Source organism: Mytilus galloprovincialis, chromosome 3 (assembly GCF_965363235.1).
Source record: "Mytilus galloprovincialis chromosome 3, xbMytGall1.hap1.1, whole genome shotgun sequence".
NCBI classification, from domain to species: Eukaryota; Metazoa; Mollusca; class Bivalvia; order Mytilida; family Mytilidae; genus Mytilus; species Mytilus galloprovincialis.
Window position 1 is genome coordinate 94,072,171 of NC_134840.1, and position 51,214 is coordinate 94,123,384.

The following is a 51,214-nucleotide window of genomic DNA, read 5'->3' on the forward strand; positions in this document are numbered from 1 at the left end:
TACGTTATATAGCTATTTATATAATACATTTCTGTCCCCTAAAATATGTTATCACTATCCGACTAAATTGAAACAGCCCAAATGATACTGGTAAATATTATTGAACAGTCGCACAAAAATTTGTATAATGTCACTATACCCTTGAGTTGCAGTACTAATAAAATTCAACACATCGGGGTTCAGCTGAACATTCGTATATACCAACCAATGATCTTACCCTGGATTTAGAGCGAAGCTTAATAATTCCTACATTTATCTAAAATCTCTTTGATCATTTAATTTTAGCAGAACGATAATTTACAATCGTCTTAAATATGCAGGAAATGTGTGCCACTCAGTGGAGTAAACAGTGGTTATTATATAATCACAACTTGCAATATATATTACATATAGTCCAATTTCTACCGAAAAATAAATCAATAAAAATGGGGCATTTATTCAATAAATTTGGTACAAATTTCCATCCTCAATGTGTTTTTCTATAGAATTAATGATGACTCGCATTAATCCATCAGGTTTGCCGATTGCTGTTTCCTAAGAATTTATCACAACTGTCGATTTCTTTGTTTATTTCCGTAATCCCGAAAGCAACCGAGAATGACAATATTGTAGGGCACCACACGCTGGTATGTAAATAACGTGCCATGTTTCAAGCTAATTAACATGTCATTAAATTGCGTGCGGCATCGCAGATGAAACGTTTGAAGTCAGGTCGTAGTAGTTCCTGTTAATAATACTTCCATGGTCAAGATAACCTAGAATCTATATCAGAGCCAATGCAGCAAATAAATGTTCTGCTAATTCTACATAAAAGGCACAAATAAAGGCAAAATCTAAATCATCTTACATATTGTTTAATAAATTAACAATGGAAAGTTGTTCATATTTGTACACAATAAGCTTGACACAAATTATACTATCACCAGGCAGTGCATTCATACACATTCATACAGTCAAACAAGGCATAAAACCATCAAATAAAACCTATAGCACTTTAATCAACCTAACATACTTATAATAAAGGCAAACTCCTCTATAAATTTGTACAGTGCCACTTTTTTCAAGCTTGCAGCCAATTGTTTTGTAATGATTTCTGATGCTGCATATGAAAATTCATTAATAGATAATTATTCTCATCTATATCATCAAATATCAATTCTGACATATTTTTGCCATTTACAATGTGTTTTAAATATATTTTCTTTCAATTGACTAAAAATTCTAATGAATAGAACATTTAATTTCATGAAATTATTTTCTACAAAATAAATTTATCAATTTACCCTAAAAATTTCACTAAATATCGATCAAATTATAATGAAGATGACTAATCTTTAAAAAATTTAATTTAAAATATGAAAATTCCATACCTTACAAATGAAAAGAAAGATATTGGCACCTTATACAATTTTACTTTTATCACATAAATTCAGCAAACAAAACAATCATCAAGTTTATCATTTTGCTTAATAAAATTATTCTGCAAATACAATATGTTTAAAAATACCACTGAAATATCATTTTAACATTGAAGGTCAAAATACTTAGATTACACTAATACCCACTTATTTTGACATTAAGTAATTCATTGTCAGAGCCCTATTTAACAATGCGAGCTCAAAGGAATATCTATCAGACTACCATAGCCAACAGAATCTATATTTTCAATATTATTTGTCAATACAGGGTGACTTATTTATTTGTGAAAATATTGGCTTGCCATTAAAACAAGAAATGAAAAGTAATATGAACTTATGAACCATATAGATGCAAGCTTATCTGATTATCAGATTAAGAAATTTTCTTCAGAGAAATTCAATGATATTTGTCAGCTCAGTGTAACAATATGTCTGATATGTCAAGGGGAAAGCAAAACTATCTTTGTGACAAAAATTGGGGTTCTCTTCATTGTAGCATTGAGATAACATCTCTAATATGAAATAAAAACAAATTTGTATTATCTTATCTTTCAAACAGTCCATACTGAATGTACTACCAGCAGTGGCTCCACCTCCAATGCTTTAAAGTTAATAAGTCAAAACTGTGTTGATTTAGGAATTACAAAAGGTAGTACATTACAGCATGCAATACATATAGTACATTTCATTAAGGCCACATAATATAATCCATGGATTCTCATCCCTCTATACTGAATATTGTTGACACTTATTATATTGGGCACTGTTCTTGAAAAATCTAGTTTCATAAATTCATACTTATTAAAGATAACAAACCATGTCCTGCTGAGATTTTCAAAAGTTCAGTTCTGATGGACTTCACTACCACCATTCACTCCCACTTTAAAAATAGTAGATGGGGATCTTTTTTTTTGTATACTAAAAAAAAATTCTGTATCAAAAAATGGAACAAAATGATATTTATAATGTTTCTGGACAAAAGAAAGGTAGAAGGATGAGACTCATGGAACTTATTTTAACTGGCCTATTCAGCACTTTGTCATGGAATGAAGTCAAATAGTAAAGCATCATAATACATATGTAATACCTTATTACACAAAGCTTTTACCATTAACCAAAAATAGCAAATAGTATGGGAAAAGAACAAGTAGAAATTAATTATATAACCCAAAATATCATTTAAGTGTAATTTCTCTAACTATAACCAATTTACTACTGCCAGCATATATACATATATTTTTAACTTTTGAACTTTCTATTGTAGTAAGATCTTTTCTGAGTTTGAGATCTTGAATCCTGGGTATCATTAATAACTCCTTGGTTTATTTTTAGACATGATGTAAGACTACATTTTATGATGAGATCATCCTTATGAACTGAGTATCTAAGCCTACATATACAGCCTAACAACGGTTTTATTTTTATCTTTTTTGTTACTTTCAGAAAAATCTTTATAAATACATTTGTATGTCAACATTTCTAATTTTTCCAATATTTACAGAGAAAGGAATGAACAATTTACCTATTCAAAATCTATTGAATTCTGGGTAATATTCTACACCAAAAAGGTTGTTATTGGCTAACAATGTCATCAACAATGGGAATTCAACCAATGACATGATGTTATTTTCATTTTGGGGTGTAAACAATGAAATTACCCATAATCTTTCAGATTCTGAAATTCTAATAACTGGCTCTTAAATAATTTTAATGAAGCTTAATATGGAATACTTGATAATGATTCAATCAAACGCTGTATCTTTTGTATGTACACAATAACGTGATTCTGAATTTTGGAATATATCCTTTAAGAATTTAACATGTGGAACATACAAAAAATAAAATAAAATGAGTAATAATTACTTGTCAAAGAAAATCCAGTTTTAAACTGATCTGTGCATATAATATTTCCAGTCTAATTGTGTTATGGTTAATTATTACATAATAAACACATCATTCTCTTATTTAATTTATACACCTCATGAATTTTCCAAGGCTAATACAATATGAAGAAATCATTTATATCTATGTAAGCAATCATTGTCTATTCTTCTATAACAGTAGACTATTTTTCCATTCAATCGTTTTAAAAAGAATTTGCACAAAATTTGAAAGACTGAAAATGAATTCTGAAAACCACAACACTCATAAATATTGATGATTTCACATTTGATACATTTTGTTTTTACAGCAAGTTAGAAGAAACTCAGAAAATTCTGCAACATTGTTTCCTTAAACAAACTACGCTTACTGACATTAATGAAGCTGTTTATGACTCAATTAAAAAATTATAATATTGTCAATCAATTTAAATTCTTTCTCTCTTTTATAAAGCAATTGATGTTGCTCAAAATGGATGGAATTTTTTTAACTGTATTTTTTTAATTTGAAATCATGCTCAAAGTTGACATTGACAAAATTTTCTGAATTACCTTCTGTTTGAATCTACTGTACTGAATTTTATCACATTTTCACACTATGATGCATTCTAATGAGTGAATGATGGAAGCGCTGTATGATACATTTGGAATGAACTCTTGTCAATACGGAGTTGCCTACCCTTGCCCCATCTAAATTTGTTATGATAAGACACCATTACTGAGATATAATGTTAAAATATGGAATAAATAAATTACATTGGATTAATGGCGTAAAATGCCATATTTACAAGAACTGAATCTGAAAGCGGCAAGACGAAATCTGACGATGCCCACAAATTAAAATCTCAAAAAAAAGCTTGTCAAATATTGCATTATTGTACATGTAGTCTAAAACTATAGCTGTTGTCAAAATGGTCGATTAATGAGTTGATCTGAACTGGCAGTCCGTCCTTGTCGTAAATCACCATAAGAACGCCTACTTTCCTGAAATCAAAGAAAGTATGTTTAAGTTATTTTCTGTATATGGACTTACTAAAAGAGTTCAGGTATGTTTGGTATAATACTGTCCTACTTATTTTCAGCCTCATCGAATATTTTTAGTAAATTTATTGTTCACCTTTCCAAAATTAATGCAGTTGTCACTTAAACCAATCAATATTTTTTGTAAAACTGATGTGCACTGAGGCCTACAGCCAATAAGTTTAAGTTTATGCAAGGAAACTTGTCAGCCCTGCCAGCACACTGTACTCCATTTTAATCATCAGGATAGCAGTAATAGATATATTAAGGTATATAGATATAGGAAGATGTGATATGAGTGCCAATGAGACAACTCTCCATCCAAGTCACAATTTATAAAAGTAAACCATTATAGGTAAAGGTATAACCTTCAATATGGAGCCTGGGCTCACACCGAACAGCAAGCTATAAAGGGCCCCTAAAAATTACTAGTGTAAAACTATTCAAACGGGAAAACCAACGGTTTAATCTATATTAAAAAAAAAACCACACATATGAACTACATAAACAGACGACTGTACATCAGATACCTGACTTAGGACAGGTACAAACATTTGTTAACTTTATGGAACTGATGACTTATTTTCTTGTTACATATGAACTATTTGTCACTGGGTGTTACAGAAACAAGGAAGGTTTATCATAATAATTTGAATGACGGATGGATGTCTGTTTAAAGTCGATCGACAAATTAAATGCATATTCAGGACGACACATCTGGATACTTACACTTAATTTTTCCTCTTTATTATTTGTGGGGAGCACTGACATGGAGCTTGCTCTTTTCATACTGAAAATACAAAGGATAACATCAAAGTTATCTTTAAATCAATGAAAACATAAACAACTCAAACTTCCTTCCTCCTATCATAAAGAAAAGATAAAAGCATTTTAGAATTTACATTTCACTTCATCAGATACACTGTACAAGACTAATTTACCACAGAACAAATAACTTTCTTTACTGCTTTAAAATAATGTTTTTTTTTACTCAAAAAATTCTATTTATGCAATTGTTTTTCAAATGTTATTTTCAGGGTCATTCTATACAGGTTGATGCTGTGATGAAATCTGCTCTATGTATAAGGAACGCATTTAGTGCAGGCATTTTGTGTTGGAAACTGTTCATGTTTAGGTGTGCATCTTTCAAAACATTATTCTAAAAAAAATGTATATATCTAAATCTAAAAACATATTTTATTTAACATAATCAATCCATATATTTCATATTGAATACATTTATACTTATATAATATATATTTCAATTCATAATAAGATAATACAACACAAGCTAGATTTATGAGGCTGATTTTGACATGTTCATAGATTAAATTCTTAAGTAACAACCCTGTAATTAACCATATCATTAATTAATATTTCTATAATCTGCATAAATAGTCTAGACAAAATATCTGAAATACACATAATAATCAAATATTTTGTCTATCTGAGATCTATGTAAGCTGGAAAAAACATGATCTTGGATTTTATCAAGCATAAAATAAATAGTTCTACAATAAAGTGTGTATTATATAACTTTCAAAGGAGAAGAAATTTTTGATTTTTCAAAATTTCAAACAGAAATATAAAAAAAAATAAATATGAACATGATGAAAATCCAAATTTTTGTTCAATTTTTTTTTTCTTTTTTAACTTAAAATCTTAATATCCAAAAATTTTAATTTCATCAATAAAATATGGAACAAGTGGATAGCCAAAAAAATATTCTATCTATTTTGTTAATTGGCATGGAAAATAAATTCCAATTATCCAAAAAACCATTGCTTGATAAAATCCACATGTAGATGGTCTAGCGGTCTGAAAAGCTGAATGTCAAGTGCAGATATACAAATGTATATTTAGGATTAGTGATACAAGGGACAAACCAATACTACAAACCTCCTTCCCGACATATCGTTAGTATCCCCGTCATTTGTACCCCAATAACGAGGTAGAGGGGTATTTTGTTCATAGTAATACCAGCTGTTATAATAAATCAGAATATTAATATGGAATCACATCATGCAAGTCTATATCTATAAGAGGTCTATATGTAAAACCAGATCCTTGTTATGTTTGCTATATCAATAGTCAAGATAAACCTAACCAAAAAATTGTTCTCTCTTGTTTATTAATTCAAAGCAGGTCAAAATGTTACTTTTTTGCACTTTTTAATAAGTGCTCTTTACATTTATGGTTTTTACTTAAACTGTAACTTAATTCAGAAATTATTGCTTTTTTTTGTATAATTGCAAAAATTACAACTCATTTTTTAATTTGATAGCTTTATTTTATGTAGCATTTTCTGAAACCTCAATAGTTCATCTCTATTTTTAATATGCAAGCAATAATTTAAGAATTTAAACTATTTATTTGGACTTTTTAATTTTCATTTTCCTTTTTGTGTGATTTAAATTTAAAAGATTTTCATCTAACATCTGGGTTTTATAATTCCACTTTTTGAAGTTTCCAAGAGAAATTACATTTATAAGTCCGGTAGTGATTTGTCCCCCATTTAATGAAACATCAACCCACCGAGAGTTAATTTTAGTAGGGGTTAGACTGTAAGTCCATATAGCCCATGGGGAAAAAATAAATCTTCAAAATTGGGGGAAAAAAATCTTTTAAAGTTAAGTTGATATAGCAAAATATGTATCTAAATACAGACCACCTCCCATTTCCAAATAAATATTAATATATTCCTATAAAAAAAATCTGAAAAAATCCACTAAAACAAAGTTATCAGTGTTACTTTAAAATATGTATAGAATGGAAAAGGGGTATACATTTCAACAAATCATTATCTTAAGTTTGTGTGCAATCTGCAGCATTTACTACAAGCCCCCTACTCCAAGACCAATAAACAACTTGTCAGGCTAGTAAAAATTCCCACAGAATCTTTTAAAAATTCGCAAAATACCTTAAAAAAGTCATCAAGGTCAACAAAAATATTGGATTGAAAAAAACATACTCATTTGCAAAACCAGTAAAACACATATACAAATTTTCTTTTAATACAACTGTAATCACTTTTAAGAAAATTGGCATTATGCATAGAAACAGTGCCAAAACAAAAATAAAATAACACACCATTTCTACTTTTGTGAAAAATTTCAAATCCTAAACGTCAAGAAAGGATATATGAAGGATAAGAGAAGAAAATTATTTTGAGGTGACTTTTTAAAGGCCAGAAAAACAAGACGTTCTAATGTTATACACGACTAGCAAGTTATTAGCATGTGTTATATTGTCTATAGAAAGTAATACCTGCTATTGCAATCAGAGAGCGTGAAGACCAAAACAGGCTCACTACAAAAACACAACTTCTTTAACAAATCTTTGGTAAAATGATATTTTCAAATGTACAAAAATTAAAAACCAAATATGTGTCAAAACTGACAGAATCGCCAAAACAATTAAGGTCAAGTTGCAGTAATATAATGCCTCGTAAAAATCTAAAAAGCTTTTATCCAGCAATTTTCTTACTTTTGAAATGTCCGAAGCGTATGCAAGATAGCCTGTGGATGAACCCTTGTTTTTTTTACCGATCAATGCTTTTGGGAACATAATGTTGGAATCCCCATGTGTTGGAAATTGGAAACCCTCATTACTTGAAAAGGGCTGATTGAAAGGCATAACAATTAAGATGTAGAAAGAAGATAATTTTTCTAGAATCCATCAGGAACAATAACTCCTGAACCCATAACAGTTTCTACCTGTATGACAGCCAACAACCAACCTAAAATTAGTACCCTGTAAAAATGTCTGAAACTATAAATGAATGCAATTCAATTTGACAATCAACAATCAATCAATTGTGTAAAGTCTTTGTGGCCCAAAGTTATCTTAACTTTATATGCTAAATAAAGACAAAGAGTTGTGAACTAAAAATATTATAAGATTGGAGATTTTACTTCAAAACTTAAAACCCTTATTTGGCATTTTTATTAGGAAGATCATATCATAGGGAACATGTGTATGATTAGACTTCCTTGACGAAAAACTTTAACCCAAAGCAGGACAGACAGATGACTAATGAACAAACGAATAGACGGATGCAAAGACCGGAAAACATAATGCTCCTCTACTATTGTAAGTGGAGAAATAACAGTGCCATGCACAAGTATGCAGAAACTTTGATATAATTTAATCTATTGGACACAAAAAATTAAACTTGCTATAAGATCTTAGGTTCATTAAAATAAAATTAAATCATCTATAAAATTTTTATCTGTATATGTAAAGGTTGGTCTCAGGTTAAAAAAGCATTCCACACAACATTTAAAACACCTTTTAAAATTTAGCATATTCCCAACAAGTTGTACAACTGTCCATAGAATCAAATTAGTTGGACATTTCTACTGTAAAATTACTTCAACTTGACCTAAAGTAACTGGTGACATTTTTCATTTTTTTATTATTATGTAAGATTATTTAATTTTTGTATATATTCTTCTAGTTCTGAAAGATGTTTTGTTAAATAACACATTTTTTCACATCTAAAAATAACCTTACCATTGCAAATATAAAAGTACATATACAAGTAATTTTTAGTAAAATGAAGGCAATTATAATATGCAGTAATACAATTGTTAACAATTTTTACAAATAACAAACTGCTCTATAAAGCTGCAAGCTTTAAAAGTGAGTAGGGTTCATAAAAAAAGTAACCACCAAATTAAAAAAGAATGGGAACGTTACACTGATATCCGCTTACCAAATCTCGTGTTAACAACACTTTATACTGTTTACAATATATAAATGCAAGGCAAGATTAAAGCAACAGATGAAGGACTTCCAATGTAGGTTACCCACAATTCCTCCATCACCATAGCAACTTACCTCCCAGAATTCTCGTCACCTTTTCCTTTTAATTTCTGCACCAGTTTTGCACTGCTACGTCGTATCGAGGCTCGTAGTTTGGAAAAAGACCCACTTCTCTTTAATTTGCCCTACGTAATTTGAAGGTAATATTTTAAATGATGGAAACAAAAGTTTGGACAAAAAAATGCAAAAAACAACCGAGCTGCTTGAACTTAAAATAAACCAAAGAAACTCAAAGTTTGCAATTATCATTTTTCAAAGCTTATTTTCTCTCAACATTTAAAACATTTTTTTTTTAAATTTTCTGCCAAATATTTGTAAAAATATTGTGACAAGGTCGACTTTAAGGTAGTATAAGTACAACACAGCCATAGATTAAGTTACGTCACTGTTAATAAATAGCAAGCTATATTTCGGGATTATCACACGTGCACATACATATATAGTTCCGGTCAAATTTAACAGCTTGTCACAATACTACTTAAATACAATGCGTTTACTATTAATGTGAAAGAAAAATCATTGAAGTGAAAAATTAGCAGGAGGCATGCACTCTGAAGTAAAGACTTTGCACTCATGCAAAAATAACCACGCTTTAAAAACCTAGCTCAACAATCCTTTTCTTATTCATTTATTGAAGCCCCAGTTAAAAGCATTATGATATGTTATTGCATTTCTTCATTCCGTGGACAAATTTGAAATTTGACAAAGTTACTTTTTTTTTCAATACAAAATTATATGAATAAAATGTTCAATTCTGTATTTAATCTTAAGGTCCCTTTATTCCAACAGTTTAAAAAAAAAACATGCAGGGTTATGGGCATGCAAACAGATCACTGTTAAATAGCAATCACCAATCAGAATTTAAAAAATAATTTAATTAAAATTTAACTTTACAAAATAAAATTATAACGAAATGGTGAAAAATAACTATCCTCCAAATAAATAAGAAAAAGGGGAGATAATCATTCCAGGAAAGCATGAACAAAATAAAATTATAAATAGCAAACAAAATGAACAGCAGGATGTGGAAAAATGACGGGGTTTCTAAATGTAAAAGATTTTGGCTGTGCAATACTTATACTTACCGGAAACGAATGATACTTACGTCATCGTATTCCGTAGAATTATTGTGAGATATGTTTTCCATAGAGCCTTTGAGTACTCTATCTCGGCTGGCCGATCTCCGTCGGTTGTTGTTTGTATATTCACTGCCTATGTCGGTTAAGTTGGTCTGTTGTTTGACAACATCTAAGGCCTATCAGAAAACCAAAATGTGTCAGGGAAATAAAAACATATGTCTTGCCTTGCCTTTCAAAATGTTACCCCAATGTTACGATACCTTGCCTTTCTCAAGTACCCAAATGTTAATCTTGCCTTGCATTTTATAGACAGAGAAAGCTTCTTAGAAGATAGTTATTAGTTAACAAAACACTACAATTACAAAATCATCTGGATTCAATTAAGACAAGTTTCATCGTCTTTTCTGCCAAGAAACAGCTCTCTGGAAGAATCTAGATATACAATAAGAAACAAACACATGCCAAAATCAGCCTCCTTCTCATGCTTGTGTTATTCATTATGTGGTAGAAAACTTAAAGAAGTTTTATAATTATAAAAGTTGTTAATTAACTAGAAAAATATGTCAACATAATTTCAAAGATGTAAAGAGGAATTTATGTGATAATAAATGCATGATACATGTGTTGGGTGGACCTAACTAACTTAAGGATTCTTGCATACACAATTTCAAAGAGTATATCACTTGCTAAATATTGACAATCAATATACATGAACTACTAAATCAAAATGTGGATTCATTTATTTTCCTGGGCATTATTTTTTAAGGAGAAGGGGGAAATTGTATATTTGTGCAAATTTGATTTCAGGGTTTTTAAACATACCAGATACCATCTGATAGGTTATTTGTCAGAAAAAATGAATCCACAGCAACAAAAAACAACCACATTTATGAATAAAACAGCAATAATACATACAAATGTTTATCAATGGTGACATTTACAATTCAATCACTAAATGTAATGAACATGTAGTAAATAAATCAGTAGAAATAAAATCTACAAATGTAAGGCCATAAAAAACTTCACTAGACTATCATTCCAAATCCACATCCATCTTAGCAATTTTCATACTTCCAAAATTTCCAGATGTGTCTTTCCAATATTTCAAACTCTAAATTGCAATAAGTTTTTTTTCAATAAAGCATAAATTTATAATCTTCATTTTGCCAACTAACTTTTCCTTTTCATTATTGCTTTAGCTGTTCAAGTTCATATCTTAAAAGCAAACTTAATTTAGCATAGTTTTTATGGGAAGACAATTTTGAGACTTAAGAAATGTTTGTCATTTGATTATTGGCGTACTATTGGCATGGTACAAAAGCCCAACATAAAATACTTCAATTCAGTTCCCATTTTTAAAAGTGAGGAATACATGTATCTTTATCTATTTATCATGGCCTAAATCTAAACATTGCTAAGAAACAGCAAGCTAAAAAGTAATGTATGTAAAGTAATTTCTATCAATCCCAGTTCAGCCCTGAAATACATTTACTGTAAAACCACGATGCTTGCTTTCTTGCATATTTTTTCACTTCATGTTTCCCCAATGAAAATAATCAAATGGCATTTTGGGTAGGCATTAAATTGATTAACCTTTTCATTTCATATGAACTACAATATTTTACAACTACATTAAAATCAGTACAAACTTTTAATTTTGATAATATAAAAAAGAAGATGTGGTATGATTGCCAATGAGACAGCTACCCACAAAAGACCAAAATGATAAGTTCACTAAAAGAATTCTTCTATCACTTTGTATGAGCATTGTCATCTAAAATATGTGCCTTTATGCAAGTTATGATTTGAAATACTCTGCTTTTCAGTTTGCTCGGTTAAAGTCTGTAAAATCCATGATTTTTTTTTCAAATAAATATGAAAATGGAATTTCTACTTTTTTATCTGTCTTTGTACAAAAACATACAATCCTTAATACACCTACAATAATTTTTAATTCTCTATCAGTGCTAATCCAGAAAAAAAACTATGTGGGGTGCTGGAAGGCACTTTTATTATGGCCTTCACCCATACATGATTTGAACTTTGCAACCTGACCCTACCCATACAACAATAATAAAAGTGTCATCAAAAACTTCACCCAATATATTTTTCTCTGGAATAGCCCTTTAACTTAATAATGAGAATCTGCTTCACAAAATTATTTTTTTTGATATTTTATTTATTTAAGTTTTATCAGATTTTCATTTTTCACATTTTCATCTGATTTTTCTTGATGGCATATGACTTTTAGAATCATATAAAGTCTTTCAGGTAGAAGTTGAATATTGTAGTTTAAATAGGACTGTTTTAAGTCGAAGACAAATTTCATTGTTTTTCAGCAGCTAAACGATCTGCCATGATTAGAATTTTTGTATATTAAAAGAACATTGAGTGCATGATCAAAAGTAGCTTACTGTAGATTTATTAATATTTGTTGAATACCAATTTTCGTGGATTTCGTGGGTACAGGGGAACCACAAATTTAAATTTTCAACAAATTACAAATTTCCTAAAGAAATATATGCAGACTTTGCCAAAACCACAAAATTAAATATCCACAAATCATTTAAGTTTTCCTCCATCCACGAAAATAAATGATTCCACAGTAAATTTCTAATCTTAAATCTTTCTCTTTAAAATGACCCCTTATTCTAAATGATTTCCAAAAAGCAAAAAAAATTAAAAATATAAATGTCAAAGAACAAAATCCCACACAGATATATACAGAAAAGTTTTCATATTATATAAATATCAACATTCACAAACATTCCAAGCTACTTACATTTTTCTTGGACCGCATTGCACATTCCTCTAATGTTTCGGCAGCTTCATACTTTCCCTGACGACGATATAAAGCGCCCAAATTTTTTAATGTTGTGGAAACTGTGGGACTGTAAAAAAATTAAAAATATAACAACTATAATTTTGGCATTTTGATTTTATAACGAAGTACTTTTATTTTATTCATTGGTGACTTGTAAATGGCAGTGTCATGTCATCTACCACCTTTAATATTTAAATAGTAAATATCACATTAGCATACCATGTCCAACAGAAAGGGTTTAAACTGGGTGGAAACAAAATTTCAATGAAAGATCTATATTAGTTTTCATCTGTTAACTCCTGTTTAATAAATATTTGCAATTGGATTGGATACACTTTAATAAATAAATAATTGTCAGTGGCTGTTTTTGAATATGCAGTAGAGATTTGTTCTAGAGTGATGATGAGATGGTGTAATAAACTTGTACCATAGTAGTCATAAACTTTTGTAAACTGTTGAGTTGATGATACAGCATACAAATCAAAACTGGTATTTCTATATTGACTCACATTCTAAATCTAGATCACAATTCTATGCTTGGTTTGGCAGCATTGATCTTATTCAATACAGGTAACTAACACTTCACACAAAATCAACATCATCCGGAAAAATCAATCTTCAATTTTTTAAGTAAAATGTTCTATGAAGAGATATCAAACTGTGAATAGTCCATACGATAACACAGAGAGGATTTGATTTGATTTTTGGTGTTTTAATGCCACTTTTAAGCACAGTATTTAGGCTTTTTCGTGGCAGCCAGATTTTATTGGGGGAGGAAGCTGGAGTGCCCAGACAAAACCACCACCCATCAATTGGAAAACTGACAATCCTAGTCAATAGACAACTTTTGAGTTCGTTGCAAATCTGTCAAAAACTTTGGTTTTAGTGAAAATCATTCATGCTTTTAGGGGTGTCGTCACTTCCATTCCTTTGTTGAGCGATTGTTGGAAAAATAATAATGCTATATTGCACGAATTATTCGGCAAATTAAATTCTTATAATTGATATTCAGCACTGCTATCATAAGGGAATTGTGATAAGGTACCTACGGAACAAATAGTATATCTAGTTTATCCTGCAAAAGAACGATCATTAAGACACTTGATTAATAGTGCAGGAATACAGGCCACCCTTCCATCTAGTAAATGACGTCATAAAGGCAGGCATAATTGACAACTTTTTTCGGGTGACAGACAAACTCGAAAGTGGTCTATTAAGATTGAAGTCCACACAAGCACAACTGGGGTTTGAACTCACAACCTGAGTGTTGTCTGGCTAATGATTACAGAAGTAACTACTTAGACCACTCCGGCACTCGGCCACAGAGGCTACCCAACAGAAAGATGAAGAAGATAAATAACAAACAAGGACCATAGAAAACAATTTAACCTACCTGTCTATTTTTGCAGTTTTATGCCAACCACCATACTCAGGCATTGGTGTTCCATCTTTCAATTTTCCCTGGAATATGACATAAATAAATTTATAGATATTACCTTACTCAATCTAACCTACAATAATAAACCCTGTATTCAGGTGCGTAGTATATGCATAAAACGTTCAGCATGTCGAAAGATATTTGCCGTTTGTTTCTACATAAGAAATTCAAATTGTCTGTACCAAGTCAGGAGTATGACATTTGTTATCCATTCAATTGATGTATTTAGCTTTTGATTTTGCAATTTGATTACTAGGGACTTTCTGTTTTGAATTTTCCTCAGGGTTCCATTGTAATTTTCTTTTTTTAATAGTGTTTTTTGTCCATTTAGGACTTGATATCAAATCTTCAGCTGTTTATCACTAAAACTTTATGTTGACCTCTACTTATGATTGACAAGTTAGCACAAGTTTCTCTCTATATTTACCACATATGAATCTGATGTTATCCATCTCCTTCTGATCTATTAAAGATTACTTCAACTTCATTTGAACATAACATTGGGTGTTCAATGTCCTTGGCTAGCAAATCTGGACTTACATAGATGACCCTTTTCATTAATTAGAAAATTGTTTAGAAACTTTAGCACCGACTCCCTCAGGCAAATTTGCAATCAGTTTTGGTCCTTTTTAGTCATCATGTTGAGGACATTAATGCATACAGCAACTTTCAAATGTTAAGGTTTTGAGCATCCCTAATGAAGGTAAATCCGGTTGCAGTATATTTGTAAAGTGTTTTTATTGCACACAAGGTTTTTTCTATTTCATTTAAAACAGAAACCTTCTCAACATAACATAGGTATATCTACAATCAAAACTATTAGAAGACTTGTATCAACAGATGAACTCTCATCTAAAGTTGTACTTCCTCTTACCTTATTTTCTTCCCTTTCCTCAGCTTGCATCCATATAGGTTTATTATCACCTGAAACAAAGAAAACGTTGACATAAGATACATCTTTTTTTACTGAACTAGTAAATTTGTTTAGGGGCCAGCTGAAGCCCTCCTCTAGGTGCAGGATTTTCTCACTGTGTTAAGGACCCATTGATGGCTTTAGGCTGTTTTCTGTAATTAGGTTGGGTAGTTCTCTCTTTGACACATTCCCCCATTTCTTTTCTCAATTTTACATTAAATGGTACCAAATACGTAACATAAATTTATCTATAATTCAAAGATAAGAGTGTTACAAAAATATTTTTTTTTATTGCACTCTGAAACATATTTGCAACGTTCAATACTGTCCCCCACCCAACCTATGGTAGTCATATAAATGGAAATCATAAAATCTTATCTTCTTTATTATAACTTTTAAAGCAAGTTAATAACGTTAGTACTACCTGTACGTGAAACTGTTTGATAAGGGTAACTCTATCTTAAATATCCTAAATATCATGTATTAGTTCATCATCAAGCTTACCGTCCACTTTTCCAAATTCTTTTTCATGTGCTCTGGTTAGTACTTCTTTATATAAAGCTTCAGCTAACTTATATTTTCCTTGTTTTAAATAAGCTGATGCCTGGAATAGTATAAGTGTGTGTAAAATTATCATACAATTTAACTCGTCATTCATGGAGTACTCCAACTTAGTTACCATCTTCAATAATTTAAAAATTCTTTATCTCAATTTTAACAATTCTTTACTCAAAATCAGAAATAATCATTTCACAAAACAAGAGGCTCTCAAGAGCCTGAATCGCTCACCTGGTAAACAATGCCTTTGGCCATGTTTTTTGACGAAATAGAAAATAAAACACAAACTTTATTTTAAACACCCTACTGATCATTCAAATGAAGTTTGGTTGAATTTGGTTGAGTAGTTTTAGAGGAGAAGATTTTTTAAAGTTAGCAAATATGATGAACAAATTGTGAAAAATTGTCATTAAAGGACAATAACCCCTTAAGGGGTCAATTGACAATTTTGGTCATATTAACTTATTTGTAGATCTTACTTTGCTGATCATTTTTGCTGTTTACAGTTTATCTTCATCTATAATAATATTCAAGATAATGACCAAAAACTGCAAAATTTCCTTAAAATTACCAATTAAGTGGCAGCAACCCAACAATGGGTTGCTTGATTCATCTGAAAATTTCAGGGCTGATAGATCTTGACCTAATGAACATTTTTACCCCATGTCAGATTTGCTTAATATGCTTTAGTTTTTGAGATACAGTGTATAAGCCAAAAACTGCATTTGACCCCTATGTTCTATTTTAAGTAACGGCGGCCATTTTGGTTGGTTGGCCAGGTCACCGGACACAATTTTCAAACTAGATACCCCAATGATGGTTGTGGTCAAGTTTAGTTCAATTTGGCCCAGTAGTTTCAGAGGAGAAGATTTTTGTAAAAGATAACTAAGATTTATGAAAAATGGTTAAAAATTGACTATAAAGGGCAATAACTCCTAAAGGGGTCAACTGACCATTTCAGTCATGTTGACTTATTTTTAGGTCTTACTTTGCTGAACATTTTTGCTGTTTACAGTTTATCTCTACCTATAATAATATTCATGATAATAACCAAAAACAGCAAAATTTCCTTAAAATTTCCAATTCAGGGGGAGCAACCCAACAACGGGTTGTCCGATTCATCTGAAAATTTCAGGGCAGATAGATCTTGACCTGATAATCAATTTTACCCCCATGTCAGATTTGCTCTAAATGCTTCGGTTTTTGAGTTATAAGCCAAAAACTGCATTTGACCCCTATGTTCTATTTTTAGCAATGGCGACCATGTTTGTTGATAGATCAAAACTTCGGATACAATTTATAAACTAGATACCCTAAGGAACATTCAGTTAAAGTTTGGAAGTATTTGGCCAAGTAGTTTCAGAGGAGAAGATTCTTGAAATAGTTTACGATGACAGACGACGACGGACGACGACGACGGACGACAACGGACGCCAAGTGATGGCATAAAAAGTTTGGACAAATGATCTTGAATCAATTTAATTCAAATAACTAGTTTTTGTATAAAATATCTCTGAACTTATAAATTTATAAATGCAATGTTTGTGTTTAATATTGTGGACTCATTATTATTTGTTGGATTCCAATTTTCCTGGATTTTTTTAACAGAAGGGAACCACAAATCTAAATGTTCAACAAATTAAAAAATTTCTACAGGAATGTGTGCAGACTTAGAAAGCCATAAAATCTTATATCCAAGGAAATGCAAGTATCCTCAATTCAAGAATAAAGGTACCTATGAAAGCAAATGTATCCAAAGAATTACAAGAAATGCAACTAGTCTACGAGGGAAATAACTGAAACTTCCATTTCAAAATTGGAACAAAATATATTCTACTGAAACAAGTGAAAACTTTACATCCTTCAGTATTTTGTGGGTTATCTTTAGATTTCCAGTAATATAACATGCATTTATTATTTTGAAATAACATCCTAATCTCTGTTATATAGATCTGCGTATGTACATGTATATGTTTTGCTCCAGTGTTTATAGAATTTTAAAGATTTTTTAATCATAAATCATCTTAAGATTTCCAGTAATATTTATACATGCATTTAATATTGTAAAATACCATCCTAATCTCTGTTATATAGATATTTTAATCACATTGTACTAACTTTTGATTATCAATTTGGTGTTTTTTTCATGCTGGCAAAGAGTAAATATAAACTAGCATGGGAGGGGCTATTTAAATTTGACTGATCACATAAAAATAACTAAAATAAAAACAAAACAATATAAAACAAAGAGAATTGTACATGGATAATTTAATATTTACATAGAATACTAAACTTGCAATTAAAAATTGTGAAACATGATAGAATTTTTTTTAAAGTTGATAATGTATAGTTTCTCTCCATACATGAAATCCTCATATTATAAGCACTATACACAAAATCCCCAAATAATAAGCTCTATAAAAGCTGCATTACTATATGTGTATGTATGTTATTGGGATGATCAATAAATAGGAGTAATGTTGATGATAATGAGGTCAAAATAAAACCAGGATAGATTTTTTGTATGTTTCATCACTTATTCAAAAAACACAGTCCACTAATAGATACTAGTTAAGTGTTTTAGCTTTTTCTAGCTTTTGGACAGATGGAAAACTCCAACAACAAAGACTCTGAACTTTAAAAAAAATCTTCTCCATTTTTCTTAACTATTTCCAAAGTATTTTAAACAATTTTTTAAGGGATGGGTAAATTTTTCTGAAACACAAATCTAAACTGCAAGCTAGCTCTACGAAAATTGAAATTTAATTATATTTTTGTATTTTTCTTACAGAAAGTTCCAAAAAAAAGAAGCTTTTTGTTATTGATTATTTTTTTGGGGAGAATTTTAAAGAACAAAGATGGGCTCACAAAAAAAATTTTGCAAACTTTAAATTATAGTACAGATATTTGAATGGTAGTATTTTACCAACAACAAAATATAAAGTTAAAACATAAAGAAAGTAATAACAAAGGCAAAAAGAGTAAATAACTAAAATAAAACCTTACCAAATTATTTTTTGTTTTAGAAACATTAGGATCGTCTGTACCTAAACGTTTCAAATAAATTTCTAAAGCTCTTCTATAATAATGCTCAACCTGTAAAATCAACCAAAATCATGCAAAACACAACATATAAACCAAGCAAAAAAAATATTCCATATAAACAGGTTTATGTCTTCACACAGGTGGAACTTTTCAAGAGATGGGGTGTGCTTCTATTGAAATCCCAGAACACTAAAGTCAATAAAGAAACCAAATTCTTTTATATGCTGATTGCTTTTCTAAACATATTGTTTTTCAGCTAAGAGTTAATGATTGATAAAAGAGATTATTGAATTTTCTCCATAAAGAATGTGATCCTCCATAATGACATACATACAGCAAACTATAAACAGAAAGCAAGCTAAAATCTGCTTAAATCTATGCCAAAATTTGCTTTCTGTGTGTAAAATCTCAATTTGTAGAAATGATCCTAATACATTTCCTTTTTCAGTAGCAGGAATATTTCCCCAAAAGATGGTCCCAACCTGTACTATACCCATACCCACTAGCCTCACTAAAATTATTCCTGAATTTCACCCATATCACTTTAAACCCCACAACTGTGTGAAAACAATATATTTCAAAATAAAATAAAATTTAGCCACATGCAATGTACAACATCTAAATACATGTTCTTCTTGGGTAAGGCACAACACAACATGACAACATTGTCATCCTTACCAAATTATTCTTGGTTTTAGCAACATTTGGATCGTCTGGACCTAATTTACTTTCATATATTTCTAAAGCTCTTTGATAGTACTGTTCTACCTGGAGAAATCACAATAAAAACCTTTACATCACAAATGAATTTAACCCACTTTATACTTGATTTTCAAAGTTTTCCGATTAAAAAAGCATTTATGTTCTATTGTCGCAGTAGCCTGAAAGATATCTACATGTTCAAAATAATTCATATTGTGAATAAAACAGATCATCATGTGTGAATAAAAAGAGATCCAAATATTATTTTGATATCTTTTAAACAATTTTGGTAATTTATGCCACATTTGTCATCTTTCATATATTGTATGTCTAATGAAGATGAGCTGTTAATATACTAAACATTCATACATTTTCTTGGTAGCTATTTTTTGTGAAGAAACCTTGTATTCAACTTACAAACATTTAACAGACCTCATCATATAATGAAAGATCAACTGTATCAAGTGTACATATTTACGAGAGCGACTTCTGTAAGCCTAACTCCCACAATGCAGTGCTAACAGGCTAAATTGATCGGTACAAATAAATGTTTACTAAATACCTAGGTCATTAGGAAACAGAGCAGCCTACCACTTGTTGATGTGTAAATGTAATAATAAATCTGTATATAAGTCATTTAGATATCTAAACAATTAACAACAAAAAAAAAAGAATATTAAAGCTTATGTCTATTGTTCAAACTATTTGCTGACGATTAAATGGTTTTTTCCCCCAGTATTTCTTGTCCCTGGGTGCTATCTCATTGATGTATACCTCACATCTCTCGTGGTTCATTTAACACAAAATGTCATGAAATACTTGGATATTATCATATTTTACAGCGGATTCCATTGAGGGTGTAGCAAAAGGTAATATCTTTGGTTAGCTTGCTTGTCAGCTGAACCGTGAAGTCATTATTAGGTCAGGTATACTACCCTCCTTTCAAAGTAGCATAGTCCAACAGACAGACTGGTTTTCTGTCAGACTAGTCTATTCTTAAAGTAGGGTAGTTTACCTAAGCGAACAATGACTTCATGGTTCACCTAACAAGCAAGCTAACCAAAGATATTACCTTTTGGCTACAAACTCAGTAGTATCCGCTGTAAAAAAAATTAAAAAAAAAATTTGTATGTCTGTTCTTCTACATCATGTTCATGTATAATCATTTCTTACTCAGTTGACAAGACAGTAGGCTCTTATTAAACAAACATCATTGACAACTATCAATTACTAATATGTTTGTAAGATAAGAAGTGCCTTTTGCTTTTAATCTTTTGTTATTCAGGTAAATAAATATAATCCCCAAGTTATGTTGATGCTCTCATGTTAACTATTTGAAAAATGTTTACCTCTTCATATTTTCCTTGATTTTGACATAAAAGAGCCAAGTTATTAAGCTGTTTGGCAACGTCTGGATGATCTTTACCAAGTACCTGTAAATATAACGTTAAATATAAATACACAGAGTTTAAACATACCAATGAAAGTTCATTATCTGACTAAATATCAATATAAGAGTTAATAGTATTGTCTTTGAAGATTTGAGGACATGAATTCATTATTTAATGGTTTCAAATTTTTAAATACCAAAAACTGTTATATTCATTCTTATGCAATTAAAGAGAAAACATCAAGATCAAGAAATGAAATCGGTCACACAAATGTCAATCATGAAATTGACTTCATAAAATTTGTTGTATTATCCTATCAAATGAACATAATAAATAATGTTGCATTGGAACGGTCAATTTAGCAATCAATCTAAATGGATAAGTTGAACAGACTTCTAATTCTGTATTGCCCAATACTAATTAGTAGATGTTTCAAATGAAATCTGGATTGAACAATTATGAACAAAAGATACAGTTAAATAATATTTTGTGAAAAAATGAATCCTAAAAAAATCTATAATTCAAACAATAACTTTTAATGACTTTTTGAAACGAAGAGCAGCATGCTTCAATCTATTGCATTGCACTAGAAAAAATATATATAAAAGATGAATGCAAAGGCATATTATATGAAATAATAGCTATAACTGCAACAACAATGGTCTTTTTTAAGCTTTGTTGATAGCCAATGTTATGCTTCCTCTAGCAAAAAGAATTAATAAAGAAAATTTGGGAAGGAATAGGAGCTGACATAAATTTTTTGAAAAATTTCCTTTTGATTTTAAATACAGTCTGACAGAAAAATGGTGATCAGTTGAATAAAATGTTATAACTGCATTCTATGAAATGGAAAGCTCCATGCAAACAGAAATTACTTTTTTTTTTCTATTTTTCACATTCCCACTATTTCAATACTCACTTTTTCTCTTATTTCTAAAGCACGTTTACATAGAGGTTCTGCTTCTTTGTATTTTCCTCTCTTGCCATATAACACAGCCAAATTATTTAATGTTGCAGCTACCTGAAAATTCAACAAATATATTCATGAAATATGATTACAACTTAACAACAATGTATTTATATGATTTTCTGCTGGAAGAATATAGCAATTGAAATGCTTCAAACCTTGTTTATCCCAGTAAAAACTTGTGGACTGATTTATGAGATAAAAATATATTTCAAGAATACTGCATTACTTTTTTTACTAATTCGCTTTCCAATAATTGAATATGTTTGTTTGTGTTCTATTTTTTTTTTCCATCTTAAATTTAAGAAATTATGCATACTTTTAGAAGATCTTTGAAAAAAATTGATTGAATTTGTAAATAACTTTGCATTTTTTTTTTTAAATATTTTCATAAGGGAACACAGTTAAACGATATGACACTTAAACAAAACAAGAGTAAAGATGAACATTTTCTTTTGTTTGGTCATTTCATATTATTAAAAGGAACGAAGCGCTGACAACTGAAGATAGTTTGGTAAATGTTATTTTACGAGGGCCAATACAATTTACAGGTAAAAATATACTCTTATAAATTATGTAGTATTATGTGTATTAAGATATACAGTGCATGTATTTGTTCCATTATAATATACATGTATATTAATATTTTGAATAATAATGTGTATCGTATGACAATATTTAATCCCTTTTAAACTAAATTCTAAATGGAGTTTTAAACTCTAACAAGTTACTGTCAAAAATAACAGCAATCAAATTACGTCATTCCTTTTCACAACAATGCAAAGATTTTAATACAACATTGAACATTTTGTTGAAAATAAATACTACTTCAGTCTTAAGGTTGAAAGCCCTCTTCCATGCTAGGATTTTTAAACCAGGAAAATATATTTAAATAAAGACTAGCAAAATGATGTATCTAATCAACAAAAACAACTATCAAAGCTACATCCGTAAGAAATTTTACAAACTTTATGAATACTTTTAGAGCTAAATTCATGAGACTGAGACATGTAATACAATAATTTATGCTTTGACAATACATTCAACAGAACATTTTTACAGTACAATAAAAAGTTTTTAGGGAAATGAAAACTATTGCAACACATTAAAGATAAATCAAAGCCTTAAAGGCTGTAAAAGCAATTGCTGCCATGTTAATGTTTGGGGACTTTTATTTTTCATCCACATATATACAAGAATTAAACCTGACACGAGTGTTGTCTAGTTAAAAGTAAGAAGGTTTTAACTTTATATAAATAAAAGACTTTAGCAGAAAGTCATTTTTAATATGTTTTATATTTCACAAGGAGACAACACGTTTACCAGGCTAAAGTTGGGGTCAAATATACTATTTATATGGATAGTCGACCTTCCTATGGATAGAAACAAGTGCATGTGGGTACGAGATAACTACAATTCTCATGCAATCCCGAAAAGGGGGGGTCATCACAGACAAACATGACATTAAATCGTTATCACTGAACTAGTATATATATTGTATAGGGCCAGCTAAAGGACGCCTCCGGGTGTGGGAATTTTTCGCTGCATTGAAGACCTGTTGGTGACCTTAATTCTGCTGTTGTATGTTTTTCTATGGCCGGGTTGTTGTCTCTTTGACAAATTCCCCATTTCCATTCTCAATTTTATTATACGAACAAGAACAAACAGCTCTACGTTGCTTTGATATTTATCAATTTTCAGGAAACATTGCGAAACATGATCTTCAATATTTCGAAAACATGTGAAATAAAATTGCTAACACGGTACGTGGACCGTCGAGTGTCAACAAACGTAGTCGACTTGTTCACTGAAAAGACGAGGATAATGGTTTCATCTGACATTTGTTATGCAAACCTAGTTTTGATCATGATATTTAAAAAGACGTACTTTTTTTCTATCTATGAACTAGAAAACTCCAAATTGTAAATATCTCTTCATCTGGACCGACTTGGCATCTACTACGTTTGGACGGGTCCATTTCATTAGTAAGGTGATCGATAAATATTACGGAGTTTTGACAGAAAAGGAAAACGAACTTATTGTTATGTGTTTTCAACAAGCGTTTCGTTCCGCTAAATTATTTGCGCAAATAAAGTTTGTCTATTTTTAGATTACAGGTAATAATTTGACACTACGCATTAACCTGTGTAGTGATTTTGATTTTACGATAAATGTATGAATGAACGATAATTTTATGAATGAACAAGAGCACCTGACCTCTTAAAGAAACACAAATTAAACATAAAAAACCGTATTTATTAGGAGATAATTCAGTTAAATTTTCAATACTAAATCAACAACTGAAATGAATCCATATTTTGTTGAAACATCGTACGAACGGCGGAAAACGGAATCGCATTTATAAAAATGTACTTTTTTTCACTCGGACTTTCATGTTATTTGATAGTCAAACGGTTGACCCTTTAAATACAAAAATACATCTACAAGAACATATTCTGAAACTTCTTAAATCCACTAACTTTTTTTTAAAGTTCCAAGCTATGTATTGCATTAGAAAACATACATAGGTGTTAAAGAATGACTGACCAGGAGCCTGTTTAACAAAATACTATGGCTTGATCTGGGCGGAGTCTCTGATCTGGGTCACAAAGATGGCCATACGCGACGGCATAAAAGCAATTGCTTTAAAAATCAATTAAAACACAACACAATAGTCCATTTTTTATTTATTTTTTTTTGTGGGGGGAGGGGGGGTTATCCCACTCCCTCTAGTTTAACAAAGAACCAAATTAGCTAAAAATTACACATCAATTAGTTACAAATTCATGCACATATTTAACCATGAGAGAGTATTTTTTAAATTAACTACAACATAATCTTCTCTAGTTTTCCATCTTTCTCAAAATAAAATTGACTAGAAAATTATAAACTCATTACTGGTAAAAAAAAACAACACCAAAATAAACAGGTATTCAGCTTTACACCACCTGTACATTGTTTAAAATAAGGGCTATTCCATTAAAATGTATGTGGGAGGGTAGGAAGGGAAGTTTAATTATTGAATGTGCACCATGTGTCTTTTTTGAGTGTGCCTGAATTACCATTATGCAAAATTATTTAACAAATGGTTTTTGGTTTTAGGAATATTTTGAAAGTCCCTTCCTACCCTCCCATATACATTTTAATGGAATAGCCATTACAGGATAAGGTTTTTTGTCGTCTTAGAAATAATACATTTTTACTCTTTTCTTCCAAAGGTTTTTATTGTTTCAAGTGTCTATTTATCAAAACAAAATATTTCTAAGAAGTGAATGCAAATCTGCAATTGAGGAACATTTTCATACTTTAACAGTGAACTATCTTTTTCTGTGATATTAAAATGCTTCCAGAACTGTGAAATTTGTGGATTACTTGCAAGTGTTATTGAATGCATACTACTAAAACATTATAGCTCTTTACATAGCAGAAATAAGAAGTGTGTAGATCAATGAATGTTTTAAAAAAAGAAACTATTAAAAGGTTATAATAGATAACGAATTCTTTATATTAAAGAAAAAACTTGCTTAGCTTTGAAAGCAGAAATTGTCTGCCTCATGAATAAAAAGATTTTGCAGAGTATTGCATCTTGAAATGAAAAGATTTTGCAGAGCATTGCATTTGGAAATGATAGGAATTTGCAGAGGAGAATGGCTGTCTTAATGAAATGAAAAGAATTTAATGAGTTTGTGAGAATGGCAATGCACAGGTGATGTTTGTTACTGGGTACAACATGAGCCACCATGGGTTATACATGCAGTACAAGAACTCACTGCTGGATGATCATTTCCTAACGTTTTCTCACGAATGCCTAAAGCATCGTTCAACAGGTTTGCAGCTTCTTTATATTTTCCTTGGTCTCTGCAAATTTCAAATCACACATTGTATACATTAATATCAATTTCATGTTTAACAGATGGGAGACAGTTTGATGTTATATTTATACCAGTACAGCAATTAGAGAAATTTAATTTGGAATTGGCTAAGATTTAAATTTTTCAAAAATGTTCCACAAATTTCGCTCTAAATAAGGCTTATTTTTTTAACACATCTTCTCTTAGACTACATAGACTCTTGCTGACTACATATATATATATCGAACTATCTCCCCAAAGATTCATATCATTAATGCACTCACTGCAGGATGATCATATCCTAATGTTTTTTCCCGTATTTTTAAGGCATCGTGAAGGAGATTACCAGCCTCTTTATATTTTCCTTGATCTCTACAAAAATAGCAGCAGCAAACAAAATCAATCAAATAAAAAGAGATTAACTGACATCTTTTTTTAAATGGCACTGTACTGGAAATCGAGCGAAAAAATCAAGGTTTTTCATTACTGTCCCTATCATCTGACAAGATTTGAAGAAGAAATCAAAGCATTTTTATTATACATGGATCAATGAAAAATATGTGTTTCTTGTTACCAAATAAAGTTATTTCCGTGTCAACCCTGATTTTTGTGTCAACCGTAATTTTGTGTTGTGTCAACCCTAATTTTATGACAACCTTTTTTGTGTCCAACATTTGTTTTTACATCAACCCTCTTTGTTTGCATCAAATTTCAAGATGGCACAGTTTATCAGGAATATCCCCACATAACACATGAGTAAATTAAAAATATTTTGGGTTCTAATTCAAACACCTTTGTTTTAATGCTACTGCAGAAGCAACCATGCATCTATTCTTGATGTAAAAGTTTATCACATTTTTACTGTACATATATATTTATTGATGAATGAAGTATAAAAGCACCAGCTGTAATAACCTTGTGATCTGTTGTATAATCAATATCACTGATTCAATAGCATTATAATAATATCAGTCTGCCTACAGGATAATCACTGGTCGATTTTCACAAATTCCTTTCTGATGTGAATGAACAGTACATAGAAGAACATTAGGGTGATTTGAACTAAGATTTTATTCAATGCATCTTATGTACTTTTCAAATATTGAAATTGCTCTTTTCTGTATCTTATTAGGGTTATTTAATCAAACAAACAAAATTCAATGCATCTTATTTAGTTTTTTGCTCTTTTCTTTATCTTGACATAGAATTTGCTGTATGTCAAAAATATTTTAATGATGGCTCAATCACTTTCTGCAATCTAAAAGCATCAATTTTACCTGTATACAAGAGCCAAAATGTTTAACATGGTAGCAACATCAGGATGATCATGGCCGCTGGTCTTTTCTAAATCTTCTAATGCTTGTTTACATAGGGGTACTGCTACTTCATATCGTCCTTGTGAGGCATACTGGATGACTAGGTTGTGAAGGGTACGTAGCCGAGCTGGGATTTCATAACCACCGCTAGCAGCTTGGGCCATTGCACTTGGTTGAGATGGAGATAGTACTGAAATGTGATAACATGTTTAATTAATACTTTAAATCATTGGGCGCTCTCATTGACCCTTTCCAAGTATATGTTGCATCAAAGGTAACAACATGCAATATCATAAATTATATGTGAAAATACTTTAGATAATATAAAATCATATACATGTATATAAACAAATATGTCATTATAATTTCAATGATGCAGATATAAACTACAAGAACAGTAAAGAGGAAAAACACAATGCAAGTATCAAAAGAGTTACATCAAAGATACTTTGATAAACTGCATGTTTGTTATAATGTCATTGATTGGGGTTTTGAATTTAATAACAGAACGTTAACACAATTGCTGATTTATCACTTTTCTGAGGAAAGTATAACAAAATTAACAAAAATCTAAGAATATATTTTTTTTAGAACATGTTCTGTTAAGTGTTCTGTGCTTATTTCAAGGACTGTATTTTTTGTTGTTGTTGAATAACATACCTTCTGGTTGTGGACCATCTTCATCATCATCAGGGAAACCTAAATCTAAAGATTGGGTAGACTGGTCCTGTTCCTTTTCTTCAGTACCAGACTGCAATATAAACAAATATATGTAAACAACAAAGAAATTCCATAGATCATCTGTCATTGTCTGTAAATAACTCGTATATTGGATGACAATTGAAAACAGTCAACATTTCGAAATTGGCTGGAAGACTGTTCATAAAGTATAGTAATAAAACTGATTTGTTAACAAAAATGATTTGATCTTGTGTGTATCAACATGATTTGCAGGTTTAAATGTCAATCAATTATATATGTTCACTTTTGTTGAAATGACAGTTTTGCAGTACCTAGCTTTAAAGGGAAGTGTTCTCTTTCAGACATGGTGAATATTTTATTTAAATATATTATTAATCATGGTTGACATCGCAGGGCAGTGACATGTGCAATATTTTCAATGAGGGCTTACTCATGTTATTTGTTGGATTTATGCATTGAGGAAAAGAGTGTGAGAGTGAAATAATATATTTATCAAAGATCAAAGGTACTAGACCCTTTTATGATAATATGCATGTTTAACTTTGAACAACATATACACACATGTTATAGGTGGCATAATACAATTACTTTCATTTTCATTCACAATTTTTTTCAGAAAAAATACAGCATTTTACAATTGATTGTAGTTTATGAGCATGACAGCATATTATCATTAAAGGCTCATAGGAAAGCGAATAGTGAACTGTAAGAATTAACCTATATATATTTGTACCTAATATTATCATTATATTACATTGTATATTCAATTAATATTAGTAACAAGAAATTGCAAGTTTAACAATATTTAAACATGACGGTAAGCTTTCTTACCCAAAATAACAATTATTTCAAGTCTTAAAATCAATATTTTTTCTAAATTCTTCTCTTGATTAGAATTTTTTTTTTTTTTTTCCGACATGCACAAAAAACCTCAAACTTCATGTGTTAATAGCCTTTTAAATTTGCCTGTTGTTAATATCTTGTTCACCATCATAAATGTCCACTACCCCTCTAGAATGAAGCCATTCAAAAATAAAATATGAATCAAATTTCCCGTACTTTTTTTTCCAAAATATATCAAAGCATGAAGTTTCAACTTCTAATTTTGTTATATAAAAATTTTGAATGACATTTATATTCCTTCAGTCAATACTTTCTATCATATCTTGGTACTGTAAGCCATGTGTTAAAATATTTTTCATTAATGGTTTTGAAAGGATAAGAGATTCAGGGAAGGGAGACAATACCTGCTGCGTTTGTTTCATTTGTTTGATTAAAGTCTCTACGTCCTGTTTAAAATAAATATCAACTTTATTACCTGACCAAAAAGCCTAATACTGTGGATTCATTATTACTTATGGGATACATGCTCGAATTTTTGTGGGTATAGGTTAACCACAAAATTGAAAAGTTCAAAATTTCTATAGTCTTGCATGTAGACTTTGGAAAACCAAGATAAAATATCCACTCAAAAAATTATCATTCCTCAATGTACGAAAATTGGTATCCATGAAAATAAATGAATCCACAGTATTAAATGTTTGGATATATACTTTCAAAACATTATCTTTGGTTGTTTTCTCTATCTATTTCCTCACTATATTTATATAATTTTCCTAATTGTGTTGTCTATGTACAAATTCATAAATTATTCAACCAGTCTCATAAACAAAACAATTCCATTAAGAATTTCTGATACATGTAGCTGCTTTTACATGATGCTTACAATTAATAAAATTGTCGTCTGCTGTTACCAAATCAACAGTCCCTAAACAAGCTATACTATAAATAGACTGACCTTTCTATTGTTGTTTTGCCGATTTTCAATTAGGTTAAATAAATCAAGTGTACAATGTATATGAAAATTAACATTTCCATGATAGTTGGATATGTATACACATGAAGCATGCCAGTTCATGATAATTATCAGAATTATTCTTACAAAGAGGGGAAGTGTCAGACACCATTCATAGTAAAATCTGGTAGTTGCCGGTTTTCAATGAAATTTCCTAATACATGTGTGGTAAAAGGATAAAAGTACAATTGAATATTTACCCCTCTTTCAAATTCATTTATATAGGGTATGTCTGAAAGTGAAAGCCCTCATAACTGGAACAAATCAATGTGAACCAATTTTTTTATCAGTTAAAATACAAAACTAGATTAAGATTTTTTTTAGATTTAATCATTGAATCTATTGATTTTGTTCATAAATCCTAATAATGACCTAATTGGGTGGGGCTTGTCATGTTGCTTTGAAAACACATTCTATTTCTAATCAAACCTAGTGATACACAATATATATTTACAGCCATAAATAAATCATTTACCTGTGTTTGTGGATCATTACCATCATATTTTTTAATTTCATTCATGAATTCTAAATGTTTTTTCTCTTCTTCTAATGTCGCTACTTTTTGTTCACTGAATTGTAATTTTTGTTGTGTATTCGCTAATTCGTCTCTTAACCAAGCGTTTTCTTGACAAAGTCTTCTCACTTGTGCCCGTAACTTTTGTTTTTCTGCCTCTACATGTTGTAAATGGTTGGCTAATGCCATCATCACCTGAAAACAAAACATGCATTTATTTCAGATATTATAGAATAGGATGAACTGCTTCACAATTAACAGTGAATTACAATTATATAAAATTGAGAATGGAAATGGGGAATGTGCCAAAGAGACAACAACCCGACCATAGAGAAAGTCTTCAAAATAAATGAACAATGACTGGCAAAGATGTTTAAAAAAGGTTTTGTACAGAAGCTGCTGTTTCTTTAAAATTTCTTTTTAAATCATTGAAAATGACATAAAAGTAGATAACTTACATGTAAGGAATAATGTCATGAATGTGGAATAGATCCACATTATTTTCATATCTTTTATTTTTGTCCAGTGTTTTTTAGATTCAAATTATGAAAAATTGCATTTGTGTATTAAAGATTATAGCCATTTTTGGTTTTGAATATAATGGAGAGACCAACATATGAGCTGTGTCGGATGGAAATCTCCTTATTAATGCAAGCGGATGTACATGTACAAGACTATGATTGATTTGGGAACATTCAAATACCAAATGAAATGTTGGTCTGTTTTGTAGTGTTCGTAATGAAATATTGGTCTGTTTTGTAGTGTTTGTAATTCTACTCAATTTTCAAACAGTTACATCCTGTCCATTGAGGTCTTTTCAACTTGAAATATTTTTAACAGATGTATTTATATTCATTGCATAAGGTCGATTTCTATCAGACGCCTCTCATTTATATTCCTTATTTGTTTTCACTTTCAGGGCAGGAAAAAAGTTTGCTCGCTGATTAATAGTAAAGACTACAGATTTCTTATCAGGTATCATTCTGCATGTTAGCAACAAAGTAAAATTTCTTGTTCAATATCAAAGGATCTTATTACTACACAATCTGATTGATTACATTTCACAATACAAAATCTACATTATACTTCAATTTATGGCTCTAATTTCCTAATGTATGATTAAAGGCCATAAAAAGAAAGTATAAAGTAAAATCTCATTGATTAACTCGAGAGATGACAGGCAGTTGTTGATAACTGATCAATACTATATCCAATTATTTTGATTGTACTCTTCTTTTGTTTCAAATACCAATAACTGTTATGTTTCAATCAGTCTTATCTTTCTTTTTTACCAATAAATTTGTAATATGTATTTCTACTTTCACAATCTTGATTTTCTACCTGTCGGTACCATGACAAACATTCATAATTTTTAGACATATTCAGCATAAAGCTAGTTTCAATTATGTAGACTGTTTTCACCACATCTACATATGATTTTTTTGTGCTGTTTGGTTGCTGTCTAAATGAAGTACACCCCATATCTCTTCATAATCATGTGTAAATATTCAAATAAAATCACAGACACTCACCTGTGCCTCACTAAGTCCTAGTTCTATTGTTTCTAGAGACTTTTTCAGCCGGTTGGTTTTTTCTTCGGTAAGGTTCGTGTCACCATTTTCCCGTTTTATAGATTTCATGGAGGTAAGTAATCCATTAAGAATCTGATGGTGCTCATTTTTAAGAGTTTCTAAACCTTGTATAATTGTCTTAGTATTTGAAGTTATATCTTCTTGTGTCACAGTCGTCATTTTGGCGATTTCTTCTATCTTTTTACTGAAAGCAGAAAACATGATATGACAACTTATGATTTTCTTAACAATTCCACATGATCGGCACATGCAAAATTAAAAAAAAAAAATGTAGATACTAAGTATGTACTACCCTTGATTAATTTTTACAACTTGTTATCTACATTTGTATATAAGTTCAAATGTAACACCCTAATAATCAAAGATCTAGTTTAAGATAGTGATACTCATAGAAGAAATTTTTAGATCTTGTGATGTATATAAAAGTTTAAATCATTAGACCTTGTTTACGAGTTTTCCCATATCTTTAAAAGTACATAATTTCATACTTTTAAATTGTAAACTAAATTGAAGAATTTCAAAATTTTCACTTTGCAACAATCAAAATTACATTATAATATTTTGTAATATTTCTAATTTTATTTTCAACCTACATGTATGATGAAACCAGGGCAAATAACATAAAGTTTCATCATCTTTGACTATATGGAAAACTTTCAATGCTATATTTAAATTGCTTGTAAATATATATGGATCAGAACGAATATAGTGAACATGTACAAATGTATGCAAGACAACAATTTTCATAAAATACAAAATCTAAGAAATAAGGAATATATCAAACCATACCAACAATTTTATTGCTGTCACACATCCTGAAATTTGTTAGAACTGTTTAGGTAAACAAAGGGAGATAATAAAGAAAATTAATTATCTATTATCTTTTAAGGACGTTTACTGTAAACTGGTACATACTTCTTTCAAGTTTTCCATTTTTTCCCATACATATTAGCCCTTCTGTCCTTTTCAAAGATTATGCATAAAAAAAATTGCCCAGTAACCCAACTATTTCTATCTTTTATATTAAACATAATATCTCTAATGCTGTGAATACACTCCCAGTATAAAAATAATAGTTATAAATTCTTGTAATGTTATCAATTGTTCACTAGCTATAGGTTTAACATTATTGTGATCCCATATATGTTTTGTCAAAGTTTTAAAGAAACTGACATAATGATAAATTCAATGAACTATTAAAATGAGGTCAATAAAATCGATCATTTCTGTCAGATGGATATTTACATATTATTATTCACTGTAGTTGACCCTATATTACTTATAATTTCTTTAATTTTCAAATTGCTGCTGTTATTAAAAAAAAAAAAAATGCTGTATCGTTATTTTCCAAAATTAAAACATTCTGTTAAAAAAGGTGTTATCCTAAATGAAAAGTATATTTTGAATTTCATCAGCAAAAAATCATTAAATTTTCCTCCATCCATCATCAACCCAAGGATTTGTATTTCTATACAAATCCTTGATAAACAACGGCTTCAATTTATCTTCTATTTCAATACAGCATCATTCTACCTTATACAAATGTTATATCAACAAGTTAAACAAACTTCAAGAACACAGTCTGAAAATACAATACTGACTGAAGTACAAATCAACATTTAACCCCTGAATTTCCCTATTGTCATAATTGTCCAATTTTCCAATTTCTACCATCAAGTTTTCACCATCATGGATTATACCTATACAAATCAATGAACTGTTTGTAGAGGAATGTAGACAAACATTCCACACCTGACTCAGGTATTGATTAGAGAAATGTTCTAGCTTAATTACATGCAAACTATAAAACAAGTTTAATGGTCCAATCAATGAATATTGTCATTTTCCTCCCTTTCATTTGATAGTTGTATTTTTTCATCATTCCTTTGCTAACAAATGCGATTATATAACTGAGTATTTTTGGGGGGAAATGATTTTTGTTGGTTTCTTTCTAGCTGTTGTAAGGTATAAATTGGAACTTGAATTTTTACACAACTCTGTCAAATTTACATTAAAATATGTTACATCTACAATACAACATAAGTTTACCTCAAATAGATAAAACTTGCTAAATATGGAGGATAGAAGAAAAACCTAAAGCACACAGGTGTGGATTAACTATCACTGAGAGGTCCTTAATTTCATGAATTTGATAGGTAAACAAATGATTCAGTTTTCAACAAATTATCAATTTTAACAGAACTTGGAAAAAACGCAAAATAAAGTCCCCCACCAAAACCATATTTCCTTCAAAAAACAAAATGTGTTCACATGAAAATAAATGAATCCAGTTTGAGAACCACATATCTTTTATGGGGTTAACATAAATTCATGTACATGTAGTTCTCCAATGAAAGTTTGCACACAAAAATATAAACAGTAAAATGGGTCATTTTGACCTTTATAAAAATGTCATCAAACTAACAAAACTAGATTACCATGCCCTCCCCACTCACTTTAAAAATTAATTTACAATCAAGGATTTGTATATAGGACTTCTCTTGAACTGAATTTTAATGTGCGTATTGTTATGCGTTCACTTTTCTACATTGGCTAGAGGTATAGGGGGAGGGTTGAGATGTCATAAACATGTTTAACCCTGACGCAATTTTGCGCCTGTCCCAAGTCAGGAGCCGTTGGCCTTTGTAAGTCTTGTATGATTTTTAATTTTAGTTTCTTGTGTATAATTCGGAGTTTAGTATGACGTCCATTGTACTATTATACATTTTTTAAGGGGCCAGCTGAAGGACGCCTCCGGGTTTCTCGCTACATTGAAGACCCATTGGTGGCCTTCGACTGTTGTCTGTTCTATGGTTGGTTTGTTGTTGCTTTGACACATTCCCAATTTCCTTCTCAATTTTATTACTATTCAAATCCTTGGTGTAATGTGTACTAAAAAGAACATTTAGAGGCAGTTTAATAAATCCAATGCCCTCATGAAACTTTTGTCAAATATATATACTGGTAAATTGCAAATTTGACCTCAAAATATACCCAAAAAAATGTATTATGTTTAATATCATGGTTATAAGAATTACTGTATTGGTCATATTTGACAACCAAAAGCATAGAGACATTCTCAAATTTTCAAAGTCACACTAAGATTTTCATGTTACTCATATTCATAAAAGTCTGCAATGGTGACAGGTGTTGCATAATTTTCAGACAGATTCCCAGTCTATCATTTCGGTACAAACATTCTCATCAGTGCAAACTAGGACCAGCTGACACACACAATAGCAACTTCAGTGAAAAAAGTCAAGATTCGGGTTATAACTGATTAACCTAAAGCAAACAGGCAAATGAAATTATTGATTGAGCATACATTTACCACGACTTTTCAAATGAGAACAGAGAATTTATACTTTAATAGTACAAAATTAAGCATCTGATAGATTAAGATCTTTAAAATATTTGCTAGTTTTTAGACCTATTGGTCAATGCTCTCAGTAATTTATTATTGCACGGCAAATGGTTTGCAAAAAATGTATAAAAAAAGCATATTCTCTGAAATTATCTTACTATTCTGGCCTTGTAACACAAGTATTCAGTCAATTTCAGAAAGACTATTTATAACTTTCTTCCACATATATTCCATTTAAACACCTTTACTGTTCATGTGAAAATCAACAAACCATGACCGTGACAACAATATGGAGACAGCTGTTTCTTAATCCCGTCAAGAATTCTTCATCATTTATACCTTGTATTTACCTGAAATCTATCCTTTAACCATCTTATCATTAACACCCCAGGCGAAGAAAAAAAAACCGAAAAACCCACTCAATTAAAAACCTCAATCAAGTAAATATTTAACAAAAAGTGTCGGTAGATAATTTTTACCTGAGATTTTAACACCAACAATATGAGTCAACCTCGGCATCCATAAAAAGATGACGCCACAAGTTTTATTTATTGATCCGTGTTTTATTTTCATCTGTTGCAGATTTTTAATCTACATTTGTTGTACCTTACTGAATAGTCTTCATCATTATAAATCGTATCGAACTTCTGCTCTGGTGTACGGATCAAATGTACCCTTGTACTCTCGGGGATGATCTTCATAATGAGACAAAATATATACATATGATTATGAAACACAGAACTGATTAAATCTTTTTAAAAAGTCAAAAATGATGAAAAAATGGAACACTTACATTCTATATGCCTTCATAGTCTCGGTCGCCATGATAATTTCCGTAGACATTTGTAATTTTAGGACCTACTACTTTTTTACACAAACAGCATCCATAATAAGAAGATATTGTAGGAAAATTTGGAATGTTGTATTGATTTTGGATATCTGGGGTTTCATGCGTCGTTAGAATCAACAAGTCCCAGTCAAAAGACAAATATAACACTGAGGCCAACTTTAAAACATGAAATAATGAATTACTTGTCAATTTAAAAGACAACTAATCATTAAATTATCTCCATAAATGGTTTAAATTTATCAATTAGCTTGAAATGAAGTACCAGACTCCCCACTTTATAAATAGACTCTACCAATATGGAGCCAAACAAGAATATACAGAAGAGTATTGATTTTCTACAAGAATCATATTGATTCCAAACATCAATGATGTCATCCATTGAATAATTTATTCTATAAATCTTTTGAATGTATATCTTTATGTATTGGTCAGAAGGTCATTTATTATAACCATTGTGTCTACTTCCTTTATAGGCATAAAACTGTACAACATCCCATCATCAAAACATCCCAAAATGACTTCGACCAAAGGGCATTTGTCATCATACATGTAATTTATTAAAATGAATTGTTGTCATGGACAAACACAACATTCGTCCTACGAGGAAATGTTGCTATGGACAAGACAGAAATAAACATTGAAATATACATGAAAAAGATTTTTCCAAAATATGTTGTATGATTTGACATGGATTTTGTAACTAAATGTAATTATAACAGATTCAAATTAATGGGAAATAACTCAATTTACATTAGCAATGATAAGAAATCAAAAAGAGTCAAGTTGAAAAGTATCTCTGATATTACAAAATAAAAACAAAGAGCAAACTATTTCTAATGCTTTCAGAATAATAGCTTGGGGCCCCACTGACTGTCTAAGAGGGGCGCAATTCAATCATGCTTCAGTGATTCCCTATATAAGCAACCAAATTTTTTGCAGAAAAGGGGGAGTGGGCCCCCTTAAAAACCATCTAAATCTGCCTCTGCAGATGCCCCACTTGCACTATAATTTTCCATGTTCAGTAGATCGTGTTTTATTCTGCACTCATTCTATTTGAGCAGTCAAAATGAGTTGACCGTATATTTTTATGTCATGTACTGTAACAGTCACTGACCTGATATCACTTTTTCTCATGAATTATATTTGAATTGAAATTGCCGAAATTATAATTAATTATTCATACAACCTATTCAACCTGTTCTTGTTTCCAATGTATACAATGAATCAAACTTATTACTTTTGCAATTTTAGAAAAAAACATATTTCACTTGCATTGACTTGTTAATATTTTTGGTTTGCAAGCTACATGTATATATCATTATATTTTATGCTTATTGTTGATATTTTAGTTCATTCTCAAACAAACTTGTTCATCATAGATTGCAGGTTTCAACAGGTAGATGTACATTTCATTGTGCTGTACATTTCTCTGCCTGCATGATGATTATAAAGTTTAAAGAGGTTAATGATTTTTTAAAAAGATGTAAATGTAATTCACAAGGACTCTTCAATTTCACCATTTACAAAGTGGTTCTCTTAATGACAAAGGTATTTCTGACCAATTCACCTTTTCATAGAATGAAGGACTATGGGTAATCTCATTGTTATTACACCAAAATGAAAATAACGTTACGTCATTGGATGGATTTCCATTGTTAACATTCTTAACCAATTACAACGTTTTGGTATAGGCTTTTTAAAAAATTACCCATAATGCATTAGATTCTGAAATGGCAAGTTTTGTTTTGTCTCTAAAATTTGTAAAAGAAAGAAAAAAATCAGTTTTAACATTGGAGAAGGTAGTCATAATCATGTTATCAATGTACTGCTAAAATCATCTGTACCAAGAGAATTAATGAATACTCCTCGCAACATACTTGTACATGTATCCATGTATTATTTTGTATAGCTAATATCATTAACCTTCCATGTACAGTTATTGAGGAATAGACGTGCAACCTGGAACACTTGAGCATCAAATTTGGGTACATGACATACACATAAAACATATTTGTCACAAATGCAGTTTGTAGTCCTCATAAAAACAATCGATTATCGACATATAATAATAATCTTTATTGTCATATAAACAAATCAACATGTTTGTGACAAACTAAAACAAACCAAAAACCAAAAAACTAACATACACTCATACATATAATAGATATGTATATAAATATATCAATTGTTGCAATTATAAAATATAGTGACAAGTCAAAATACAAATTACAACATATCAATATACCACAAAACTTTTAACCATGGTAAATCAAGAGTCCCCTGTCCTCAGTTTCATTGACTGTTTTAAAAAGGAACCTAATCTTTGTACCTGTTGAAAATTTGATGGATTGAGTATATATTGTAGCTTTTTTTTATTAGTGCAACTCGTAAAGTCAGAATAGAATTTTGAGAAGCAATTTCAGAGAAGTAATTATTTCTTAAGTTTTTATTTATTTCGCAATGAAAGAAGAAGTGATATTCATCATCTATATCTTTAATAGGGCAAAGATTACATAATCTAAGATTTCGTGGTACTTTTTTATATCTACCTAATTCAAGTTCCAGACTATGATCAAATATTCTAAATTTAGTTATAAGTTTACGAAATTCAAAGTTTGAATGTGACAAGTAAAATTATGTCTCAGTATCTGTTTTGAGATCTTTGTAGAGAAAAAGTTTATTATGTTCACATAAATTTTCAATATTAGTTTTATAGAGACTTTTATATTTATTAGAAATTCCTACTTTGATAACATTTTTTAGAGACTTGACTTCTTTTCTAGTTTTACATGAAAACAACTTTTTGGGATCATCTATCTCTTTAGGGATAATATCTTTGGCATATGTATACCAGGAGTATACATTTTGAGCATCTAACATCTTACAGATTTCAAATGATTCCTTTAAAAGAGGATTAATATCTTTAGTGTGTAGCCTAGCCAAATAAAGTAGAGACTGGACTTAATAAAGTTTTCTATTGGTAACCTTCCAACTTCAAGACGAGTTGCAAAATTTGTTGAGCATTTTCTAACACCCAATATATATTTACATAATGATAAATGAACCTTTTCAAAAGGTGATCTATCTATAAAAGAAAATGGATCAACAATTTTGTTACTATAGTTTGCACGAGCTTTTGCTCTGATGAATGGTAGGTATGAGTCCATCATACATACTTCAACATTATAAGTTAGTACAGGTCTGACTAATGAATCAAATAAGCAAAATGCTACTTTGATTGGCACATTACCAATAGCTGAAAATCGGGAATATTGTTGACTAACAAAAAATGTACATGTACTTTGCGTAATAGTTAGTAGAATACTCAACCTTAAAACTTAACCAACCACTGATCAATGGTAATATTGTCCAATTAAAGTCCAGTTACTCCAGTATATAGTAAACAGACTGAAACAGACTACCTACCTGTTGTTTACAAACATCCAAACAAACATAGCAAGCAAGTTAATCAAAGGTTTGCTTTGCATGCTTTTATAGACATGCTGTAACAAACTAAATAGTTACTAAACCCCTAACGGGAAGGATTGTGCCTGATGTTCATATGATGAAATCATAATCTTTCAGTCAGTTTAGTTGAAGTCTGGAGCTGGCATGTCAGTTAACTGCTAGTAGTCTGTTGTTATTTATGTATTATTGTCATTTTGTTTATTTTCTTTGGTTACATCTTCTGACATCAGACTCGGATTTCTCTTGAACTGAATTTTAATGTGCGTATTGTTATGCATTTACTTTACTACATTGGTTAGAGGTATAGGGGGAGGGTTGAGATCTCACAAACATGTTTAACCCCGCCGCATTTTTGCGCCTGTCCCAAGTCAGGAGCCTCTGGCCTTTGTTAGTCTTGTATTATTTTAATTTTAGTTTCTTGTGTACAATTTGGAAATTAGTATGGCGTTCATTATCACTGGACTAGTATATATTTGTTTAGGGGCCAGCTGAAGGAGCCTCCGGGTGCGGGAATTTCTCGCTACATTGAAGACCTGTTGGTGACCCTCTGCTGTTGTTTTTTATTTGGGCGGGTTGTTGTCTCTTTGACACATTCCCCATTTCCATTCTCAATTTTAAATAGGAATGGGTTATAAATCTAGACCTCTCATCCCTTAATCCCCGGAAAGGTGAGCGATTCTCATAATGATTGTTCCAAACGAATAAAGAAGATTTATTCAAAACCTGTTGCTGCAACCACTTTATTATATCAGATTTTGTGATAGTTGATTAAAACAATCATAAGATTATCAATTTGTTCATTATTCTTTGGTATTTTTCTTCATGCTGTAAGTATTTACAATGAACATTCTGAAATCTACAGGTTTCGAAACTTATTTTTTTAAATTTTATAATTAACTTCTGTTGGCCTGTAGAGAGGATTTTTACAGGCCCTAGAGAAATTTTACGAGCCTGGGCAGCTGACCCTGTGGTTCAGCATGAAGACTGCTGTCGTAGTGCTGATGTTAAATAAAATATATAAAGTTATTTACCCCATGTCTTCTGTAACAGCTTCTGGTGAACCTTTTGAGGACTCCATGCTACATGCAATTAAAATCTGAAAATTAACAAAATCACTTAAAACCATGCATTGATACATTCAAACAGAACAAATCATTTACATTGTAACAACATAATCATTCTATAATAACATAAAATGTATCTATAAACAGTGCTAACATGCTTTAAAATATGAATTTTATCTAACTATTTCACAAATTAATAAAAATTATTATCTTTCTTACTTTTCTTTAGTCTTACACTTGAATATTTCAATTCAAATCAGAAAATTAAAACATAAACCCTTAAGTTCACAGTAAATTTGTAATAAATATGGATGTTTTTATTTAACTCTCTAACGTCTAAGAAAAGATAAAAAATCACGACAATACTTGAAATTTTTTGTATCCAAACCAACCAAGAAATAAGATTTGAAAGAAATCAAAAACAAGATCCTTTTAGAAAACAGAAATCTACTCATTAACCAATATGTCAAACTTGATGGCTCACACATCACTTCTGTAAATTTAGATTCTAAAATCTTTGAGAATAATCAGATTAACCTGCATACAGAAGTCTGACTAAGGCGCTGAGTCCATGAGACTGTCCTATTATATACTCAAGAAAATCAGTCCTCATCATTTTCATTAATACTGTGAGTTTAAAGAGGCATAAATTCAGATTTTAAAATATTCTATCAACTGTGACTACATGGTACATATAAATGTATCATCATATTATATCAAAAGTTTAAGTGTAATTTTAATTTAATGGCATTTTCTTGCTCCATTATGTTTTGAAGTCTAAAATAATAAATTATTTAATTATACAGCAATAAAGTTTCTTATTCTCACTGTTGGACTCACCATGGCCAAAAATCAATCATGTTTTAGTTAGTACTATGTCTGGTTTCCCTTATACTGATTATACAGATCATAAATCATCAATGATCATAATTAATTGATGCTTTCCCCTGGTATGGAATGAGAGATATTTAGGTTGGATTATGACAAATAAAATGCACAGAATTCTGTATCCTTTCACTACTACATGTTGTAATATCAGAATCTAAACATATTTATGATATACATATATGTATATGCTGAACAAAATAACATTATGCTCATTGCATTCAAATATTGTAAATTCAGAAATGTTTGTGGGCAATTATTATTCTGATTGTCGAACAAATATCATAAATTAGAATTTCAGGAAATGCTGCATATTCATGATATTGTCAAAATTAAATCAAATACAAGCTTTTCTTATTTGCAAAACCTACATGTACACTGTAACCTGTTGCAAATTTTCGCAGTATTTTAAACATTTCTGAATGTACCTGTTTATATCATTTGTGTATATAATTGCCCAAATTGCAATGCAGTGATGATTCATAAAAAAATCAGCTAAATGCCAAAAAATGTACATGTACTATGCATTATCAGGCCCATTCTACATGCATGACATGTTATAAAATTAAGAGAAAAAAAATAATGATGTCAACATACATGTACAAATGATATATTTATTGGTGAGCATGCTTGTTGGACAGTATAGGCACTATGCATCAAACTTTAATGATTGAATTCAACTGAATAGGCAGAGGCAAAAGTAATGTTACCTGCAGCTTTAAATCAAAGAGCTGATAGCTCTGAGGTGGAAGAAGGTGAATAAAAGGTAACCTGAATTACCATAAAAGCAGCCCCACTAACCCAGCCTACTTTGTTCCATTATTATTATGACATATTTTGTTTTCTTCAAACAAGAATGTGTCATAAGTACATGGATTTCCCATCTGTACAATCATTTTCTATGTTCAGTGGACTGTGGAAAACAGGTAAAAATCTTTAATTTGGCAGTAAAATTAGAAAGATCATATCATAAGGAACACATGTGTACTTAGTTTCAAGTTGATTGGATTTCAACTTCATCAAAAACTACCTAGACCATAAACTTTAACCTGAAGCAGGATGGACGGACAGATCAGAAAACATAATGCCCATAAATGGGGCGTAAAAATAGTAAGACTTGTTACATACCCACCAACTTTTGAAAGTTCCCATGGGTTTTTTTTGTGCGCGACAACAATTTTACAGGTTACAATTTTTAGCGAAGTATTTAGCACGATCTGGATTGTCTAGAAAAAGTGTCATATTTGTATGATGAACTTACATGCCTTTTTCTTAAGTCTGATTGCATGATTCTTGTTATTAAATCGGTGGAAAAGATGAACATGTAGCTAGCAGACGAGGGTTTATTTTCTTGTGTAAAAATATTAGATGCTTGTTAAAATTTCCAATTTTGAATTATGCACAAAGATGAACCTTTAACAGGTTGGGAACAACACTCCAAATGAGGGTTACATGAGGGGTAACCCTCATTGGAAGAACATTACAACCCACTGTATGAGCACCTTTCTATTCATATTATTTGATGAAACTTTTCCCCAAGAACTATGCATCTATCAAGTATTAAATGGTCAAAACATGTCAAAAGAATTTTGTGATGTTTCTAGACTTAATATATCTTATTAATTTGACCCCTCATTTAGAAAATTTGTACCAAATATAATGAATTTTCCCACTTTTGAGTTAAAAATCTTTAAAACTTTCTATCTTTTTTTTTATCAACAGTAAAATGACACCTTGTTTTAGGGACAGTCCCTCACGGGCCTCAGTTAGGAGCAGTATTCATAATGAGTGAAAAGGGGGGGGGTCCCAACCTGTTTGTTGGTCTTTGTGAAAAAAAAAGTACATTGTCCTTTAAATGATTTAATTGAATACAAAAATAGAATATGTTTATACAACAAGTATTATGTCAATATATTAGTGAAAAAACCCTAACTTTTTATTATCTTTATGGTAGTACTGCATCATTGAATTTTGTCAGTCAGCCATGCTTTTATCCTTAAGCTGTGTAAGAACCTGCTTGCAGATGAAAATTCACATGCCATGTTCACCATTTTCACTGATTAGATGAAAACAACACAAGTTCAAAATCTAGCATGTAAGAATAATCTTCAGAAAAAAGTTTTTTATTGGCTTATAAATTGATTATGAGAAACACAGAATTTGATTGGCTGAACACCTTGGGAACAAAATAAGGAACAGATGATTTTTATTAAATCAGATTTTAGAGTTTTTTAATGATACCCTTAATATTATTATTTTTTAATGAATGGAAGGACGCATTATAAAACGTCCTTGTTAAGAGCAAAGAGAATGAACACAGGGCGAACGTACTTTACGGGCGAAAGAACTAAGGACGAACAGACCAAGGGCGAACATGTAAACAGGGCGAGTTGTCCAGATTCCAAATTAACGCATGCGTACTACAAATATTTACATTAAAAACATCCGGTTACAAGTAAACAAATAACGTTCATGTAGATGAGATGAAATCTAATAATTTACATAAATAAAAGGATACATATTTACGATAGTGGTTGTTTTTCAATCCTAATTTACAAATTAAATGATGCAGATGCTTAATCATGTGTACAATTCGGAGTCAGGAATCAGAAGTTATTATGAAATTGTAATACACAGAAACGAATCTGGCATACAGAGGCTCAATGATTTTGAAGTCGGCACCATAGGCCTTCAGATGACTTGAAGTCTTCTTCCACCAAAAAGGGCACTCTTAGAAAGATCTGTGTGGAAACTACACTTTCAAAGTTTTAAATTAGGGCACCTATTACATAAATGCAAAGGCAAAGAATAGGGATTTGTCAAATTAAACAATTGTTTCATATTCAGGGCTTGAAAATAAAGATAAATCAAAGCGCTGTAAGCGCTGAAGGCAGTTAACCATTAACCAAAGCAACCGTAATTATGAAAACTGTGGCAATGTTGCCTCAACATTAAACATTAATATATATATATAGTACATTCATGTTTATCTAATGATTTATTTATTAAGGCAAATAATTTATATGTTATCAAGGTTTCAAAAGCAATGCATATATCAATGTATATTTTTTTTATGGTGAGTCTGCAGTGTTACAAGTTCCCAATGATTGCAGTTGTTCTACTTGGTAGTTAACCTTGGTTTTATTTGACTGCTAGAAGTTCAATTTGACTTAGTATGAACATGTAATAGTATGAATGGACTGGTTTCCCTGGAAAGAAAACTGAGTTTGTGTTCTATAGTACAAAAGTTATGAGACACGAATCAGACAAATGTTCACTACAACAGGGATCAAAGGTGAGGTCTGACTGACCTGCCCATAGTAAATGTAAATGATTTGTTATTTTGTCCCATACATATGAATATATATAATTTAGGGGTGGGGATCTCAACGGTTTTCAAGTTCTCAAACAGGTAGGGGTAGGCAGATGATTTAGGGGGGCAGGGGGCCCGCCCCCCCTCCTTTTTGGGAAAAAAATTGGTTGCTTATATAGGGAATCACTGAAGCGTGACTGGAGCGGGCCCCACTTAGGTCGGTCAGAGGGCCCCACTTATGAAAATTTCTGGATCCGCCACTGGGGGTAGAGTGACCCTAGGGACTTCCCCTACATTTCATTTTATTTGTTATCTTGTCCCATACATGAATATATATGGTTTGGGGGTGGGGATCTCATTGGTTTCCAAGTTCTCAAACAGGAGGGGTAGGGTGACCCCAGGGACTCCCCCTATATTTCATTTAATTAGTTAAATTGGCCCATACATGAATATATATTGTTTTGGTGTGGGGATCTCGACCGTTTCCAAGTTCTCAAACAAGATGGTTGGGGTGACCACAGGGACTTCCCCTATATTTCATTTGATTTGTTATATTGTCCCATACATGAGTATATATGGTTTAGGGGTAAGGATCTTGACCATTTCCAAGTTCTCAAACATGAGGGTGAACAGTGACCTCAGGGACTCCCCCTATCTTTCATTTGAATTGTTATATTGTCCCGTACATGAATATATATGGTTAAGGGGTGGCGATCTCAATGGGTTTCAAATTCTCAAACAGGAGGGGGTGGGGTGACCCAAGGGACTCCCCCTATATTTTATCTGATTTGATATATTGTCCAATACATGAATATATATGGTTTAGGAGTGGGGATCTCGACCATTTTTAAATTCTGAAACAGGAGGGGTGGGGTGACCCCCAGCGACTCTTCCTATATTTCATTTGATTTTTCATATTGTCACAAACATGAATATATATGGTTAAGGGGTGTGGATCTCGACCGTTTCCAAGTTCTCAAACAGGAGAGGGTGGGGTAACTCCAGGGACTCCCCCTATATTTCATTTTTAATTTATTATATTATCCTATACTTGAATATATGCAGGGGCTGATTCAGACAGGGGGAGGGTTGCGGGCTTGCACACCCCTTAAATTTGCAAAGCATGTGTTGTTCTCAGCTTAATAAAGAATATTCCGATAATTTTACCTCAAATTTTTTTTAGCCTCGCTCTGCTCGGCAAAAATTTAAATTTGCCCCTCCTAACCTAAAATCCTGGATCTGCCCCTCATATGGTTTAGGGGTGAGGAGCTCGACCGTTTCCAAGTTATCAAACAGGAGGGGGTAGAGGGGCCCAAAGAATGCCACCTATATATCATATGATTTACCTACATTAAGGTATATATAATATAGTTGCATTTTTGTGAAAATAAAGAAAGAAACTTTCAGCTACTTTAATTGACCCTTCAAAATTGAGAAAAACAAATAACCCTTCGAAATTGCAGTAATATGTTTACACTTTAAAAGCATCTCACATGCATTATCATCATTTATCATTTATAAAGAAAATTAAGACTGTGACCATGAACATGTATATTGTTCATGTTGTTAGATATACTGTTCCCAGCTGTCACTTTGTATTGGATTTTATAAATTAAAATTTGTCAAAAAGTAATTTTGAGTTTCTGAATAAAACATTTTTCTGCTTTTTCTTTCTTTTACATATATCTTTTGGTTTACAATTCTAGTGTTTATATTCATTTACCATGCATAGATGTATTTTTTCACCTGCTTGGATTTATTTTGTAAATGATCGCCAAACCCGGAATTACCCTTATCCGCTTCCTGAATCGGATCCGATATTGTAAAATTTTGTCTTCACAGCCGCCATTGTTATGTGTTTACAATGTTGTTTTTGTCAATCAGATACGATTTTACTCGAATTTATGCAATATTTGTCGGCGATTTTCTGTATAAAGCTAGCGGTTGAACAAAATGAACAAGGCTGTCGTGACTAATAATGATAAAAATAAGTTTTTAGCTCGTTTAATTGGAGACTTTGGTGAACATGGTGAAAAGGTTTGCAAAGTAATTTCTTATTTTCTTTCAAGTGGAAGGTGACTACGTCGGGCATAGCTAGAAACCAACTATCCTATTCGAAATTCCGATTGCAAAAGTGGAAGGTCGCGGACCTCGGACCACCGCTAATTTGCACACCTGCCTCCAAATTGAAAAGCTATGAAAATTTCTTTTTCTTTAATTTTAAATTGCCGCCAACAGCATGAACAGTTGAACTTATTATATAATAGACTACTGACGTAGTTGTACTACGTATTGATGACAAACAATATTCCTACGACTTTTGTCATTTGGGAAATCTAAACAACTTGTCTTAAGAGATTTTCGGCGATTAAATATTTCATACAATTGTTCTTTGACACCTTAGCTAAAAGCACAAGTCATAATGAACTACACAAGGATTCTTAATAAGCACTACTTCCTATGTGTAACTTTAAAACTTTTGGATAAATCGACGATCATTTAAGGTTTTTCTGGTCATATTTTTTGTAATCCAGAATAAAAAGTATTAAAAAAGTGTTCAATTAGTTATATATAACATAGTAGCGAGCTAGATAATAACAATGGCAAGTATTTCAGCATTTATTGGGTAGAACACAAATCTAGGGTGCTCGCATAATGCAGCTTAACTGCATAAAAATGAATTAGCATGTGTTGCAATTATTAGTATACAAGCTATGTACACATGATGTATACATGTACTTGAACATTTGACAATAATTTAAAATTGTGTTTTTCTCAAGTATGCTTCTTCTAAGCAATTAATTATAAGATTAATTTAAATTTAGTATTTTGTTTGTGTCTTATTACTATTTTTATTGAATTGAACTGTTAGATGAAGTTAATAGAATAAATGTGTGAAGTCATGTATTTTATCATTATTTCATGATGCACAAATATTATGATTAGTATATATACATTAACATACAACATGTTGCATGTATGTTGATATTTGATAAAATAATTTGCCATAAACACCTTCATCTCCAAGTTATGATTAAAAAAAAATGATTACAAACTCATTATGTACTCCTGATCATACTAACATACTAGATTTCATTCATTCAAATATTGACCAAAATAATCATATACATGCAAGACTTCCTGATGGAGCACATGAATTAAATCAAAGAAAACCCACATCAGTATCACGCCACTGTTAAAAATAAGGTCTGAAAGATTAACAGTGCCAGTGGAATATAAAAGTACAAAAAGTACCATTACAAGGTGTCGATAAGCATGGTAAGTCTTGATTCCAAGTTCAACTGTCTTTTACATGTGTTTCAATATCTTTCACAGATGCCAAATTGTAATGATGCAGATTTTCCTGGGTATCTAGATTCCTTGACCTGATTCCCTAACTCTCAACTCAAGTATTTTTGACACCTGCAACTTGTCAAAAAGAATAAGAAGGACCTTAGTGCTACAGTTCCACAGCTACTGTTCTGCATGACCTACAAGGGCGGGGTGGTTCGCACAAGTCTACATTGCCCTAAAAATAAAACAGGTTTTCATAGTAGAGGCTAGAGCCGATTGTACCTAGAGGCACAACATGTCAACTTATCATGCTATGTTAACGTCTAAGCTAAGTGCATATAGAAATAAATACTTATTGAGAATATTGTCCTGAAATATGTTAATTACCTTAAAATTTTCAGATATGTATTACTATTAAAAATTACAAAATCTATACATCTTGTTGAGCTGGACTTTCCTGTCAGACTTGACAGTTGGTGGGTATTCTAAGTTGCAAATCAACGTCGGCACCAATGTTTTCGGCCATGTGCAGTGGTGTTTTAGTAAAGCTTAAATTTATAATGTCTGTCTGTGTATTTAAATTTTAGTAGAGCTATAACAACAAAATATAGTGTTTATGTGTACAACTTCACTCCCCACACAAGTAACATGGCCGTTTTCATGAATAACTGGTTTTGATAAAAGACAGATTTTATTCTGAAATTTATAAAAAAAATCACTCAGGACTAGAATCACATTTCTCTGGTTATTTTTATAAACATCGTAAAATGTTCAGTCCCAAGAATACGAAATAAGTAAAAGATCTTAATTGACGTTATTGGAAGAAAAAATACAGTTAAGATTTAATAATGCCGTTGAACATTTGTTGTAAAATCCAGTCAATCGAAAAAACGGCTCCTCTAATTTTTGCAGAGACCAATGATTTGTATAGTAAGTACACATCCTTGCAACGTGTTTCCAGTTATAATTGTAAAAAGTAATATATTAATAGAATTGTATGCTTTCGAGGGTCGTCTATGATTTTTGTGACTTGTCCAAAACTGACTTAGCCATTGTTTAATGTATTCTCATTTACTAAGGTATGCCAATAATTAAGAAATAATACTTGTTTTATATTGTTATCCATAAAGTCAGAAAATAATATATAAAAACCGTACGGATCATTCAAACAAAAAACTTTAGGTCTAAATTATATTTTCTGATTCAATTTTATAGCACATATACAGCACTCACAAGGACACTCTCTGGCATCACGAACCCGACCGGAACGGTGACGGCCGGATGGTACACATTGGTGCATAATGCAAGTGTTAACAGCTCTTTCAATTTGTTGGCATCATGTTTATAAGTTGGTCGTGCTGTTGCTGCGAGGTATAAAAAAATGTACAATTTAAAAGATGAATTTTAAATGAAAGCAAGGATTTGTCTATACAAATCCTTGATGAAATTCATGTATGTATCATGCATTGAATATCAAGTCAGCGCTTTCGTCACCATTCATAAAATGTTGTTACACAAATTCTTTCCTTTTGTGAATTTTTGCTTTAATTGCAGAAAAATATAAAACCCCGTGTTTGGTTTTAGAGCTCATGAACTTATATATTATAGATTAATTCAACCATGTACACGTATTGATCCTTTGTATAAACTTTAATATAAAAAAGAAAATGGGGTATAATTGAAAATGAGACAACTCTCCAAAAGAGACCAACATGACACAGAAATTATCAACTATAGGTCACCGTACGGCCTTCAACAAGCGGCTATCAATACAAGACACAATACTGTGGAAATATATTTGATTATTGTCTATATCTGTAATAACATTTTACAGCCCATTTGATTGAGTGTATAGCTAAAAGTAATATCTTTAGGTCACAGTAAACTACCATCCTTTAAGAGTAGACTAGTCCGACAGATAACCAATCTATCTGTATGTAGGACTAGGCTACTTCGAAATGAGGGTTGTATACCATACCTAATAACGACTTCACGGTTCAGCTGGCAAGCAAGCTAACCAAATATATTCCCTGTAGCTACACACTCAATGAAATTGGCTGTGAACTTCTGAAATGTATTGTTGTACCGTTATAGACACTCAAAGTTATGGTCCAAAATGATTTCGACACTTATCCATTTATACATTGCACAATTTTGATCGTAAGCTTTTCTCAGTTTCTATATCTATGTCCTTTTTGTTGGCTTCTTTTTTTTCTTGTTCTTTTCTTTTTGCATTGCTTGTTTGTGGTCTCATTTTAACATGCCTAAACACCCTGTTAGTTATTGGTATGACCAAATGTATCCAGCGAATTTGGTGTAATATTTATACCGAAAATAATCTGAAAACGCCATGGCTAAGAAAGAAAAAGACAAACAGACAAATGTTTTTTTTTTTATAGATTTTTATATGTCTTTTTTTATAGATTAGACCGTTATTTTTCCCGTTTGAATGGTTTTACACAATTAATATTTCAGCCCTTTATAGCTTGCTGTTCGGTGTGAGCCATAGCTCCGTGTTGAAGGCAGTACCTTGACCTATAATGGTTTATTTTTATAAATTGTTACTTGGAGAGTTGTCTCATTGGCACTCATGCCACATCTTCCTATATATATCTAAATAATAGTACTGGTGGTGATCTCAGACGCTTTGGAAGTTTTAGCATGCAGATCATGCACACATGATGTGACACCACTGAGTTGTGTTGCTCATGTTATTACAAACCCGGTTAATAGCAGTCTAATTCTGTGGAATACCTTTGTGAAAAGGGAAAGGGAGTGTATAATTACTATATATATATACGTAAGGATTATATCCGATCATCTGTGAAACGGCTAACCAACTCGTGATGGCCTCCGTAAAATTTACGAAGGGATGACTTCAACTTCACCATTTAGAACTCTTGGTTTTATATAGCTTCTTTGTGAGCAGCAACTCTCTGACAGCCAAGGAAATTATGATAGGAGGTACATATAACAAAGAATTTTAACTTTAAATATTTATTGTTGTTCTAGCATATAGACAAGTATATTGAAGGTTATTTTTGTTAATTTATAATACTTTTAAAAGCATACTATTGGTATTGT

The 51,214-nt window shown here is 31.0% G+C and overlaps 1 protein-coding gene across 13 annotated transcripts; it reads right to left on the reverse strand.

The window, feature by feature from the left end:
• Positions 1-838: 838 nt before the first annotated feature.
• On the reverse strand, positions 839-48,809 carry LOC143069428 (kinesin light chain-like). Of its 13 annotated transcripts, XM_076244049.1 has the most exons (20): positions 48,518-48,809; positions 40,606-40,670; positions 31,833-32,076; positions 30,262-30,495; positions 29,179-29,220; positions 27,890-27,980; positions 27,191-27,419; positions 25,833-25,920; positions 22,015-22,116; positions 21,054-21,137; positions 18,964-19,053; positions 15,904-16,003; positions 15,361-15,410; positions 14,442-14,509; positions 13,007-13,115; positions 10,251-10,400; positions 9,161-9,270; positions 6,218-6,301; positions 5,048-5,108; positions 839-4,282 (listed from the first exon to the last, which is right to left on the reverse strand). In XM_076244049.1, the coding sequence occupies exons 2-20, from the start codon at positions 40,650-40,652 to the stop codon at positions 4,205-4,207; spliced, it is 2,061 nt and encodes a 686-aa protein (XP_076100164.1). In that variant the 5' UTR covers positions 40,653-40,670; positions 48,518-48,809; the 3' UTR covers positions 839-4,204. The 13 variants fall into 13 exon arrangements, with proteins under 13 accessions (XP_076100164.1, XP_076100169.1, XP_076100163.1 ...); XM_076244054.1 differs by lacking the exon at positions 40,606-40,670 and having other exon boundaries at positions 48,518-48,803; XM_076244048.1 differs by lacking the exons at positions 18,964-19,053; positions 25,833-25,920; positions 40,606-40,670; positions 48,518-48,809 and adding exons at positions 19,681-19,770; positions 26,198-26,285; positions 36,050-36,168.
• Between the last annotated feature and the right edge of the window lie 2,405 nt (positions 48,810-51,214).

Bases quoted from the DNA above. Each gene is read 5' to 3' on its own strand.
- LOC143069428 (XM_076244048.1), bottom strand. From the start codon at position 36,099: ATGTCTACGGAAATTATCATGGCGACCGAGACTATGAAGGCATATAGA. The intron at 15,411-15,903 runs GTAAGCTTGATG...TCTTTGTTTCAG, and splicing joins AGAATTTGGAAAAGTGGACG to GTGATAATAAACCTATATGG. The intron at 13,116-14,441 runs GTAGGTTAAATT...ATTTTTTTACAG, and splicing joins AAAACTGCAAAAATAGACAG to TCCCACAGTTTCCACAACAT.